At 34.4% G+C, this 72,089-nt stretch overlaps 1 protein-coding gene across 4 annotated transcripts; it reads left to right on the top strand.

The window, feature by feature from the left end:
- Positions 1-34,080: 34,080 nt before the first annotated feature.
- On the top strand, positions 34,081-67,152 carry LOC145242223 (uncharacterized). 4 transcript variants are annotated; one of them, XM_080105218.1, is made up of 4 exons: positions 34,095-34,542; positions 52,233-52,381; positions 62,144-62,236; positions 64,370-67,152. In XM_080105218.1, exons 2-4 carry the CDS (start codon positions 52,295-52,297, stop codon positions 66,134-66,136), a joined length of 1,947 nt encoding a protein of 648 aa, XP_079961344.1. In that variant the 5' UTR covers positions 34,095-34,542; positions 52,233-52,294; the 3' UTR covers positions 66,137-67,152. The 4 variants fall into 4 exon arrangements, with proteins under 4 accessions (XP_079961345.1, XP_079961346.1, XP_079961344.1 ...); XM_080105219.1 differs by lacking the exon at positions 62,144-62,236 and having other exon boundaries at positions 34,081-34,542; XM_080105220.1 differs by lacking the exons at positions 52,233-52,381; positions 62,144-62,236 and having other exon boundaries at positions 34,081-34,542.
- The last annotated feature ends 4,937 nt before the right edge of the window (positions 67,153-72,089 follow it).

Below are 72,089 nucleotides of genomic sequence, written 5' to 3'. Positions count from 1 at the left end.
GCTGAATAAACATGTTACACTGAATAAAAACACGTGAATTATATCCAGTTAGGTAGAAAAGTAACTTATCTTGCCTTTGATAACATTTATTTGTTCTATATTTGTTTTTTGACAACTTTTTCGAATCTATGTGTACAGTAATACAAACCCCGAATCGGATATTCAAACCTGTCGCAAATTTACCGTTTCCATGGTATTAACCCCTGAACCCTCGCACTATTTTGTGCCAACTCACCGAAAAAAAAAAATGAACATATTTTTGTTTCTGAAAACTTATTTCAAATGTCTGCTAAAAAATTATTCCGCGATGTGACAAGTCACCTTACTACGCGCGTCCATGCGCGAACGCATGGCGGTGAGTTGGCACAAAATAGTGCAAGGGTTCAGGGGTTAATACCATGGAAACGGCAAATTTGCGACAGGTTTGAATATCAGATTCGTTGTCAGCGACCCCGAAAACCTATAAAGAACCAAATTTTATTGGTCGGTGTTCTGTTGTAGTTAAAGTAAACATTTACCAAAATTTATAACTCCACAATTTCTTTTTTAAAAATAGATTTGCCTTGAAAAGGTCTTATCGTTAAATATTAAGGTTGTTAAAAAAAAAAAAACTAGAGTGTACGGATACAATGGATCTTTTCTTTTCTGTTTTCTTTTCGCCTTTTTTCACAGGATTATTATCGATTGGACACTAATCTACCATATTATATATAAAAAAAATAAATCAATATTTGGAAGTGTTGCTGGTGGGTGTGCTCAGTTTCTAATACGTCCTAGTAAATCGATACCCCCATATTGGAACCACTCGGCGAGAACCCCCCCCCCCTTTATAGGGATTTTTCATTTATTAATCTAAGTCTTAATATTATCGAAACATTTATTATCCAATGTATTCCGTGTTGTTTTCACTGGTTGCCATGTTTGTTTTTACACGCGCGCAATAAAACGATTTCTAAACTGCAATTTTACCGACTTTTATATTTAAAACGTTTTTAGAAAATAAATTTACATTTGATAACATTTTTTCAATAAAAAATATTGCTACATATTCAGAATTAATTGCACTTATAGCGGCAATTAAAAGTAAAGAAAATACGGTATTTGTGACCTGGAAGACCAAATGACGACTTGCCATTAAAAAATTGATTTTTAAGGTATTCGGATCTGTTTCGAACGAATATCACATTTAAAATTGTCGCCGGCAAGTAGTTTTTATCATATTAAGACCTACATCTTCCGACGATACCTTATAAATTCATCATTTTGAATATTGTTGTTTACAAGTCAATCCGGTCTCGTTAATTTTTTTCTTGGGGGAGGGGGGGGGGTCTGCCATTGGAATGTCCCGTCTGCGCAAAGAAAGTTTTTTTTTTTTTTGGTTTTATAATTAAAAAAAATTTTTTTTAGATGGGAGTTATTTTTATTTCTCACTTTTTTTTAGGGAGGGGTTCAAATCTCTCTTTGGTAAACATTGATGTCGGAATACCCTGGCAAACCCATGACAACTGGCAGCAGAGAAGGCCACAGCATCTGGCTGAAAGTAATCTTAGTGAATTAGACTATCATGTCCACTGCTACGCCTTTTCTCTCTGGATGAGGTTTCACAGCCTTTTTTTTTTTTTTTTTTTTTTTTTTTTAAGGAAAAACTGCAAAGCATCAATAGGATTTGAAGTCAGAGTTCCCATCTCTTAACCTTTTGCCCTGATAAGGCCCACAAGGCAGTGGTGTTTGCTTTTTGGGGTTGTCTCCCCTAGTCTTTGCCCAACCAAGTGTACCCACACAATAGTGGGGTAGGGATTGGTAGTGCGCCAGGACGTGTCCAAACATCGGGATCACCTACTACTCCAAGATCCCTTACAAGCTTGGCCTGGGGCCGCAAGGCATCCAGTTACCGTGTGTGGCCAATGTGGAGACACTGTAGGAGTCTTGATGATGGAGAGGCTATGTATTGGCAGGAAAGACTTATGCGTAGCTGTTCCCTTTTTACCATGAGGTTAACCCAGCGGTGTTAGCTGGAAAGTGAGAAGGCATGCAAACATGAACGCAACATAACGAACACATAAGACGCATCACACACCCCTGCCGGATTAAGAATCCAAGATGGTGTACTTTTTGTATAATTTTCGATTTTTTAGTAAAATTCACGACATTGAATAAAATGCATAAATAGAAATATGTCGGCAAGTTGAAATGAACATTTTGCATTTCAACTTACCGACTTCTGTACGCATTATTCATCTATCAAAACAAAAATTTTACTTGTTATAAACCATCCTTAGTGTACAATTAATATTTTCTGTTAATTTCAGTATTATGTGACCAGTAGTTTAAGAATTTAGCAGTTAAATATTCACACACCGACAGACACACGTACATATGAGGTGCCTTTAATAAGTTTCCAGACTTTTTTCATATGGGCACTTTTATTGATAGTACATGCATGAAACTCTAGTCCCCTTCAAAGTAATCTCCTCCAGCTGCAATGCACTTGTAGTTAAATTCCAACAACTTCTGAAAGACTCCATGAAAGTTCTCTTGTGTGAGCGTGCCAATAACCCTCATCATAGCCTCTTTCATCTCCTCAACTGTATCATAATGACAGCCTCTAAGGTTTTCCTTGAGCTTAGGGAATAACCAAAAATTACAGGGAGCAAGGTCTGGCCTATAGGGAGGATGAAGAACTGTCTTGATGCTTATGTTGGTCAAATAGTCTGTGACAAAGATAGAGTTGTGGACTGGTGCATTTGTGTATCTTCCACATCTTCAGTTCCTCACGAATAATTGTGTGTACAGTTCCCACACTGACATCAAACTGTGCACTTATTGTCTTTATAGATACACGATGGTCCTTATCCATGAAATTCCTTATTTGGCCAACCAACTTTGTTGTTCTGATTTCCTTACTCCTCCCACACCTCATCATCCCTCAGAGAGTCCCTGCCTTCCTTGAATCTCTTATACCACTCAAAAACTGATGCTTGAGTCATGCAAGATGGTCCAAAAATAGTATGAAGAATTCCAAACGTTTTTGTGGTATTTTTTCCAAGTTTAAAACATTATTGCATATCATTCTTCTAAAATGTCCCCCATTTCATTTTTGAAATTCACCAGTTGTAACGATCAGGCTTTAGTAGAGTGTATTTCAATTCTTGCTGTAGTTGTTCATTTGAACCTGAAATCATAAAAATTGTCTGTCATCTTCATACGATGTATAGCAATAACATGCTGAATTTGCAAGAGTCTACGACAATTTTAAATGCCTGTAGTAAAAAAGTCTCAGTGGAAGGCGGAATGCCTGATGTTGGGCAAATACTACAAAAAGTAATATTACCAGTTATTCAATCAGAACATAATATACGTTAATAATGTGGTTCAGTTACGAATTTAATGGCCAAACAAAGAAATAATTAAATTTAACTTTCAAAATCCTTATACCGTTCTCCCAAGTAATCAAACTTTATTCATTCCATTAACCATTTTTAATCCTCTCATAATACTCTTCATCATTTAGCTGAGAATCTATCCATTTCATCAACTCTTATCCTCGAGTGGCTTTTGGTGACTCATTAGTAAAAAGGGTAATCGTTTCTATAACCGACATAAATTATTTGAAAAAAAAATGCGATTGTGAAAATTAGTAAAAAAAAAAACTATTTTGCTTTTCCAAACTCATTTATGATTTTTATTTGTGTTAAAAAAATATTTAATATAAGTTATAAGTATTTTAACTTCTGTTAATATCAATTCTAAACAAAGTGACCATTTTCTTTAGTAACTTGTTTAGAATAAACAAGATGACTTTGTACAGAATCGATATTTAAGGCAACTTAAAAGGCTTATAACTTACTAAATTTTTTTTAATACAAATACATCAGAAATGAATACATAAATCAAAATAAATCGTTTTTGGATTAATTTCACAACTATATTTCTTTTCAAATAATTCATTTCAGTAACATATTCATATACTCTGTGGGGTAAAAGGCTAGGATTGTAAAACCTGCTCTATGTCTAGTCTTTTGTCACTGCATTAAGCGAATAGATATTGTTTGTATAGCAAATAGTTGTGCAGTTGTTCCTTAAAATCATTGACATCTTTGACATTGACAACCCATTCCGGCTGTTCATTTCAACTAATAACCACCTTTAGCTCAAATGAAAATTTCCTGTTCATTTTATTTGGAGTATTTAGACTACTGTTTTCTCTGAGTGTTATACTAACAATGTTTCAGCCGATGTAACTTCTGACGGAAATCTTTCTATCAAGTTCAAGAATCTGCAGGAAATTTTAAATGGAACTCTTTATTTAATCCATGAATTAACATGTTCTCGTTCCATGATAGAAATTTTAAGTCATCTACAATTGTATTCTTAGTATCGCCCACATTGAAGACCGAATCTTCAACCTCTTGAAAAATGTCACTCAAAACTGAATTTTATCCATTTTAGTATTTTCTCCATTACCCTACGGGTCGTAAAAACAGAAAATAGCCGAGTGTTGATCCTTCCATACTTCTTAGAGAGCTTGGGGCTTTGTCTCCTTGTTCGGTTGGTTGTGCTGAGAGCTAGTAAACTTTGTTGCTTGACCTTGTATCTTGCTGTGAGGATAAGTTGTAGATTTGAATCATGTAACCTCGATCGCATTGCTAATACATTAAGAGCAGCATAATTGCTCACAATCTCTTCTCATATGGCAGATTCTATAATGCTAAACACAACTACGCTAAACTTTCTCAAACTTATTGATGTCACCAGTAAATTTGTGCATTCTGCGAGCATTTTTATATTACAACATCAGCCTAACAATTGTGACCAGCTCCTTCATAATTCGTATTTAAATTCTTCAGACTACTGTTCCATCTTGAGTGTCATTCGCATAACATTTTGGTCAATGTAACTTCCGACCTTCTTCAGTAAATCTAATATATAAACAGCTATATGTCTGTCGATCTGTCTGTCGGTCTGTCTGTCTGTCTCCATATTTTCAAACTACCTCCTCGAAACTAACAGTTGCAGGGCAGTACGAGGGGCCTCAAAGATTGGATTTTTATGGGCTATTCATTTATGGGTCTTTAATCGGTTAAAATTATTTTTAAGGAGTCAAAAATGGGTAAAAATTGAAAAAATCGTTTAACACTTTGTAATTTATTTTAAATTTTAAATTGGTTTACATTCGTATCACTTTGGTACAGTGGTAACGCCACCAGCTTTGAATGCTACAGTTTTGGTTTCGATTCTAACTGATGGCACACGAAATCTGGACAAATTAAAATATCATACTTAAGCATATTTTACACCCGGGTAAAGCCGCCCCCCTTGCTAGTAGTAAATAAATAGTGATTCACTAGGAGTAAGAATGCCCATCTAAAACCAAACATGAGTTTAAGGTTCCTAAAATTCATACTAGAATTGTCTGCAAAGACTTGTGCATACTAGATAAAGTACTCTGTAAAATTCAGTTGTAAGTTACATTCTTTTGGACATTGAAGATTAAACGTTACATTCTTTTGGACATTGAAGATTAAACGTTACATTCTTTTGGACATTGAAGATTAAACGTTACATTCTTTTGGACATTGAAGATTAAACGTTACATTCTTTTGGACATTGAAGATTAAACGTTACATTCTTTTGGACATTGAAGATTAAACGTTACATTCTTTTAGACATTGAAGATTAAACGTTACATTCTTTTGGACATTGAAGATTAAACGTTACATTCTTTTGGACATTGAAGATTAAACGTTACATTCTTTTGGACATTGAAGATTAAACGTTACATTCTTTTGGACATTGAAGATTAAACGTTACATTCTTTTAGACATTGAAGATTAAACGTTACATTCTTTTGGACATTGAAGATTAAACGCCTGAAAGTATTCTGTACCTTTACAAAGTCACCATTTGGCCATGCATGGAGTATCGTTGCCACATCTGGGCTGGTGCATCTACCATTAGTCTCTCCCTCTTAGATAAAGTCCAAAAAAGAGTTGTCAATCTAATCGGTTCCACTTTAACAACTAAGCTCCAGACCCTGTCCCATCGCCGTAATGTTGCATCACTGTGCCTGTTTTACAAATAGTTTAATGGAATGTGTTCTGATGAACTCGTTTCACTTGTACCCCCTCGACGTACATATCCCTGACAAACCCGCTTAGCAATAAGATCTCACCCCTTCACTGTTAATGTCCCTAAATGCCAGAAAACTTTCTATTCTAATAGTTTATTCCCTCGAACAGCTAGATTTTGGAATTTCCTTCCTGCTGCCTGCTTCCCTGGATGTACTGATATGCAGAAGTTTAAATGTAACATAAACAATTATCTTGTTAATTTTTCCTAGATATGGCCCCAAATAGTAGCCCCTTACATTCAAGTGGCGATATGATTTGTAAGAGGTGAACATGATTTAAAAAAAAAAAAAACTCAGTGTAGACGACATTAAAAATACAATTGCGAATTACTTAATACTTCTACCCAATCATGGCTGACAGAATGAGAACATGTTACACTCATGGATTAAATAAAGGCTAATGTTTGAAATTCCATGCAGATTACCAAGTTTGACAAGATACATCTAAAAAAGGTTGAAGGTTACATCAACCATAACATTCAAGATGCAAACAGTAGTCTGAATAATCCAAATAACCAATCCTCATCTAAAAAGAATTCAGAAACCTAACTTCTTCATAATTTTGAAAAGTCATTTGTTGATGATCCCAGTGTAGGACTGGCTTTCTTAACTGATTCATCAACACAATTGTGAAATATCAACACATACTACGAAATCTTCTAACTCTGGCTCTGCAAATTTTTTCAATTCTTCATGGTTTTCTATCATCTTGTATATTAATCTTATGTTGTTGTGGCCAAAGTGGATCACACTGCATTTATTTGTGTTAAACTGTAACTGCCTCTCACCATTTTAATAGCCTATTCAGGTTTTCCTGTACTGTCACACTGTCCTCAGATGTTGGTTGGTTTTAAATGGCATATCAATCCTTTTAAGTCATTTAATGCAATGAAAGGTTATTTATAGATCATTTGTATTGGGTCATATATTTGTTTTTGTAAAATGTTTTTGACTCCTAATGGGGATATGACACCAATGAATTCGCCAATCATTTTTATAATCACCGGCTGTGCTAACCAACCAATGAAAACCTTCCAAAGTTACTATAAAAATTGTCGAATTTTGGATTCAATCAGTTCGCCGTTAACTACATCACAGACCGCATTTGATTCTTGGCCGCCATCTTGGTTACTGCCAATTACACTCAGGATCTGATCTGAACTACGCCGCCATCTTTGTTCAACATGTCTCAAAGCTTAACAGTTTTTGTTTTTAACATATATGGAAGTTTTGGTGGGAGGTAGGCAAAGAGAATTTTTGTGTTTTTCAAATTTTCTTATCAAGTTTTGTGACTTTCAGAAATTTGATTATATTCTCTCGATGAACTTTATTAAACAAATTCTTCATATTGTCTCCTTTGTAGCATTTTTGTCTGGTTTGTTGAAGATCTTTACAGGCAAAGAGTACACGTTTAACAGTGAAGGGTGACTGGCCTGGTATACATGCTGGAGGTTTTTCTTCCTTCAGGAAATACAAATCAGTTATGCTCAGATGTAGTAGACTTGCTGTACATCGCACCACGTGATTGATAACATCAAGGAAGTCATTTATAAAAATAACGAGTAATACAGGCCTAAGAATATTTTCCTAAAGGATCCGACTGGTAACGTTGGCCCAATTAGACATATGGTCATTCACGGACACACATTGGGCATGGTTTAGTAGGAAATTGACTATCCAAAATTTTACTTCATGTCAGATGCCGTAACTTTCTAGTTACTCTGGCACAGTATCAAAAACCTTTTTATGTTCAAATATAGTGCATCCATGGGGTTTCCGTAATCTTGTCTTTTAATCTATTGATCTAGGCATGTGACAAACGGAGTCATGCATGATCTTCTGGGGACAAATCCATGCGGTCCACCATGGAAAAGATTAGTCGTAAACATATGATTCATCATTCAGTTTCTGATGATATTCTCCAGAACGTTGCATAAAACAGGCATCGGAGCTGACAGGTTGGTAGTTTCCTGGCTCGTTCTTGTCCCCATTTATAAGCATGGTTTGACCTGGTTTTCATTGACTTGATAGTTCTCCAAATTCGATGGATTTTGAACATGTTATCAAGGGCTTAATGATGCATGGGGGGGTAATCTCACTCCAAACTCTGTGGTGTAGTCCTTTAGATCCAGTTTCTTAAGATATTTCTCTATAATCTCACTTGTTATGGCGATATCAAGTAGTTCTATACTGCACTTGTCTCTTATTAATCGCACATTTTCTGTAAAGGAAATTTATAGAAGACAGAGGTGTAAGGGATCGACACAAACCGAAGCAAATGAAGACATGTAATGGTGAAATAAGCTATGAAAATATTTACCTTTTATTCACCTCTGCATTGTATTGCCTTTTATAAATTTCCTTTGTATACACACTAGTGATGACACGATTCCAATATTTTTCCCCGATTCAGATACAATTACCAATTATGATTCTTTATAAATCTCTAAATATTTAACTATAAAGTCGTTATTTTGTCTCGATAACCATAAAAAAAACACATTAAACATGCATATATTTTCTCAAACGTAAAAACACACTTGTGTGGTGGTGGGGGGGTGATCTATCGATTTTAGTTTTACTGGAAGTTTAAATCAATAAATATTTATTATTGTATTATTATTACCAGCAGTAGAAGATTTTTTTAAAAACAAAATCAAATAAAAAATAATTAAAGAAATCGTTTTTGGCATTGGAATATAGGCACAAATTTTTCCAATTCCGATACCAATTCCAATACCCCAAGAGTTCTGATTTTTTTAGATTCTCAATTCTGATTTCAATTAATCGCCTTCAGGACAAGAACAAGTGTAGTATCTGTTCTTCAGATGCTGCACTTCAATTTCTTGTTCTCTGTCAGTGGAGGAGAAATCCTTCACGACTGAGACAATTTTTATTTTTGTTCCTTTTCTCCACGTTAAAAAACGACCCTGGTGTCTAACTCTGTCCCGTGGGGAGGCATTGTAAATAGGAACACTACTACACACTAGACAATGCTTCAAGCAAAGTATATTTTGTATTTTCATTGGTAAAAGAAAATTGATACAGTAGAACCACGGAATACGGTGGCCCTAGGATACAGGTTTTCAAGTTATGATGTGGCATACAATGTTTTTCCAGCCTCTGATTACGATATTTGCCCCACCTTACAGTGTTATTTATAATGTTATTTGATTATATACAGGTGTATTATATACTGTACTGTATTTTGTTACTAATTTTTAATGCCATATCCCAGGGTTCTACTGTGATAGTAATGATTACAATTTAAAAAAATCCTATTGAATATGGATAAAAGACTCCCTGCCAACACCGATTAAGTATAGCTAGTTAAATGATATAATTAAAAAGAAGAAAATTTAACGATTTTGGTTATAGTTAAGATTATCTGCTCATTTTTTTTACTTCCTGTATCTACTCCGCATACATGGTGACAAGTCAGATATGGCCCCTTCTGATTAATGACTATCTTCCGCTCAGATAACATAAAAGCCGCCCCTCATATTAAGAATGGTTTTCTAAATAATAACATAGAAAGCCATTCTTAACACGGAGAAGGGGAATATTTTTTTTAAAACTATTTTGAAGTTTCACCTAACAATTTAATAAATATTCATTTAAGTACTTTTAATAAAAACATTTTAATACAAAAACTATTTTTGCCACTCATGCACTTTTGTCACCGTGCTGAAATAATAACACTATTATTTAGAAAGCCATTCTTAACATGGTGAGGAGAGGGTGTTTTCTAACTATTTTTAACTTTTACTTAATAATTTATAAAAAAAAAAAGATATCATAAAACTTGAATTTGACTTAAAAATACTATTTAAAAATAACAAAAAAACACTCTACTTTTTTAAATAAACTACTTTTTGTTAAAAACTATTTTTTAAAAGAAAATATATTTTTATTATAAATATTTTATTTAAAAAATATCTTAAAAATCAATTCGATTGATTCTTTGTTAACTAAATCTATAACATATTTCATTAAAAATAAATTCTGACAGACGAATTCGCTTGACATAAAATATTAATCAGAAGGAACTATATCTTGCTTGTCACTGCGTAGCCATCTACAGAGCAGAAAATGGAAGTCAAAAATAGTGAACAATCTTGACTATAACCAAGATTTTTAATACACCTGACATGGAAGAAATTCACCTTTTCTGTCCGTGAAGGAGAAAACCGATAAAACTGCAGTATAGATAAACAGTCAGGAAATCGTAAATAAATAAATAAAAACAACAAAAACCAATTTATAGCAAACTCGTAATACTTTTAACGTCTGGAGGTTGTAATTGTTTTTTCAGAATTTATTGCTTATGTTCAAGATATGGCACACGAAGTAGACTTAGCTGATTCAGTGTGGTTTTACTAGAATTTCTTTTTCTTTGGAGAGGGGTTCACTCGGACTTAGGGTTACTGGTAGGATAAGTAAATTTTTCTTACTATCTTTTCAGCGTGGATTTAACCGTGGCTACAGAGAGTAAAGAAGGCCGATGCACATGACAGCGTGACGTCATTATCAGATTCAGTTGTAGGTATATGGTCTAGGCTATCAGCAGCAGTTTCCTCTAGTTTTCAGTTTGCTAACATGGTGTATTCTTGCGTTGTTCCAAATTACCGGAGAAATTATTCAAAAGGCCCCAAAGTACATACATTTTCTTTTCCTAAATTTTCTCAATTTGGATACGTACCATTAGAAGGGAAATTTTTTTTATTCCAACCAAATATAGTAAAGTAAGTAATGTTATTTGTTAATAATTAAACGTTTATTTAATTAGAACTGTATTCAAGTACTTTCATAACGTTTGATAACATCGTTTATATAAATTAAAGTACTTTCATAACGTTTAATAAAATTGTTAATATAAATTAAAGAAAATACTATTTATTGCTAATACAGCAAATATTATGTTGATATTTTTAACTGTTTATTTTCTTATAAGGCTAAAAAGTCTATCAGGAAGGTTGAAAATTTAATTTAATTTTGTTTTAGTTTTGAAAATTATAAACAAATAATTTTTACGTGAGAATAATTGTCAAAATGTCTTTTTAGTAATGAATAAAACCTTTCATTGAGTATTTCCAAATTATTTTGAAGTTCTATATTTTTTTCTAAAGTCGGTTTGAAAATTATTCACCACGGGGCTATTAATGAAATTAGCTGTGACTGAGCGTTATATATTAAAATTGATTGTTTCTTTTTAAAATAATAAACAAATACTTTTTACATGAGAATAATTGTCAAAATGTCTTTTTAATAATAAGTAAAACCTTTTGTTGAGTATTTCAAAATTTTTTTTGTAAGTTCTATATTTTTTTCTAAAGTCACTTTGAAAATTATTCACCAAGCGACTATTAATGAAATTAGCCGTAACTGAGCGTTATATATTAAAATTGATTGTTTCTTTTTAAAATTATAAACCAATAATTTTTACATGAGAATAATTGTCAAAAATATTGTTTTTTAAATTTATTTACTTGCCTCCTCACGAGGCCACAGTTAGACACAAGGTCAGTTTTTAATGTGGGAATATTTAGCTCCCCCAAAAAGGCGCACTCTGGATAGGAACAAAAATAAAATAAAAATTGTGTCAGTCATGAAGGATTTCTCCTCCACTGACCGAGGACAGAACAAATGAAGTGTAGCATCAGAACAGATACTACACTGTGATTATTATTATTGTAAATGTTTGTTTATTATCTTTTCTTAGATTTTAGCCATAGTTTACATTATGGTATGAATGTTTTCTTTAATTATGTTTTTAGGAATGTGAACATCATTTTTGGCCTGAGGATGTAATAAAGGAGAAGTCAAAATTAGATGATAAAACGTTGTGAAATAAACACGCAAGATGAGAACATTAGTCCGAATAATCTCTAAAGTTCCAAAAAATAACATTCAACCCATGTGATTTTTCGCTAAATTAAATTAAAAAACATTTCTGCACTAGTAACTTTTATTGTTTGTTTGTATTTAAATTATTTGTTTTATTTCAATTTTTTGTATTTTATCGTTTGTTTTCATTCTAAAAATGATTTATCGTTTGCTTTCACTTTTAAAATTATTCATCATTGGTTTTTAATATGTTATTTAATTCTTTGTTTCCTAAATTCATAATTCACTTTTATCAGTATTAAATTGTATATTGCTTTAAAATTACGTAATGAATAAAGTTCAGTTTCAGTATTAATCGAACTGTGTTCCTTTTTCTTTTTAAAAATGTTTTATTGCTCCTTTTCGAATGGCCCTGATATAGTACTGACAGTCTGATAAATCTTACCTACATTGCCTGCTGGCATTTTTTAGTTAACAGGCCTTCTTCTTACTTTTGGTGGCCGTGATTTAACCCAACTCAGACCTTATATGGTCAGCCATTTTCGATTTGGGGTAACGATAAGTTACACGAACAATGCAATAAATTGTGAAATTTAAAAAAAAATGGTTATGGTCAAGATTGGGTGCTCTTTTTGATTTTGATTTCTGGTTTCTGCTGTCAATTTGGCTGGATAATTATGCATCATCAAACAGACAAGAAAGCCATGCTTCACATAGGAAGGAGGATTATTTCACGTTATCCGAAAGGGTAAAATTTGCGGAGAATGCTCTACTTTACGGTTGTTATAAAAATGGAATGGAAATTTAAATTTCGTTTTAAATTCGGTACGTTTTACATTACGTCCAACTCATCGTTTACATTCGACTTATCTTTTATAGGTTTTCTGGTATGCTGACAAGGTTGGGGGGTGTCTATTCCAAAAGTTGTTCTTAACATCGGGAGGTTGGGGTGTTTATTCGTTGTAAGCATACCCGAAAACCTATAAAAGTCGACATTTTCAATGTGACCGGTGAGTTGGACTTGTGTTAAAAAAAAAATACCAAAAAGTTATACCAAATTGATTTTTTTTGTTTAAAAATTAAGTTATTTCGTTTTTGTCGAGTGAGGCCCTCATAATGAAATATGCATCGGCTCCGATGTTGTATGCAGCATGTTTCAGGGAGCGTTCATTATTTTGTTATTATGTTTTTTTTGCTGGATATTTGGGGGGGGGGCGGAGATTATAGTTATAGGTAATTATTAATAGGAAAATAGGTGCAAGTCCAGATCAGCACTTGTGGCGATAAACACTAAAACACATATCGGGATCAGTAGGAGAACTGAAATGGTCTCATGTCGATGAGGCCATGTATAGAGAGGCTTATAACATGAAAGGTGAAAAAAATATAAGATAATTTTGAAACATTTTTAGAGCATGTTCATGAAAAATATGGTAATTGAAAAAAAATCCCAATAAGCTTTGGGAAAAAAACATGTTTTGAACAGTTGAAATTTTTATTTTTTTATTCAAAAATAAAAAATAATTATTAAACAAAAACAGTCGTGTTCTCGTCGAGTAGTTTTTTTTTTTTTTTTGCATTCTTGCAGTTAAGCCCGGCAAACTCGAAAGTAAGTTCGACAACTCTAGAAGGGTCACATAAGTATTTACACTGTCAAATCATGTGTTATTTTGTTTAGAAAATCATATTGAACGAATTGGAAGTAACCACTTGATTAAATAAAGTAAACGAACAAAATATACATTTTTTATATATTTATAACTATTTATTTAACAACAAAAAGAAACCATTTTTAGAAAGTGTATTATTGTCTTAACAGAACAAAATATAATTTTTAAAAAAATTAAAAAACTGAAACTTTGTCGGGTGTAAAGCGTAAAACTTGAAATAAAATATTTTTAAAAATTTTGAAAACATTAATAATGCATAATATTGTGATAAAACTTTAATAATTCATAATATCTGACGGTTTTACCCTCAAATTAAATTTTTTTAAATATTAAAATATTTTTTAAAACTGTGAAACTTTGTTGTGTGTAATAAAATAAAATAAAAATAAGAATAAAAAATATTTAAATAATTTAAAGTAAGTAAGTTTTAAGAGATCTAGGGGCTCCTTCCTGGAGCTAACACTTGATGCTGTTATGGTTTAAATTTATATCCGAGGGCTCTTTTAAGAATAGATACTGTTCCCTTTATAGCTGCTATCTGTATTTCGTTACAGCTTGGTCTTCCAGGGATTGCTTCTAAGTATTTTTGAAGATTCTTTTTTATTAAGCCAGTTGCTCCTATCACAACCGGTATAATGTTTATTTCCATGTCGTCTTTAGATCATTTTTTAGGTCCTGATATTTTGTTATCTTTTCCCGTTCAGCTCTGTTAAGGCCAAAATCATTTGAGACTGTGACATCGACAATGAGTGCAGTTCTTTCAGGCTTGTTCCATATAACAATATCTGGTTTGATAGCCTTGTCTTTTATGTATCTGCCTGCCTGTATGTCTTTGTCATAGAACACGGTCATATTTCTGTTTGTTATTGGTGGTGGTTCATGTTCCCAGATGTTCGGCAATCTGTCAAGTTGCATCTCTCCACAGATCTTCCAATGGAGGTACTTGCATATTTTGTTGTGACGAGCAGTGTAATGGCCATCTGCCAATAAGATTGGGCATGCAGACATTAGATGGCTTGGGCTTTCAATTGCTGAGTGGCAAAACCTACACTGGCCATTTGTTTGTAGGCCAGCCATTTTTTTTAATCCATTTGGGAATAAGCCCTGATCTTGCCCAGCTACAATAAGTCTTTCCTCATCAAATAGAAGTCTCCCACTCTTGAGCCACTGGAGTGAACCATCCTTGTCTATGTACCCCTGGTTCAGCTCCTCTAGGAACTTCCCTGCTCGCTTATTTTGTTTCCATCCTTCTTTTCTTGTCTCTAATCTCTATTTTGGTGTATTTTTTTCTTTTGATTCTTGCAATCTGTGTTGCTGGTTTATCGTGTACATCAACAGTGTTCTCCAGTATGACTTCTCCAAAGTTTTCAGCAAGCTTTGTGATTGAGGCGTGTTGTGAAAGATGATTATGATGGTCTTTCACCATTTCCATTGTCATGTCCGTTGAACTTTTAATATATTGGCCCATGCTTACTATAGTGGCTCAATATGCATGGTTGAATTCGGTAAGGCCTAAGCCCCTTTCTTTTCGCGGTAGGTATATCCTGTCCATGCATTGGTTTCGGTATGTTACCTTATGTAGGGATAGTTGTTTCCTGGTCTTTGCATCGAGCCTGTTTATGTTATATTGAGGCCAGTCTATAATACCAAAACCATACGTGATCACAGGTATTGCAAGCTGGTTTATAGCCGTAATTTTGTTTTTAGGGGTAAGTTCAGATTTGAGGATCTTTTTCAGACGTACTGTATATTCTTGTTCTGCACTACGTCTCATTGTTTCATGTTCCACATTTATGTTTTCCTCAATGCCGAGGTATTTGTATGTGAAATCTTCAATGAGGCTGTCATTGATCCGAAGATGTTCGGATGTTATTTTCTTCCCCTTTTTTATTGTGCATTTAGCACATTTGTCAAATCCAAACTCCATGCAGATATCCTCTGAGAACGTTTTCACAATTTCTATCAGGGAGACAAGGTGTTTTTCTGTCTCTGCATAGACTTTTAGATCGTCCATGAAAAGTAAATGATCCACTCTTTTACTCTCATCTTTTTTTCTGCCTCTACTGAGATTGTACCCAGCATCACATTTTTTTAGAAGCTTGCTGAGTGGATCGATTGCAAGGCAAAATAGTAGTGGTAATAGGCTATCCCCTTGAAATATGCCTTGTTGGATGCTAATATTTGAAGACTGTATTGTCCCTGCCATGTGGTGTAGGGAAAATAGATGTTTGCCACATTGTCATTTGTTTTGTAATAAAAGATCTTATGTTCTCATGGACATTATATAGCTCCAGACACAGCATTATCCAGGAATGAGTCACACTGTCAAATGCCTTTTTGTAGTCAATCCAGGCCATTGAGTTGACGGTGTAAATACTAATGTGACCTTTCTAGAGTTGTCGAATTTACTTTTGAGTTTGCTGGGCTTAACTGCAAGACTGCCGGTTTTTTTTTATTCAAGAAAATAAAAGGTACTCATGCATTTATTGATCCGTGCTAAAATAAACACGTTATTTTAAAACCATTCTTAACATGGGGATGGAAGGATGTTGTGTACCTATTCTGTATTTTTGCCTAACAATTTAATAAAAACAGATATCGTAAAACTTTAATTAAGCTTGAAAATACTATTTTCAAAAATAGCGCAGATCAATAAGTGCACTAGCACCAAATAAAATTGCACTGTTTTTTGATATGAGAAAAATACTGACGACATTCCGTGATAGGTAAGTACACGATGAAGGTTTTTGTTTATTGTCACAAGTGCTAATCTGGACTTACACCAATTTTCCTGTTAATAATTACCTGTAACTATAATCTCCGATCCCCCCCCCCAAAAAATATCCATAAAAACATATAACAAAATAATCCGAAAAGCGCAAAGTTCAAGCCAAAGTAAATTAGGTACCTCCACGGCGATGTGTAAAACGTCAATAGAACACATTTTAATAGTGACGTCATCATTTCATGTGTTTGTGTTAATTTCTATGGATAAGCGTTCGCGTTATAATTAGTAATGGTGTAACGTTTTGTTTGCTATGGATAAAAAATAATATAAAACTTACCTTTTGTAAAACAAATACATTTTTATTAACGAACTACACAGACTAGAGTTAATAAAATAAAATTAATTTTAACGTCTTCTGTTGACACATGTATTTAAAAATAATGTTCTTTACAAGCCTCCGTACATTTTGGAAAAAAAGCGCCAAACATAAGAACCAACCCTCTATCAATTTAAATAATAAAATCAAAACGAATTTTTTTAAGGTTGATTTTGGATTTACAATTTTTATTATCTCAATAGTCTTATATTCTTTTATATGAATATATTTTTTTATTATTGGAAACCCTTTATTGAAAAAATCCATGTAAAAACTTCATATCGCGTAATATTTGAATTTAATATCATTTAAAGCTTTTTAAAAATAATTATTTTTAGAATGTTTTTTGCTGTTGTAATTCGAATTATTACCGAGAAAAAAATTATCCAGAAAGTGTTGTTGTTGTTTTTGTTTTTTTTAACATAATATTGAATTTATGTCCAATTTTATTTACAACTTTGAGGTAAGTGAAATAAATAACAGGATTATATATATATATATATATATATATATATATATATATATATATATTATTTTTTTAAAAATTACTATTTTTTAATTATTTGATCTTTTCAGCTTTAAAAAATGTTGAAACTTTTATCAACCCACATTTATTTTGCTTAGTTTTCGGACTATGAACTGTGGGGGGGGGGGTAGAACACCTAAAAAAATATGTTTCCGATAATATATTTATTACTTACTGATCCGCGCTATTTTTTAAATCGTATTTCCAAGTTTAATTAAAGTTTTATATGTTTTTTATTCAATTGTAAGGTTAAAGTATAGAATAGTTACAAAACACACTCCCCTCCCCATGTTAAGAATGGCTTTTTAAATAATAACGTTATTATTTCAGCACGGATCATTAAGTGCACTAGTACCGTAAGTTTATTTAATAATGATTGAATATCGAAAATTTCAGGAAAATATGATTATTTGATTTTTATTAGATTTTTAAAACATGGGTGTGTGAACGAACGGCTTAAAAAACATCACTACATAGGAACATTGTTTTAAAGCGTCGATAATGTAAACACGATTTTTGTCTCGCATTTTCATTATTTTTATATGCTGTAAAAAATTTGAAAAAAATATTAGCAGTTTATTTGAAGCTTTTTCTATTAAATGGTAAAAAAAAGTTAGGATGATAATATTAAATTAAATTACAATTAAATCGTGTTACATATGGGGGGGGGGGGTAAAACTATGGCGCCCGTTGGAGGTACCTAAAGTAAATAAATAAAAAAGATTAAAAAAAAAAAATACGCCAAAATTCTTTCCTTTCTTTTCAGATTAATAAATGCTCCTTCGAACATGCTGCGTACAACATCGGAGACGATGCGTATTTTGTTATAGGGCCTGGCCTCACTCGTATACGTCAGCCCCGTAAAATAGAGCATTCTCCGCAAGGTTTACCTCTGAAAGGACCATGTCTTGTTTGTCACCGTCGTCCCATCTGTCGAACAGAAACCGGAAGTCAAACAGAGGAGGCAATCTTTACTATGACAAAAAACAAAACAAAAAGTAGTTCAGTATATAGATAATTAAATTCTACTGCGTTTAGTATGAGTTATTTTTTGTTTTCTTGGCTGTTAACTATACTGCAATTTAGTCCTATTGGGGGGGGGGGGTAGATTTACCCAACGTAAAAAATCGACCTTGTGTCTAACCCAGCCCTCATGTTAAAACCAATAAATAGGAATATAGAAAGGGGGTACTACATAAACAGTGAATGATTGCGTTTAAACTTTGACAGTTTCACGTCAGCAGGGTTGGGCCCTCAAGGAAATAAGATTTGTTTGTTTTACTTACCTTTAATATCGAAGTTTTCCAAAAAAATTGTAGACAAGAAGTAGATATATATATTAAAAAAAAAAAATGACCTTGATGCTTTAAAGTTGTTCTTTTTCGGCTTTCTTTTTTTTTTGTTTTTTCTTCTTTTTTTTTACTATTAAAGTTGGGATCTTTCCAACATTTTTAAAACATTAGTTTTTTGGGGTATTTTCTTCAGCTCCAATCTCTGGATTTTACAATGATATTTTTTGACACGCCAAATAACGAACGCGGTTTTCTTTTTTCTTTTATTTGTTTTATTTAGCAATCGCCGATTTAAGTAACGGAAACGAATTACGCAGCAAAAAAAAACGAGAGGAAATAAAAATAATTAACAATCAAAGGATTTAAAAGTGTTGGCTAGACTGGCTGATGAACAAAACAAAACAAAACGAAAACAAAAACCTCTTTGCTGCCGAATAGAAAACCGGTGTTCAACAAGAATTTCACTTGCTAAAAAAAAAAACTGATTTCGCCTATTCAGTGAATCAACTTGACCCTTGTAGTGAGGGACGCGTGAATAGGCTATTCACGCGTCCCTCGCTACAAGGGTCAAGTTGACACAAAGTCGTTTTGTTTTATTATTATCTTTACGATTACTGTTTCCACTTTACTTCCGGTTGCCCTTCCTCATGTTAAGAATGTCTTTGTTTTTATTCTAATTAACAATGTTATTATTAAGAAAACCCCATTATGAGGAAGTGGGGCGTCGGCTTCCTTTACCTATTCTGTACTTTTCACCTGACAATTTAATAAACAAAAAAATATATAGCAGACTGATTTGCAACAAACACAAGCAGGAGCGAATTCTCGTGGCTGGAGATTTTGGAATACACTTCGTTTTTGGTTTATCCAATCAGAAGCTAGCTCTCAGTCACGTGATCGAGTTTATAAAAGGTTTAACCGGCAACACACTCTCCCTCTTTCTTCCTGGCTCTGGCTGAAAGTGCACCCTTCTGTTGGAGGGTAACTTCGCCAGGGCTCTTTGGTCCCGGGCTAGTGTGAATGCAAACAAGCCAACATGGCTATTTCTAAACATGGACTTCCACATGTGACACACACATACTCTTTTTTTTACCACAGGACTTTCTAATCTTTTGTCCCCGTCCATACATGATTGCACGCTCTTACTACTAAATTTTAGGAAACAAATAATATATCATGGCTACACACCACTACTACATACACAAACATATCCAAACAATATTCTCCTTCAAGAGGCCTTTATAATCCTCAATGTCTCTAAACAGAAACTCTTTTAACAATTAACTCCTTTCCTTATAACTACTCATGAAGATGACCACTAAAGCTGTTTATTAAATGTTAGAACGAGATTTCTTGTCTTTCCATTTCTACATTTTTGGCGACTCCCGACGTGATGGCGAACATACAATGTTCATCAACATCATATTATATATTGGTGACCCCGAAATATGCAGCCTTCGATGGCTTTGTTGGATTATCTTTGTTTTTCTTAATCCCTTTAAAAAAACACAAACATTCAGTACTGTTCATATTTTTACCTTACACTGTAATATTCTTTTTATTTTACTTTTATTAAAATGTACAAAAATAAAAAAAAATTGGTTTAACCACATGCTCATCACAAAAAAAAAAGGAAAACAAACAAGCACACTTTTTGTTGAAAAGCGAAAACATCTTCAAACGTCACTTATTCATCACTGAGAAGTTACTGGAACACGATTCGGTGCTTCTACAGAATTGGGGCGAGATTTTGTAGTCGATAAATGGAGTTTTCAGATAAAACAAAACAGTGGTTTACACTGATTTTTTTGTCACTTCTATTAAGCTACATGCAGTCAAAATTACCCGAATATTACTGAATTATTAAACAAAACAACTTTAATCATGTTAGCAGGTGAAAATTTTCTGCCATCTTGTTTAAATCGAAACGGAAAATTACCTCCCTTTTGAATTCTCCTGTGTTTTACGATCGTTTTCATCAAATTTTATTTTTTATTTTCTTTAATAAATAATTTTCTACCTGATCGATTTTCATAATTTTTGGATATAATCATCTTAAAAATACAAGGAATACATAGATACTATTGTTTTCATGTGAAATTCAGTTTTACGATTTCCGAAATTTCATCCCAATAGTGTAGAAGCGCACATGGTTCTATCACCCGATATTCTTTTCACTCAAAAGAAAAACAAAACATTTTCACTGAACACTTTAAACGCACGCTTCGACTACCAACTTTAACACGTATCCACTGAACACTTTTCTCTTTCAACAGGCTTGTTTGATCTTTAATCTACGTCTCAATATGGAAATTCTTTCAACGACTCTGTTTCATTATTCTTACTAACAAAGATAACCAATAAAGTTGCTTTTAAATGTTAGAATGAAACTTCTTTTCGTTGTCATCATTTCTGCAGATATCATAAAATATCAAATAAAACAAAGGCGTAACTGGAAGTGAAGTGGAAGCAGTAATCGTAAAGATAACTGTTTTTTTTTATTGTGGGATAAAATGCAAATATTCAAAATCTGGATGTGAACAAAAGTACTTGCATATGGCAATTTTATAAAGATTGCGATCATGGAAGAACCCAATAAAAAATCTATTTAGGCATTACAATTTTATATTGTTGTTTTCATTACATATTACTAAATGAGGAATCATTTCCGTGAGAAATTCAGATAATATTATGCATCTAAAATTGAAACAAAAAAACAGTTTTTACTCAGTTTCATTTTTAGATAAACGCGACATCATGTAAAATTTGGTGGCCATTTTGTTTTGTTTCAGCTTATTCATGTAATGTTGACACTTTTCAATTGTGCTTTTCTCACTTTTAGATGCATAATACTAATTGGATTTTTTAAGAAAATGATTCCTCATTTTGTAATATTGTGGAAATCCGTTTGAAATCACTTGTCGATTCAGTTACCACAGACTATTAGCAGATAAAATTAGAAAAGATATCTAGAGAAGTGACGACTTGGGATCTATTATACAAGTATACAGGTTTAGTGTTCAGTCAAGATTTACCTCCCTTTGCATATCAGAGGTTATGAAGACTACTGGCAGACTGCTGATGTGCATTGAAAGATTCGAGAAATAGAAGAATGCCTGGAATAGAAGAATGCCTGGGAAAACTAATCAGTTTAACTCTTGCATGAATCCAAAATACACATGTATATCTCTTCTTTTTCTTTGTTCTTTCTTTGTACCCTGTTTTAATTGTGTTCCATCAGCCATGACTGAGAAAATATAAATTGTATTTTGAGTGTCGTCCATACCCACTTCCGGAAAAGTAATTTACAACTGAATTTTAGCAAGTATTTTATGCCACAGGTTTTTATAGACAATTCAAGTATGAATTTAAAAAGCCTTAAAGGTTTAATTCATTGATTAAAACATGAAAATAAAATAAAGATGAGAACAGTAGTCCAAAACCTCCAAATAATACAAATAAAGCCTTGTCTTTATAGTATATGGATGGCAAGCATGAATGGATATCTTATGATATTATGATAAATCCCTTAATAAAGTTTAATAACACTGTTGTAATTGCTTGGCCTTCGGGACAAGATCAAAGTGTAGTATCTTTTCCGACAGATACTGCAAGCAAAGACCATATGTGGGGGTAACTCCACATATCAGACCTTGGTCAATGTAGTGGCAACCCTTCATACCAATTGTCACTATCCAGCTCCCCTACTCCCTGGGAAGTTGGTCCCCATTTCTCCTTCACACCTCACATTAAAAATCGGCCTTGTGCCTAATTTGCTCAGTGGGGGAGCAAATAAATACCTCAAAGTGTAGTATCTGTTCCGGCAGATACTGTAAGCAAAGACCATATATGGGGGTAACCCCACATATCAGACCTTGGTCAATGTAGGGGCAACCTTTCATACCAATTGTCACTATCCAGCTTCCCTACTACCCGGGGAGTTGGTCCCCATATCCCCTTCACTCCTCACTTTAAAAATCGGCCTTGTGCCTAATTTGCTCAGTGGGGGAGCAAATAAATACCTCAAAGTGTAGTATCTGTTCTTCAGATGCTGCACTTCAATTTCTTGTTCTCTGTCAGTGGAGGAGAAATCCTTCACGACTGAAACAATTTTTATTTTTGTTCCTTTTCTCCACATTAAAAAACGATCCCGGTGTCTAACTCTGTCCTGTGGGGAGGCATTGTAAATAGGAACACTGTTGTAATTCTCTTAAAAGTTGTTTGATCTTGGTATAGGGCTTTGTTTTGTAATTTTATCTCTAGACATGGAGACAGAAACAAAAAAGGCAGAATAACAAATAGATCGCATTTATATTACAGAAAGTATTACATTTGTAGGTATACATTAATTCAAAATAAATGTCTGTTTATTTTGTAATAATGTGTTGTTTTGGCTTCAAACGTATATAATACATATTTTATTTTATTCAAACTCAATCAGCGCTTCTAAGGAACAAAAATCTTAACATTAATTCCTTGTTTAATTGCCTCTTGACAAGAGCAAAGTTAGACACAACGTCTTTTTTTTTTCCTCATTCAAAAAGGATCTTAGAAGACCACGACTAAGTGACAATATGCTGTGAAAAAAATAGAAGATTAATAAATAAAAATAAAAAGCGAACAAATGTCTGTGTTTTTTCTGAGAAGGTCTTTTTTAAGTTGTAAATTATAATGTTAAATAAATACTAGCGGGACTTGTGGAAATTCCACATTCATATGTAATATATTGATATTGGCATTCTTTAGATGTTCAGCATAAATGGAGATGCTCTGATATTATTGTACCTATTTACTATGCCTCCCCACGGGACAGAGTTAGACACCAGGGTCGTTTTTTAACGTGGAGAAAAGGTACAAAAATAAAAATTGTCTCAGTCGTGAAGGATTTCTCCTCCACTGAAAGAGAACAAGAAATAGAAGTGCAGCATCTGAAGAACAGATACTACACTTTGATCTTGACCTCTGATATTATTGTAGCTCTTTTGTTAAAACTGCAAAAGCATTTATCTGAGCTAGCAGGGACGCCCGGCGTAGCCCAGTCGTAAAATACGCTAAAATATGATATTTTAATTCTTGCAGGTTTTGTATATATTATTATAAAGTTAATGTTCTATCGATTTTTATATATATTATATAGTTGCGATTTCAAAAAAAAAAAAAAAATATCCATATGACTGGGGTGCATCAGCTTGAATCGAAACCGAAACCAAAACTTATGAAAAAAATATATGTATATAACTTGAGTTCCTTCAGATATAATCAAAACCGAAACCAAAACTTATGAAGATTTCTTGATAAAATTATATATATAAAAAAAAAAGAAGATTACTAGCATGCTATCAGCTATAATCGAAACTGAAACCAAAACTTATGAAGAATTCTTGGTAAAATTATTTATTACAAGAAATGGAAGTCCATAACAATTAAATGACAGTCACATGGATGTAAGTGTGACACACAAAATATATAACACATATAGAATAAGAGATAATGAAATGGAGTTTCATTCTGTATTAATAAACAAACTTTACTTGTTATCTTCGTTAGTAGCATTAGTAGCATTAGTACAAAAGAGAAACAGGTTATTAGGTTGAAGTGTTCTTGTGTAAAGATAGAATTAATATATTGCCGGCTTGTTGAGGGGAGAACAGTTCAGTTCCGTTTACACGTGTTTATAGGTAGTAGCCATCGGTACAAAGGAGCCGGTTAAAAGAGAAAGAAAGGGCAAAGATTTCAGTGTGTTTACGTATGTAGAAGCGTGCGTCCGATAATAGAGACAGGGCAAAGGGTTAGTGTCTTGTGGTAAGAAAGAGTAGGTGTGTGTGTGTGTGTGTGTGTGTGTATGTTTGTGTGTGTGTGTGTGTGTGTGTGTATGCTTGTGTGTGTGTGTGTGTGTGTGTGTGCGTGCATATTGTTTAGCATGATAAAGAATGTTCGTTTCGATACCGCACGTGGGAATAAATGGTAGTTAGGAGAGAGCCTTAACTAGCTCGTAGTACTCATGTTCAGTGATTTGTGTTTCTGGGCAAAACAGCAAGAAAGAGGATTAAAGGTTCATGATTTCGCCTTTTATATACTTGGTCACATGATTGAGGGCTGGCTTGTGATTGGACAAGCCAGGGAGAAATGGATTACAAATCTTGAAGTTGTGAGAAATAGTCTCTGCCTGTGATGTAGCGGATGTCGGCTGCTACGCACACACGCTATCCTATGGCTGTATAGCTGCATGTTTTGTAAAAAAAAACATTGCGTTATGTTTGATCTGTATACTCTTATAATTTCAAATTTTCAATTCATTCAAACAGTGAAACCTCACTATTTTAGTAAATGTTTATTTGTGCTGTAGAGTCCTTGGTGTTGAGATGCTTGTTGGAGAGTATCATTTTCGAGTAGCATCTGTATTCATCTTGTTCAGCCACTCCAGGTAGTTTAATTTTTTTATGATAGTAACATCTTTGAAAAGCACAAAGAACAGTGATAATAATTAATATAGATGTAGTGAAATTGGAAAATGAAAAAAGTTGGATAAAAACATAGATGTTATGAACAGGAGTTAGCACTTGCTAACTCAGTAAAGGCAATTTTGGAATGAAAGTGAGAAAACATGAATCAACAAAAAAAATATATTTATATCAATTTTACAAAATTTAAAGTATGCTTTGAAAGATCAAAGTTGGTTGAAAAGTTTTTTTAAATCTTGAATAAGAAGTACACAGAAATCGCGAGAAAGTTTGTTTTAAAGTTCCTCTGTGTGTGTGTGTGTGTGTGTGTGTGTGTGTGTGTGTGCGTGTGTGCGCGCACACTTTTTGAGGGTGGGTGTTCACTGGAGGAATAACAGCAGGGTTAAAGGTATTTTAGCACATTCTAGTCCTCTAGGATGGGTGTTGTCGTGGTGAGAGTCAAGGCACATAGGGTTGCACGTGTCGCCTGAAAGAACTCTGATTTCAGGTGACAAAGTTGTCTTATAGGCTTGTGTTATTTCCCACAGGATTGTTACTTTTTAGATTTGAAACGATTTTTTTGTTTGTAAAATGTTTTGAGTTCACACGTTTCTGTGAAAACCAACTTGATGAAGAGAGTGAATCTCAACAAAGCGATGAAAGAAAAAAGGCAGCAATTAAAGTCATTTGCTTTTTAGAATTCATTCAGATTGGATCTCAAAAATCAATCAAAATCAATATGGCATAATCACGCTGACACACCAGTTCTCACTAGATCACTGAAGTTAAGCAACATTGAGCCTCAAGATCAAAGTGTAGTATATGTTCTTCAGATCTACACTTCAATTCCTTGTTCTCTGTCAGTGGAGGAGAAATCCTTCACGACTGAGACAATTTTTATTTTTGTTCCTTTTCTCCACATTAAAAAACGACCCTGGTGTCTAACTCTGTCCCTTGGGGAGGCATTGTAAATAGGAACATTGAGCCTAGTCAGTACCAGGTGGCTGGCTCTGTATGTAGAGGTAAGTCGACACCTCTCCCCTGCAAAAACCTAATGTCGTTACCTTCCCTAATGGGGATGTACATACAACTTAGGACTGCTTCTGAATTTCATACTCCCCTGAAACTTCCTCCTTCAGAGGAAGCAGATTAAATCCGCATTAGAGTTAGTGCCATCTCAAAAACCCAATGCCGAAATACTACGAAAGAAGTGAAAAAGAAGAAGAAAGAGTAATTTAAATGAAGACAGAAAAGGAGTAGCTTATTATACTCATTCATCTCTCATATCTATTTATAATCTATCACAATTTGAGTGGGTGGCCAATACCAACATCTCGACAATTTAATCAATTTTGTTTAATAAAATAGGAACAGAAGAAAGGTTAGTTTAGCCGGCACGTATCATACAAATGTAATGGAGTCCAGATCTTTAATATTGAACGGGAATTTGTATTTTGCCATTCCTCTCCTCAACATGTGATGATGAGAAATGGGGAAGACAATACAGCATCTTGTCAGGTCGGCATCTCACACGAAACTGGTCAAATTTGAGTGCAAAAGAAAACTGTGCAAAAACAACTGAAAACGTTAGCATGCGCACTGCGTTTACTGTGGCATTTTGGAACACACGTCTGGACATAACAACGCATGCGCCAAGCTGCATGATAGATTGCATGTAAATAACGAAAATAAATTGAATTCAATCATGTACCTATTTACTATGCCTCCCCACGGGACAGAGTTAGACACCAGGGTCGTTTTTTAACGTGGAGAAAAGGTACAAAAATAAAAATTGTCTCAGTCGTGAAGGATTTCTCCTCCACCGAAAGAGAACAAGAAATAGAAGTGCAGCATCTGAAGAACAGATGGTATTTATTTGCTCCCCCACCGAGCAAATTAGGCACAAGGCCGATTTTTAAAGTGAGGAGAGAAGGGGAAATGGGGACCAACTCCCCGGGGAGTAGGGGAGCTGGATAGTGACAATTGGTATGAAGAGTTGCCCCTACATTGACCAAGGTCTTATATGTGGGGTTTCCCCCACATATGGTCTTTGCTTGCAGTATCTGCCGGAACAGATGGTATTTATTTGCTACCCCACCGAGCAAATTAGGCACAAGGCCGATTTTTAATGTGAGGAGTGAAGGGAGGGGGAAGGGGAAAAGGGGACCAGCTCCCGAGAGGTGGGAAATGGGAGCTGGTTAAAGGTCAGGCATGTGGGGTTGCCCCCACATCTTGTCTTTGCTAGTCATAGCTAGTCATAGCTTGCAGTATCTGCCGGAACAGATACTACACTTTGATCTTGTCCCGAAGGCCAAGTGGTTTATGTAACTGCCACAGTGTGTTATAGAAATTGACATGTTTACAGTTAGAACAATTTTTTTGTCAATTAATCTAAAGATACCATTGTAATTTCTTCTATTATTCCATCTGGGGTCGCTAGGGATGATTATTTGTTAGGTTCATAAAATAACTGAAATATATTAGAACGTAGAGAAACTAATTTCTTAAGCATGCATTAGAGAGATAGATCATATTTTTATAAATAAATATCAAGTTATTTTATACCTACAGACACTAGTTTTTCATGCTCATGCAATCATCAGTGTAGGAAGTGATAATTACTACCAGTTGGGAGATTCAAACCCACCCACAAAGTCACCCTTGACTCCGTAGGCTAGCATTTTATCAACGGGCAACCAGAAATTAACACAGGAATTTAAGCAAATTAAGAACTTATAAATGCCAAGTTAGCAGGCATAAACAGTCAAAGAGGATTCAATGATAGGAAGTCAGAATATTGCCTTTTGCAACACAGAAATAGAGGGAATTGGGGCATTTATAGGTACTTAATTTCCCTTAATCTCTATGTTAACTTGTGATCCAACCACCTATATACAGCATGAGGAAGAACGCGGTGTTCTACCAGTACATAAGTGTAGTTCTAGGTGGTTCTGATTTGAACACCCACGAAGGTCCAATAGCATGGTCTTCGTCGCTTCCATGGTAATAAGTCAGAGCGAGATTCCTACCCCAGCAGCAACTCACCGGTAAAGAACAAAAAGAAGGCGAAACACCATAGAAAAAAAATTCCACAGGTCCAAACTACTCAACACAAAGTCTACAGAGTAGACACGTGCCATGGGGCAGATGTACAATGCCAGGTTGGCCACTCTCTCCTATTGCTTGCTGCTCACTGAAAGAGATTACTTCAATTTGGTATCATTCATCTGCAAGTTAATCACAAGATCTGTAAGTGACGAATAGCTGACTCTAGATGCAAACTTGGATTTTTGTTTGTACGAATTAATTATTAAAATAAATTCTGATTACAAGAAAAATATTTTTGTACAATTATAAACAGGAGGAAAGTGAGATAAAAATATATGCAATATCTTTTCTTTCAACACCAGTTTACTTAGATAAACGGGACTTTTTTTCTTCAACAACCAATTTCTTTCCTTTCTTTTTTGGACGGTTAGAGAACAGGGGAGTACTAGGGAGGGGGATTGACAGACCCAACTTTCGACTCTTGACTGATGATTGGCAACTGACGACTCACTCTAAAATCACTCTGCGGCTCCTTTTAAAGCTAGGGGTCGGTGAGGTTTGGCGAATCTGAGGTTCTCATCCAACAAATCCCTATTCATTATGTCACACTCTGATTTGCGTTAATTGAGTAATTTGCTACATCATGTGTGCATGCCAATTAGGTGATTCGTCCGACAGAAACCAAATTTTTTCATTATCCATTTTCCTATACAGGCCAAATCGTGGCTTTGACCTTAAGGTCGCTTCGAAGACAAAACATTGCTCGATAACATGTAATAATCCTTTTTACACAACAATATTACCGTCAATGTTCCCGAAATTATTTTTTCCTTCGTGTATTTTGCATTAGCAATTAAACTGTTTTTAACCAGTAAGGGTACCCTGGGATTACTCACATAAATAAAGCTCTAATTCAGCTCTCATTTGCTCCTTCTGGGGCAATTTTTGACTATCATAGGTGGTTGGGTCACAAACCTCTCTCTCTCTCTCTCTCTCTCTCTCTCTCTCATATAAGTACTTCTGCAGTTATCAGCCTGGATTTCTATAAATGTTGTCTTGGGCTTACCCGGCAGCTGACATTAACCACCAGAATATGCCGAGTACTAATCAAATTTAAAAATGCTACAAAAATAACAACACTTATCAGAAACTAATTACATTTTTTGTCATATATTGAAATCAAAACCCTAAGACAGTGAGTCAAGTACGATAACTATTAGGCTAGTTTGGCACGATCTTTAAAAATTGTTTTCAAACCTACTTATTCTTAACATAAATAATCTGTCATACAAACGATTGATGCATGCACATTTGTTGAAACAGTTGTCAAACAGATAAAAATCTGATGATGCCCACGTACCAATTTTTCAATTTTTATCTCTTAGCAGCCCTTTTTTTCCAGATGAAAACCGATTAAAAATTTTCCACGTATCTGAATACCCTATATAATAAATTTAAAGTCTGTAGATCAAAAATTCGTTGAGTATATAGGTTGAGAAGTGTCCTCACACACACACACACACACACACACACACACACTCATTCTCACTTTTACAGATATACATGTATTTGTTATTTTTTATGTAAGAAATAGTTAGGAAAACTTTTTACATTTTGGGGTGGGTAGAAGGATAAGTTTTGAATGTGTATGTTTTCTGTTTTTTATAAGAAAAGGTGTAAGAATTTTGGGGGGGTATGGGATTTCTTTTTTGGTAAAAATGTTTTCTTTTGAATAAAGGTAAATATGTAACAACTAAATGTTACCAAAGGCAAGATAAGTTACTCTTCTACCTACCTGGATAAGTTTTTTTTTTTTTTTTTGTAGTTTAACTTATTTTAATAGTTTTATTTACTTTGAAACAAAAGTATTGGTTAGTCTGTTGAGTTAGAATGAAAAAAATGTTGGTTTTGTTACAACCATTTAGGACCTCAATAATCGCTCAAAACTTGAAACTAAACAAAATAGTGGTAGAAACCGATTAAATAAATGTCACCAATCGTGCGAAAATCTAATGTTCTACCAGTATTTTGTTTAGTTTTTGATTTTTAAGCAGTTATCGATCGTCTAAATGGCTGTAATGAAACGATAATTTTTATTTCTTTCTAACGTAAGACAATATCATTATGGAAGAATTACAAAATTAATTCAGATAAAATTAATTGATTTTTATTGAAAATTTGAAACAAAGAAAAATAAGAGTTCTTGGAATACGAAAATTCAGAGAGTCCCAAGAACGTTCTGGTGAAAGAAGAGTGGTTTTGTGCGTAAGAAGAAATTTAGTAGGCATGTTTATTTCGACTAGCAGCACATTTATTTATATGTGTGTAAATGAGATAGGCATGGTAGTGTGTGTGTGTGTGTGTGTGTGTGTGTGTGTGTGTGTGTGTGTGTGTGTGTGTGTGTCTACAGACTCGAAATTTGACATACAGGATATTAAGATTTGGAAAATCTTTTTAATCAGGTTTCGGACAAAAATTTTGCTGTTAAGGGGTCAAAGTTCAACGATTTTACCTTTGAGAACTTTACCAAACTTCTCCGCCAATTTTGGATCTACACACTTGAAATTTTAGATATAGGTTACTTTATAATTTGATTTGAGCCCAAAACAATAAATGTTAAGGGGTTAAAATTGGGGTCAAAGTTAAAAAAAATTTGATCTCTGCGATCTCTAATAAATCAGCCAATTTTTGGTCTAAACATTTGAAATTTTACATAAAGTGTATTCAGACATAAGGCAAGCTTTTTAATTGTTTTTTTTTTTTTTTTTGCTGAAAATTTGGCTTCCAAGGGGTCAAAGTTCAAAAGATTTGACCGTTGCAGTTTCTAGTCAACTGTTAAGCCAATTCTGGGTCTAAACATTTGAAATTTTACATAAAGGTATTCAGATTTTCAGCAATCTTTTTAATCAGTTTTTGGGCGAAAATTTGGCTGCCAAGAGGTCAAAGTTGAAAGAGTGGACCTTTGCAGATTCTACCAAACTCCTCTGCCAGTTTTGGGTCTAAACACTTGAAATTTTATAGGTTACTTGGATATGGGTCAGACATTTTAATTTGATTTGAGCCCAAAACAATAAATGTTAATGAGTCAAAATTGGGATGAAAGTAAAAGAAAATTTGATCTCTGTGGTCTCTAGCAACTTTTCTCTATGGTAGTTAAGGAAGCCTATTATATAGAAGGCATTACTATACATATGTGGTCCTGGATATGACCTTAAACTATATCCAGTGGTGAGGCCTCAGCTTGCAGGCTTTGGGGAGTGTGGAGCCACCCTTTAATTGCCATTGCTCCCAGGTCCACTCTGACCCGGAGTGGTAGTACCTGTTAGGATCCCAATTATGGGTTAAATAGAAACCGACTTGAAAACAGCAAATATATTCTATTAAAAAATCTTTCTTCAAAATCTTTGGATTCGGCATTAAATAACCTGAAAAGGGTTGATATGCCATAAAACAAAAACAACCAACCATACATATGCATATAAAGTTTTTAACAGTACATAAGGCTTAAGCAAAGCTGGGCTGAACTGCTAGTCACTTATAAAAATGTAGAATCTAATTTGGGGGTGGGGGTGATTTTGCAGAGGGTGTTAATCTATAATATATATGCTCACACAAAATTCAGAATCTCATTTGGACGTGTAGAGCTTCAGTTTGAAATTTTTGTTTTGCATCTGTAATTTGGGAACTTTTATTCAGTGTAGAATTACACTTAAAATAGAACTCGAAGAATACCCATCCCAGGATAGGTAAAATTAATTCTTCAAACAGTTTTGCACCGCTTTCATATTCCCTTATAAAGACTAAACTCAAGACATAATGATATTAAATCTTAGCTCTAGAATCCTTATTCGGATTTTGATCAAAATATATTACAGGATTTGGATTCTAAAAGATGTTTCCAATTAAAGGAGTCTTCAGAAGAAATTGAAATTCAAAGACTTTTGCTTAATTGATGTCTAATAACTATGGATTAAATTTAAGCCAAATTTCTAAATATTGCAATTTCCAAATTGTGCCCATATTATGCCCTCTAAAATCCTCTTAATGTATTCAGTATTTTTTATGACCTAACCCAGCATAGTTTATCCTCTAAAAAGAAATAAAAATCTAGTTTGTTGTGGCTAATACGTTTCAACGGCCTTTAAATATAATATGAAAGAAAGAATATAAAAAATAATAAAAATTTAACGTTTTAGAGTGGGAGATCCGTTTCCTATATAAACTTAATGTAAAATGAGCACTCACTACTTGGCCACGTAGCGGTCAATGAGACATGTAATCGTTAGCACTTTTTCAAGTTTGGTAGTTAAAGGGGGGGTGAGGGAACAGAGAGAGGGGGAGTCATAAGTTCAAGACATTTTAAAAATTGCGTGGTGGGGCTTAAAATTTATAACTCTACAATTTCCATTTTCTTAAATAAGTCTCACCGTTAAATATTACTTAATTATTATTTCCTGATATTTTTTAAGGCTGCTAATGAAAAAAATCTAGGGTGAACCTGTACAATGACCCGCCCCTGGTATTAATGTTTTTTTTCTTAGTGCCTTTTTTCAATTATTTCCGATGGATTATTATCGATTGGACACTAATCTACCATATCATATATTAAAAAAAAAAAAATCAATATTTGTAAGGGGTGCTCAGTTTCTAATACAATGTTCTAGTAAATTGACCACCCACATTGGAACCACTCGACAAGAACACTCACATCTTTTTATATAAAAGATTTTTCATCTATTAATTTCGCAAAAATTGAATGCGTGTGCAAAAACAAACATGGCGACCAGTGAAAATAATACAGAATAGATTGGATGATAAAGGTCTTAATATCATTGCCCTTACATTGGTAAATATTCCAAATAAACTGAACTTTGATGAATATTTACAAATCGATGTCTAATATATATTCGTAAAATTTCACAAAAATCGTCAATAAGTATATTTACGCGAAGGGTTTCTATATCTTATTTTTTACCCCCTTTTGCATAAAAATAAATTAGAATTGCTCGAATGTGGAACACTGTTCCGCTGCCCTGCTTCCCGGTTGAATACAACATGGTAGACTTCAAATTCAACGTAAATCAATTTCTATTCCATTTACAACATTAACGACTACTACATTTTTTTTTTTTTTTTTACAAGGGTGTCACCACTTATCAAGGCCCAGAGGCCACTCGAGGATAAGGGTTAATAGGTATACATTAGTCATTGTGATTTTAGCATAGTAAACAGTGGGAATTTTGAAACTTGGATTACTTAGGGGGACGATTCAATTAGAACTTGTTCACATTGGACTTTTTCTTTTTTTTTTCATAGGTATCAACTCATTATCAAGGCCAAGAGGCCACTCAAGGATAAGGGTTAAAGAGTGTACAGTAGAAATTGGACAATATAATAACCATTAGTAATGAAAATTTGTTAAATTTGATAATTTATATGGAACGGCTCATCAAGAACTTATTTACGTTAGACTTGAAGACAACCATATTGTAGTCAGCCGGAAAGCAGGAAAATGGAAGACAATTCCACAGGCGTGCAGTTCTAATAAAAAAGCTTTGTTCATGGAATCTACGTTTAGGTTTAGGCACAGATAAAGAGTGGGGGGAATTATTGATAATGTTTACAGCTAGACGAGTGTTTCTTGTGAAAGTTTTGCGAGGGGGGACCATAGATTGAAGCTCAGTCGAACACTTTCATTACCACCTTACATTCATTATTAACCTTTATCCTCGAGTGGCCTTCGAATCTTGATAAGTGGTGACTCCCAAGTAAAAAATAAAAAAAGTAAATATAGCCCACATTATGCTTCCTTACGCCTAACAGCTGTGTTCCAAAATTCATAATAATCGGTTAATTAGCTTAGAAGTGAATCCTGGACGTACAAATATATTAACGTACAAACATGTTTATCGTTGTATTAAAACTACATTTTTCTCGCAAACTAAAAAAAATTAGACTTTATTTTAGAGCAGAACTAAAGAAAAAAAAATGGAAAATTTGTTGCGTAACTTTTTTTCACAGGAGACATTTTGCCGGCTGTCACCGGTTTTTGGTTGCCTTTGTTCTGTCCAGTCCATAGTTGAACCCATATTTTGGGCCAGAATTTGTTTTTATATCGTAATTTTGATTTCACCGTTGAGGTCTTTATCATTCCAAGGCATTATTTGTTGAAAATGGAGACCGAAGATCGGGAAAAAGGGTACGGAAAGCGATGAAAACGCGCGTGAGTGAGAGACCGGATCAGATTTCAAGAGGGTCACCTCCTCCCATGACTTCGTCTTCCTATTGAAGGTCACGCTGTCCTCTTGCAAGTGGGTGCCACCCAACTGACACATACACATATATATGTCATCCGCAGACAGTTTCGCTGTATCACAGCTCCTCAGTGTGGCTGGGCAAGCAAATAATTCAAGTTGGGATCAAAACCCTGTTTTGACAACAGGCGACCATTCTAACCGTTACGCCAGCGGCACCGGCTTACTACAGTAAGTGAGATCTAGATAATTACATTAAAGTTTTTATTTTCTTAATCTCTGAGTGCGCTATTTTTCTGTGAAGAGCTATCGCTAATGATGGGAGAGGGGAGGGGCCTATGCAGTCAATCACAGACTATTTCGCTGTATCGCAGCTTATCAGTGTGGCTAATATTTTATTTTTGTTAAAGTACAGACTTAAAAAATATATTCAATATATTGTTTGCTATTGTATACTTTTTTGTGTCCCCTCCATCAGCTTGTTAAAGGTAAGTAATTAAGTTATTGAGTAATTTTATAGAATTACCACCAGCAAAAAAAACTTTTTCAGCAACGTAAAAATAAAAAAATAAAAATAACCCTACCAATATACTAAGTCCGGGTGGCAACACCCCTCCCCCCCCAAATGGGAGTGATTCTATAAAAATACAAATTATTAGTTATATTTCTATACGTTAGTACGATAATAAATTAACTTAATATATCTCCTTGGTTATATTGAAGATTTCAGCTTTAAGTTGGCTGCCATTGAAACAATATTCATTATCTTGACCAAATTATTTATAGTTTTATTACAATTTGGTTCAATTACTTCAATGACTAAACAATACAATTATTACTGCATTGTTTGCTAATTAATTGAACCAAAGTGTCATAAAACTAGAACTAATTTGGTTAAGATAATGCTGTTTCTATGGCATCCATCTTAAAGCTAGAATCTTCAATTTAACCCTTAATGTTTCTTTTTACTCACTTAAAATTGTTTACTAGGAAAATATTTGAAGCCTGGGAAAGTGGATCTACCTCCTAGAACTGCACAAGACTAACTCTACACCGCAATCAACAGGTCATTTCGGGAATGGTCTGATCTCTGTTGATATTGGTGCGGGGATAAAAAAATAAAAAAAAATCCCGGCGTGGTTTTGTTGATACGTTGATTGAAAGTTACTGCTTCGTTTTGTATTCGGTACTTTTACACAATACGAAGCCTGAACTAAGTTTAGTTTGGTGAAAGTCGGTTTGGTTCGGTCCGTATTATGAAGAAACAAGCACCATTTATTGAATTACTAATCCTTCCTTAAGTCCAAAATGAATCTTGTGTTGATCAAATAGAGATGCTACTGCTTTAGAGACCAACAAGAATTGGTAATGATTTTAAGCATAAACACAAGAAATACACGATTTAAATATATAAACATTGCTTAAAAACTAACATGGCCATCTTTTAGGGTTTTTTTTTTAGCCATGTTTACATATTTGAATCGTGTATTTTTTGTGTTTAGATGTTTAAAATAAATATTAACTCGAAATGACTTCTCACGTAATAATATTTAACATAAAAACATATTTTAATGCATACACAGATTTTTATTTTCTCGCAATCAACTCAATACTAGATTTAGTGACATTACCCATTAATTAGGGAGATTTCCGAGTCTTGACGTACATATACCCGAACCCGAACGCTCTTAATTCCATAAGAGAGACTTTTTGGCCCTTTTTTTGTTTTTAAAGAGGGTAGGGTCACCTCGTCCCATGACTTTCATAAAGTCGTTTCGCTACTTTTTATAAAATTTTGTTTACCAATTTATTTTATTGTTTATATATATATATATATATAAAGTGTAATATCTGTTCTGATGCTACAGTTGCTACACTTCAATTTTTTGTTCTCAGTCAGTGGAGGAGGAGAAATCTTTCACGACTAAGACAATTTTTATTTTTGTTCCTTTTCTCCACATTAAAAACGACTCTGGTGTCTAACTCTGCCCTCGTGGGGAGGCAAAGTAAATAGGAATAACCCGAACGCTCGGCCAACAGAGCAAACGTTTTTGTTGTTTTTTCAAACAAATTATTTTGTATTTTTTCTTGATTGCCCTGAGGGGGAGGGGGGGGTCAGTTTTTTTTTTGTTTTTTTTTTTGTAATTGTGTAGTTGTAAGAACCGTGCAATATTTTAGATAAGATTTTCAAGTTAAAATTACTTTTACGGTATCTTTTGCTTCTTAAATCGTTAGGTAAAAGTACAGGATAGTTGAAAAAAGTAAGGCTAAGGCTCCCTCCTACCCATTTTAAGAATGGTTTTTAACGTTATTGTCTCACGGCCCGTAAACTGCACAAGTATTTTTCCCTCAGTAGGAGAAAGAAGACCGAAAATAGTGATCGGAGACCGATATTTTGTTTTGGTAAATTCATAAATTAACACCCTCAGCTACTGCTTTCCTCCAGAAAAATGAAATTCTACTTTTTTTAGGCGATTACATGTTAAAAAGAAAAAAAAAACTTGGCGAAAAAAATAAAAATAAAACATTTAAGTATTTAGAGTAAGAAATCAGTTTTGTATATAAATATTTGCCATTTTCACTAATTCTAAGTCCGAGTGGCAAGATTGTAAAATCATACATAATTGTATACAAAGTATCCCCCCCCCCCCAAAAAAAAAACATATGCCTATGATCCCATAGCAAAAAAAGAAAAAACAGATAACTGGCCTAAAAACCTACAATGGTACCGAAATGAAGGATTATTTTAAGATTAATTTATATGCGAAACTGATCCCCCAGTCTAAATTCTAAATTAATTGTTTGGTATTTTTCACTGTCATATTTATCATAGTTTACCCAAGAATAAAAATCAGATTCTATTGAAGGGGGAGGGGTGATTACTTGTAAACAGCCTAAAAAAATATCTGCAAAAAAGGAATAAAAATTAATAAATACATATTCAGAATTTAGAGTGGGAGATCACTTTCCTATATAATGTTAAATAAGTACCCGGTTCCGGGCCAGTTAGGGGTAATATGTGTAACCAAATTTTTATTTTCATATTTTTTAATATTTTGTAAATTAAAATTTGTTCCTAAACTTACATTTTATATATATATATATATATATATATATATATATATATATATATATATATATATATAAATTTGCTGATTTCTTTCTGTCCTCTGATGAGAAGAATAGCATGAATAGTATTCTTTAAAACTTTGGAATAAGGACTTTGTGAATTGTTTTTTTTTTTTTTGAGTATTCAGTCGAACAATAAATTTGATTGTAAAGTTCAACTTACAGTTTTAATTTCTTTTCTCTTTTATATATATATACATATATACATATATATGAGCAAACAGTTAATGAAATATGTTAAAAAACACTTTCCGATCCCGCATTTTGCTAATTCCTACCCTCTGATGAGAAGGAGAGTATTTCTTCAAAACTCCGCGGATTAAGGACTATCCATTTATCTAGTGTTTCCTTTTCAGATTAAATATGTTTTTAACTCATTTCAAAGTGTTTTTTAACATATTTCATTAACTGTTTGCTCGTATTATAAGCTCTATTTCCTATTTGGTATTATCGAGCTTTTATATCTGGCTGAGATAATTTTATAAATATTAATTCTTTAATATTTATAATTTACTTTAATTTTACCATCTTGGATCATTTTGGTAAATTCACTTGTAATTTTCATTTTATATATATATATATATATATATATATATATATATGACCTTTTCTATCAGTGCGAAATGAACTTTAGCAAACTACTCTGTTCATTTTTGGTCTACAGACTTGAAACTTGATATATATGGGAGACTAGATGAATGCCCAACTAAAAGTTCTACTAAACAGTGTCCTATCAGATTTAGTTCCTGAGAGTAAAGACTTCCTGTTTTGGTTAAAAATAAGTAATCAAGTAGGTGTTAATGAAAATCAGGAAAACTTTTGGAGTTATTTTTATAATTTCTTCTCCAAAAACATTATGGGAATAGGTGGTTTGATTGTTTTTGGATAATATGATAAAATGTTTTTGTTTTGTATCCTAAATATTTTTTTAAAAGTAAGTAAATCAAAGGTGTGATTTGATTTTTTTTTCTGTGGAGGCAGGGATGTAAAAAGTTTTGTTTAGAATTTGTTAAATAATATGAAACTATATCTATGGCAATTAAGCTACACAGAGGCATCCATCTTTCATATTGCACGTAATTATCAGACTAAGTACACTTCCCCTGATATATTTTTATAGTTAGCCATGCTAGTGTATTGAGCACTGTCAAAGAAAAAACCTACACATAATCTATGATGTAATCTTATAATATTATGCTTGTATATACATGAAATTATATATATATATATTTCCCCAAAACCTTTGGCCTTGATGGAGGGGAGACTAAAACTTGCCAATTGAAAATCCATGGATTAAGGAAATTAATATAACCCCTTTTCTATATATTCCTTTTGTCGAACAATAAATTCTTAACTCGAATATATGTGTCTATATTTTGATTTTCAGAATTTAAATTTAACAACTAAATTTATATATATATATAGTGGTAGTCAAAAATAGATTATAGAAATGCTCATATCTTTGGTTCTATAGGACAAAACTACATGAAAATTTACAGATGGTTAAAATTTTTATGACTATTAGTAAAAAAGAAGGTATATTTTTAAACCAATAAAATATTCCCAAGTTTGCCTACATTTGTATATATAATGTCCTGCAGGCCAGCTTCAGTTTTGCTGCTTTGGTTGTCTCCTCTGTGGCCTTGCCAGGCCACTAATATATATATATATATATATATATATATATATATATAAAAGTGAACGTGTCTGTCTGTGTGTCTATCTGTCTGTGTACATTTCCCTACGCAATAACTCTGTCAATTTTTAGTCTATAGACTCGAAATTTGAAATACCGGGTACTGAGATTTGGGAAAATCGATGTGACAGGTGTCAGCCAGAAATTTGGCTGTTAAGGGGTCAAATTTCAACGATTTGACCTTTAAGAACTCTACCAAACTCCTCCGACAATTTTGGGTCTAGACACTTGAAATTTTAGATATAGGTTCCTTGAACCTGGATCTAACTTAATAAAGTGATTTGAGCCCGAAACTATAAATTTTAAGGGGTCATAATAGGGGTCAAAGTTTTAAAAAATTAACCATTTTTTTGTTTTTTTTTTGCTTTTTTTGCACAGCATACACCTCCAAACACCCGAGCAACGCCGGGCACCCCTGCTAGAATATATATATATATATATATATATATATATTATTTCCCCAAAACCTCAGGTCTTGATGGAAGCAAAAACTTTCATGCTATGGGAATCTTATATTCCGGCACTCTATTGTACAACTCCTGGCGGCTGCTTGTTCGACCATTTCCAGGATACCGTCCAGGACTTTGTGCGCTGGTCGAATTCAGCACGAAAGTCAGGCTGCTCCAGTTCCACGGCTGTGCCCAGAGCGAGACCCACTTCAGTGTACCGTGCCCAACTCTCATCGTCAATCACCACCCAATTCTTTGATAGCGTCTATTCCTAGAAGCAGGTCGTAACAAGCAGCTCACCGTCTATAACCAGGGCTTGCACGGCTACTGAGGGTCCATCGCCGATACTCCTATGCATGATGCTTACTTCACAAGAGGCTAGGGAGCCCCTGCCAACTGTCAGCATTGGGACCATTTTGTCCCATGTATCATAGCATACCTTGCACATGAGAGTTGGCATGAACTGGGTGTCTACAAGCGCAAAGCACTCACACCCATTGATGCACACCCTCACCGCCAGTACCGCCTTGTTTAACAGCAATATGGGAAGAAGACTGGCGCTATAGCTTACTTTCCTTGCCTGTTTCCTGGACAACATCTCGCTATGTGGCCCAACTTGTTGCACCAGTAGCAATGCATGCATCTTCGTATCCCTCGGTCAGGCATGTCCTTCACACCGCTTCGGCAGTCTCTTGAAAAATGGTTTAGCCCGCTACATTTATAGCACTTCACATCTTCTGTTGGCTATGCAGGTGCCTTCATGGCTGCTGAAACAGACTCCGCATTGTCTTTTAAAATATTCCAAGCTCTGCCCAGCAACTCGTCCAGCCCTAGCTCACTCTGCCTTGACGATGCTCGCAGCAGTCGGCTCGCGTTGTCCGGGAGTCTGGCCAAAAAGGTGCATCCTAATATTTTGACGTTCACTCCACTGAATGGTGCGGCCAGCTTCCTTAAATCAGCCTTGTCTCATTTGGCCCAAGCCGCAGTTCCGTGAACTGCCTCCAGGTGATGAAGGGATCCATAGCAAAGGCTGCATATAGTGTCTGTCTAACCTCCTCCAGGCCAGATTCATCTCCGAGCTGCTGGTAGATGGCGTACACTCCTTTGGTGAGCCTCAGCGGGATGGCTACTATAGTGAGGGGAGTTGCCTCTAAATGGGGAAGGGCTCATTTTTTTCTATAATAAAATAAAGTGCTTATACAATATTTAGTGTACATTTTCTCTGAGTCCCCCCCACCACCACCAAAATGTGTGGGGAGGAGAATAATTTTTATTTTCTCTTTTTTTTCCACAATAAAATAATGTGCAGAAGTAAAATTTAATGTTAGTGTTAATTCTGAATGGGCATCCATAGATTGGCAGTCATAGTGTAAGCAGTTCTGACTATGAATGGAAAAAGCCTAAACAATTTTGACTGCTCTATCATTATTTTCATGGCAAGTGTAATCTCTGGACTCCTTTCACAAAAAAAAACACTCTACTAACTACAACCACTATCAACAGTTTCCCACATTCTCTATCTGTGCCAAAATCTAAATGCAGATGTCACGGACTCAGCTTCTTTCTTAGAAGTACCTACCTGTGGAACTCAGTTCCATTGGCCTGCTTGCCAATCGACTACAGTATGGTAGGCTTCAAGTCTAATGTAAACAAGTTCTTGTTGAACACTCTCCTTAAATAATAAAATTGTATGCAACTTACACTAATGATCACTACACTACCATGTTACATTCATTAACCCTTATCCCTAAACAGCCTTTGGACCTTGATAAGTGGTGACTCTCTTGTAAAAAAAACAAAAAACTTTTATTTAATTTAAGACAACCGATACAAATATTTTGGCAAATGACAAACTTTATTATTTCACTATTATTTTTAAAGATTAATAAACCTTGCGCATTTTACGTGCAATTATTTTCAACCTTCTGTAAAAAGGTTGTGTAAGTTTTTGGTACTAGTGCAGAGAGTGATCTGGATGTAACTCACCATTGCTCGGCTGTCACCGGAACACTGACGTCAACAGCCGGAGTAAGCCGAACGTCGGCGAGGAAATTAAGCCGAGCGTCGCATAGCATTACCAGAAAAAGAAAAGGAAAACTTACCTTGGAACTTTAAAGTTTTATTAGCAATAAAGGAAAATGGTATAACATTTTTTTTTATATATATAAATATTTTTTTTATGGAAAAATAATTTTAAACATTTGTTAGTTCAATAAAAGGTTCACTGGTAAGTCCAAAACAATACTTTCAAAGATTTTTTTTTCTTTTTTTGTTACAAGTAAAATAGAAACAAAACTGTTTTTTGGTGGGGGAGTGGGTCTTTTTGGGTTTTTTTTTTTTTTTATAGAAAAACGTGTAACGTTGAAACATTTAAAAAAAAACAAAAAAAAACAAACCAAACTTTTTTTTGGTGGGGGGGGGAGAAGTCTTTTTTTTTTCTTTAGAAAAACGTGAAAAGTGAAATATTTGTTCTTTTTTTTGGGGGAGGAAGGTTATGTTGTTGTTGGACAGTATCGCACACCAACAAAGTGGACGCAGAGGTGGTAGCGGATGTGCAAGGGAGCAGCTTGTCATCAACCGGGTAGCTTTCGGCAATTTGAGTTAATATGGAGACAAACGGAACATTACCAAATCTTTGCCTCCACATAAACTCTAGGAGATATGTGTCTAAAAGCTTCTTTTTTTTTTTTTTTTTACACTTTTTTTTCTTCCTTCCCTGAATTTAATAACTTGTGTGTCTTTTCCGTTCATGTAAGAACTGGTGTGTGTGTGTTTTTTTTTTACTTTTTCTTTTTTCTTTTCTTCCTCTTCTAATTTATTGTCTGCTGCTTTGAATTTGCAACGCGCGCCACGTTGAAAAACATTGCGCCTCATTTTCAGTGGCTCAGCTTTATGTTACGGCGACGCTTAGCTTACTCCGACTGTTGACGTCAGTGTTCCGGTGACAGCCGAGCAGTGGCTGAGTTACGTCCGGATCACTCTCTGCACTAGTACCAAATTTTTTGCAGGGATAAAAAACCTTCTGCAAAATGATTGCCCTTTGAATTCTTTCACTCTAATCATGCCTTTACCTCCCTACCTCCACCTTCGAGCAACACCAGAAAGGATGCCAAAATGAACTCAGACCACACTCATTTATCCATTAGACAGAAACCGCCGCGAAAAAGGTAGGTTCTCTCTACCGTCCTAGAAGGCTACTAATGCCCGAAAGTATCCTATACCTCTATAAGGCCACCATTCGCCCATGTATGGAGTATTGTTGTCATACTTGGGCAGGTGCATCTGATACTAGTCTCTCACTCCTAGACAAGGTTCAAAAGAGAGTCGCCAACCTAATTGGTCCTGAACTGTCATCTAAGCTTCAGCCTCTGTCCCATCGACGAAATGTAGCATTCCTCTGCCTGTTCTACAAGTACTTTAACGGTGAATGCTCCGAAGAACTACAAGCACTTGTACCCCCTCGATGTAAATACCCTCGACAAACCCGACAAGCAACAAAATCCCACCCCTTCACAGTAAAGATCCCTAGATGTAAGAAATCCTTCTACTCCAGTAGTTTCTTCCCCAGAACCGCTAGACTTTGGAATTCCCTTCCGGATTCCTGCTTCCCCAACTGTACTGACATGTAGAAGTTCAAGTGTAACTTGAACCGACATCTTGCTGCCCAACTCCCCACATAGTACCCCTGTAGCTTATGTCCCTGATAGTAGCCCCCTACATCAAAGTGGCAATGTGTCTTGTTTGGGGTGAAAATGTAATAAAAAAAATTTTTTTTAAACTGGCAACGGAGCAAAACTTATTAATGCCCCCAGCTTCATTTTATGGCTTCTATAGGCCATACCTTACCCCACCTTCAATCCGTTTCATTAATCTAAAAGAAAAACTTCCGCCTGTGCTAAGAAAAAAAACTGCTTTGCATTAAATAACTTGAAAAAAGAAAAAAAAATCATCCTTATAATCTAAATAACCAAGAACCAACCGAACATGAAATAAAATTAAACAGTACACTTAAACAATACAAGAAAAAAAACATTTTTTTTAATAAATTCTTGCCCCTTGGATGGGGGGGGGGTGCTAGTTATTGGTTTCTTTCTCGCCAAGATGAGTGAAATTTAGAGGGACGGGTGAAAAGAAAAAATTGCACTTAGGAGAGGGTGGGGATCTTGGAGGCTTCCTAGTCGGGGAGGGATGAAGCACTCACTCGGCTAGCTAAGAGGCTTAAGATGAAGTTATACTTTATGGAACTGCGTGTTTCACACCTAGGCGGGAAACACGTATTCAAATTTGGCTCCTTTTTGTACACACAGACTTGCTACATGTATCTATCTTCTGACTACACTTTGATCTTGGCCCAAAGGCCAAGGATACCCCAAAATATGAGAGAATAACCCCCTTAAAATTTTTAATATATCCTCTTTTTATTATTTTATAATCTTTTTGATTAGGGTGGAATAAAAGAATAGGAGGCCTTACTTTTGGAACGGCCCTTGTATTATTTTAAATCGACTTAACAAATGTCTCAATGGCTTAGTAGGGAAAGTATCAGACTAAAAGTGTTGAATGTGTAGTTTCAATTCTACCCCTTTTATTTTTTTTAAAAAGAAGATTCTATGAAATCATAAAAGATATTTTTCCTTTTTTAAGTATAATAAAGTGCGACAAGAATTTTTATATATTTGCTAGGTAACGCCTCTCCATCTGTTTGTTTAGCTTTCTCTTTCTCTCTCCCTCTTTATCACTCTATATACTTAGATTATAAATATAAAAGCTAAAATGCATGTATGTGTGTATGTGTGTTCGCTTTTTCTGTATGTCTACAAAAGGCGTTTTTCAGAGAAGCGGTCAGTCAGTTCACAACTTTTTAAAACTTTTTATATCACATATAAATCGTAATATCTCAGAGTTAACAACGGAGCTCGCCTGTCTATTTAATTTGCTCGACTTCGGGAAGATAAATATTCAACATTTGTCGCTCGTCGCATGTGGATTAGTCTTTTTCCTATAATAAAAGCGACACTAATTCTGGCAGTATTTTCCGTCTTTCGGCTGAAATGTCCGAAAGCAATCAGCTTTGATCAATGTGGAAATATTTTCCATATATCAAACAATTGCTATTCAATTTGGACAAGGGGAGCTGTTTCCCCCTACCCCCAACGTCTTGGGAAAATAAAAAAAAAAGCATTCTTGCACTAAATGAAATGCTACCCTGCAGTCAAAAGTTGACCTCATTAAGTCATTAAAACGTGCACCTGCCAAATCCAAGTAATTAAATAAATTCAAATGTGTTTCCGTTACCATCTCGCGGTGGCCCAATGGTTAAAACCGTTGCACTCTTTTTTTTCACGCTTTAATTTCCAACTTTGCCTCAAGGGTTTGGGTTCGATCCTCATACTTACCTACCAAAACATTTTTTTTTAAATTTTACCCACCCCCACCCCCGGAGTTTCCACGCACACACCTCCAAACACCCGGGCAATGCCGGGTACCCCTCGCTAGTTTATAATATATATCTCATCTGTCTGTTTAAATGTATGTATATTTGTATGTCTGCCTAAAACTTTTGACAGAGGCAACGGATTTTCACGAGATTGGTATCATTTTGAAGCTCGACTCTTTGAATGACAAATATCGAAAAATTGGCTAAAAACATTAATTCCCTCATCCTCAACTGGGCACTTTTCTACAGGGAGCGGTCGCTTTTTTCACCGATATTTTCAAAAGTTATCCGCTCTTTTAAATTGACTAGCGTTAATTTAAACATTCGTCACTTCCAGTTTAGCGATAGGCGCAACAGCAAAGACGTCACATTTTTTTTCTTTTCCTCCTTCGCAGTATGGGTTCGAGCCTGCCTGCCTACTACCACCTTTTGTTTTTGCTCAACACACACCTCCGAACATCCGGACAACACTGGGCACCCAGACTAGTCTATAATATATATCTCATCTGTCTTAGTGTGTGTGTGAATGTATGTATCTCGTTAAAACTATTGATACACGTCACCAACACTAACAAAATTGGTATCATTTGAAAGCTCAGTCTCTCAGATGAAAAATATCCAAAAATTGGCTAAAAACATTCATTCTTTTACTTTCAACTGCACCGTTTTTTACAAGGAGGGGGTCACTTTTTTCGTCGACATTTTGGAAAAGTCATCATATGCTTTGCAATGACTAGCCTTATTTCAAATGTGGCCAGCATCGTTTGTCGCGGTGGGCGCAGCGACTAAATCATTCACTTTTTTTCACCTCCTTTTTCTCTTAGCATTACAGGTTTGAGGCTGCCTGCCTACTACATTTTTTTTTGCACTCGCATGGGTACTCACTGCTATTTTCATTTTTTATAGGGGGTTGATTAATTTTTTTTTTATGTTTGAAACATTTTTTAGAACTATGTTGCTTAATACCCTTACCATAAAACCTCTCCATACCCAGGCAACGCCGGGTACCACTGTTAGTCTATTATATAAATCTCAGCCATTTATGTGTGTGTGTGTGTGTGTGTGTTTGTATGTACACTAAAATCTTTTGTCATCCACATCGAACAGCCATGAACCCAATACATTTAGAAAGAGTGATCTCGTGGATAGATAATATCAAAACATTAGAAAAAATTGTCAATTATTTCCCATAGAAATGTTGTTTTGTTTGAAGGGGGGGGGTCTGGTAAAAATGTTGGTTTCAATGCTGTTTATTAATCATGTATGCACAAACAGCCGTTTGATTCTTTCATTTTAAAAAACTAAATTTGCAGATAACATCTATATTGTTGTGACCCAATCGATAAGGATATATGACATTGTGGTTCGTGTCCACCATGTGGCATTTCTTTTTCTTTTAATAACGTTTTCTCTCTCCTATCTTTTAAAATTCCCAACTTTCTTACGCACGCCACCACACAGCATTTTTTTCTTTTAATAACACGATAAGATGGCACTTGTCCTGTTATTTTTAATTTATTTGACCGTATTTTATGACCAGGCAACACCAAGCGCCCCTTCCCCTGCTACTTTACATATATAAAAGGCTGCTGCAAATTAGGTGAGTTCCCTCTAGTATGCTAGAAAACTCGAGCTCCCAGATCAGGCTGTCTGAAGATATTGGCTTCCTGAATGCACCTAACATTGATGCTTTTTAGTTATCTACTTCCTTTTATACAACTTAATTATGTTCTGCAAAAACAAAAACAACTCACCTCCCCCCCCTTTTCTTCTTCCCATTTCCCCTTTCTCTATCTCCCCCCCCCCTTTCCTGACTTGATTCCTAACTTAAAATGAACCAAACATTTATACTGTAACCCTTTTTCCTTTCCCATTGCAAAACTCATTCATGTTCTGCAGGGCAGGGAACAAAAACAATAAAATCCACTATAAAACAACCAAACCAAACCAAACATTACAAACTAGCGATTAAAGATACAAAATGCTTGGAGAATAAAAACCTTCTACAAAATAACTGGATTCGGCATTAAATAATCCAAAAAGGGTTGATATGCCGTAAAACAAAACAACCTAACCAAACCATGCTAGAATATTACTTCACACCTGAGAGTATCCTGTATCTCTACCCAGCCACCATGTAAATGGAATATTGTTATCACGTCTGGGCTGGTATATCTGCCACTAGTCTCTGCCTCATAGACAGGGTCCAAAAAGAGCCTTCAATCCAACAAGTCCCACACTATCAACCAGGCTCTAACACCTGTCCCATCGCCGGTAATTTTGCATCCCTGTGCCTGTTTGACAAATACTTTAATGAAACGTGCTCCGACAAACTCATCGCAATTGTACCTTCTTGATGTACATTACCCTCGACAAACCTGACAAGCAGCAAAATTCTACCTCTTCACTGTAGACGTCCTCAGACGCCGGAAAGCCTTCTATTCTAATAGCATCTCCCCTCGAACTGCTAGACTTTGGAATTCCCTCCCTGTTTCCTACTTCCCTAACTGTACTAACATGCAGAAGTTTAAATGTAATGTGAACAGATATCTTGCTCATTTTCTCAAAATAGTCCCTCTGTAGACATGGTCTCAAATAGTCGCCCCTTTACATCCAACTGGCAATATGCTTTGTTTGGAGTGAACAAGAGTTTTAAAAAAAAAATTTAATTTTAAAATTGACATCTTACATTGAAATTAGTGTTGGGACAATTAATTTGAATCGGAATCGGAAGATTTGGGGGTATTGGAATCTGAAAAATTGATGCCTATTTTCCGATGCCAAAACGATTCTTTTAATTGTCTTTTTTTATTTGATTTTGTTTAAAACAAAATCTTCCATTGCTGATAATAATGATAAAATAATGAATATTTATTGGTTTTAAAATACCAGTAAAGCTAAAATCGATAGATCATTCTCCACAAATGTATTTTGACGTTTAGGAAAATATCTGCATATTTAACATGTTGCTTTTTTATGAAAATCGGGGGGAAATAACAATTCTATAGTTAAATAATTAGAGATTTATAAAGAATTGGAATCAGTAATTGTATCGGAATTGGGGAAAAAGTATTGGAATCGTCCCATCACTGATTGAAATGTTCCTTAATTTCACTATAATTTGCTAAATTTGAAAGAAAATGCTGTTTTAAAACCACCAAAATGAATAAGTAATTGCATCTGTCCTGATATTTCGTAATTCATACAAGACTTGGGATTGATGATGATGATGATGACAATGACGATAGAAGTAGTATCAGCAGCAGCACCTTATAGGAATGAGACCCAAAGGACTGGTTTGATGGTCCAGCGTATCCCTCTATTAAATCATATGTTAGTTTCTTTGGTTATCTTTACATTTCCTGTTTCTACTTTACTTCTGGTTCCCCCCCCCCCGTCCCATGTTAAAAATGTTTTTTTCTAAATAATAATGTTATTTAAAAAAGCTTGTAACATGGGGACGGATGGGTGGGGGACTTCCGTGACCTATTCTGTACTTTCACTTAACAATTTAATAAACAAGATATTGTAAAAAAAAAATCAATAAAAAAAAACAACGAGCAACCGGAATTGAAGTGGAGAGAGTAATCCGTATATGATAACTGTTTTTTTTTTTTTTTTTACTACCATCTGCTCCTCCCTCCAAATATAGTTGAAAAAAAAAACAATGTTGAAAAATTCTTTGAAGTAGTGTATTATGCAATTAGTTTGAATTTAATTAAAATCAGATATACGTACCTCCATGGCATCCTTAGGATGGCACAGAGATTCGACAAATAGCGGGACACTTGGAGATTCAAGACCATCACCATGGTCTTACTTAGAGAATTTTATGCATATGATTTAAATGTCTGTATTGTTTGGACTTTTCAGATTATTTTTCTCATCTTGAATGTTATTTTCGCATTTCGATCAATGTAACCTCTGACCTTCTTTAGGTGTATTTTGTTTTGCAGCTTTGTGAAATAGTGGATAAAGTACTGAGTAAAATTCAGTTGTGAGTTACACTCTTCCGGAGGTTAAAGATTCAGTCTGCAGTGCAGGCAACACTCAAATTACAATTGAAAATTACTTAGGACTTCTACCCAATGGCTGACAGAATGAGAGCATGCTACCCTCATGAATTAAATAAAGGGTTCCACTGAAAATTCCATGCAGATTCCCAAGTTCGGCAGAAAGATTTTGGAGTTTGACAAGATACACTTGAAGAAGATTGGAGGTTACCGCGACCGAAACGTTGTGAAAATAACACTCAAGATGAGAACAGTAGTCCAAAGAATCCAAATAATACAAATAATGAAACCTCATCTCAAAAATTCAGAAATCTGTTTTAAATGCCATCAAAATAGGATATATATTGTAACCTGCATATAAGAGACTTCTTAACTTTTTATATCCAGGTTACACTATACATTAACACAGGCTCTAATTTGGGACCAGAGAAAATCTCTCTTATATCCATTTTTCTTATATTCGAGTTTATTATATCCGGGTTACACTGTATTTGAAGTCTTAGGAGAGATTCTGGCCTCATATTTCACTTTTTTTTCTTTTTTTTTTTACATGGGGGTCACCACTTATCAAGGCCCGAAGGCCACTCAGGGATAAGGGTTATTGCGTGTACAGTAATCAATGAGATAGTATTGTAGTAATCATTAGTATTGGGGGTCTTGATAGAGTGTCTTACTTAAGAGGGTGGTTTGTCAGGAGTTTGTTTATGTTGAACTTGAAGACATCCAAGTTGTAGTCGGGTGGGAAACAGGCAAGCGGCAGAGAGTTCCACTAGCGTGCAGTTCTAAGAAGCTTTGATCATGGAATCTACGTTTGGATTTAGGCACAGATAGAGAGTGGGGAAAATTATTGACAGTAGTTTCAGCCAGACAGTTGTTTCTCGTGAAAGATTGGCGAGGGGGGACGAGGGATTGGAGCTCAAACGAGCACCTGCCATGGAAATAACGATAAAACAAAGACAGGCTTGCAACATCTCTTCTGTGGGTTAGTTGGTTGTTTTTGTTTTATGGCATATCAACCTTTTTCAGGTTATTTAATGCCGAATCTAGTTATTTTGAGGAATGATTTTTAATGGAGTATATTTGTTTTTTAAGTCGGATTCTATTTAACCCATAGTTGGGACCCTAACAGGTACTACCACGCCAGGTCAGAGTGGACCTGGGAGCAATGGCAATTAAAGGGTGGCTCCACACTCCCCAAGACCCGCAAGGTGGGGCCTCACCATCGGATATAGTTCTAGGTCTCTTCTGTGGGAGAGAGGTTGCAGGGAAGAGAAAAGGGCATCCTCCACTAAACCACAAAGTCAACTTAGAAATTTTGTGCCCACTTCCATTGTCTTCCCCTGAAAATTTTTGCATATAAATACACTTTTAGTTTTTATGTAGATTGTAACAGCTTTCTTTTTAAAAGGAACATACACACACACATTGATATTTATATATCGAAATTTGGACAAGGTATTCCCATCTTTCCTTTGATACAATTGAACTACATTATATATTTCAACAATGTTTTAATTCAACTTTGAAATGTTTATTTTTATTGTTTTGTGCCCTCCCCCTCCCACCAAATAATTTTATTACTTGGAACGATCATTTAATAAAAATATTTTTATCTCTTGTATTATTATTAACATTGTGTGACCACTTCTCATATGTTTATGTGTGTGTGTATTTTTAGCATCTGTGTAACTTACACCTTATTTTAATTATTATTAATCAAATATTTATTGAAAATAAAAAGGGCAATAGTGCAAAGTACTAAAGCGATTTTTTTTTTTTTTTAAATCTTACTTTTTAAAAAAAATGTCACTTATCCAATATTACCCCAACACTAAAAAATTATAATTTCACAAATTGGTGCTTCTTTGTTATAAGAACAAAATTCAAAAATCAAAATAATTGTTATGTCACAGTAATGAACATATCCAAAATGATAAATGATAAGGAAAAATATTAATTATTAAGAAAAACAATTGCTAAAGACAATTAGCGAAAATGGAATTTTGCTAAATTGGCATAAAATTTGTAAAGTTTTCAGAAAATATTTACCTCCCCTATTATAATTTGAACTCTGTTTTTTTTTTTTATTATCATTTTAACAAAGCTCAGTTTTCACTAATTGTCTTTGAAAACTGTTTTCATTAATAATTAATTTTCTACCTTATTGCTTTTCATAATTCTTGGATATTTTCATTACTGTGACATGACAATTCAGTAGGTACCATTGGTTTTACTTGAAATTCAATATTTCATTTTTCAAATTTCGCTATTGTAGTGAAGCAACCGCAAATTTGATTATGTTTGACTTTTTGTAAATATAATTTCCAATGTTTTTTATAGTTAAATACCAAAACAATCATTAGTAATAGTAATCTTCTATATATATAAAAGCAAAAATGTATGTATGTGTGTTCGCTTTTTGTGTAGGTCTACAAAAGGCTTTTTTGGCCGTGATTCTCGGTTGGCTTGCTCCTTCTTAAAACTTTTTATATGCTGTCTAAATAATAATATCTATGACTAAGGAACTCTGGTCGCAGCGATCTTTAATTTACCCGACTTTTACAAGCTATTTTCGAGATAGTTTTAGATCGCCGCGCTGCGGGGAAAACAGAAACTGGCTTCCAGTTCAAACATCACGCGACTTAACGTTCTCGCACCTGTTAATTTTTTCGCTTTATAAACGTCAACTCAACACACTTATCAATTTACCTATTCCCATGGTCGAGATGGTTAAGTCGCAGGTTTTATTTTCCATTTCCTTTCCATCTCCGCGTCAAAGGTTCGGGGTTCAAGCTTACCTTTCTACTAAAACTTTTTTTTTCTTTTACACCTCCAAACACCCGGCCAACGTTTTTTTTTTTTTTTTTTTTTTTTTAAATAGGGTTGTTTTGATCTATCCCTCCCCCAATACACACACACCTCCAACCACCCAGGCAACGCCGGGTACCCCCCCCCCCCGCTAGTAATAGTTAAAACAATAATAGTAAAACTATCATTAGTGATTAGTAATAATAGTTAAATATTAAAACAACCATAAGGGGATATTCAAACTTCATTTGAAGTATGAGGGGTGCTCCAAAAATAATGCCTCCTATTTTTTATTCCGTCTGAATGGATCAGAGGGGATTGTAAATTGCATTGCTCTGATGTCTGAACTTACGCATTAATGACCTGAAACTTTCATCTCTCTGTTGCAGATAATGACGGTGTCAGATTCTAAGAAAGCAACTCCTGTCATAGATGTGCATCAGCAGCAGAGATGTCATTAAATTCCTGGCAAAAGGGCATTAGTGGTGACTATGGAGAAAAACAAATTCTGGAGCACAAAAGGTTGATCATTTTAATGGTACTACTCCCGTCTTTGTAATTCTTCAATTTTTTTAGTTAAAAAAATGGGAGGCCTTACTTTGGGGATTAAACTTGTATATAGAATTCTTTTATTTTGCTTGCTTTTCAAAAGAGTAAACATGGAGGTCAGAAAAAGGTAGAAAACATCTATAATATAAATCTGTCTGTTTAAATGTATGTATGTATGTCTGCATAAAACTTTCGACAAAGGCGACAGATTTTCATGAGATCTGTATCATTCTGAAGCTCAACCCTTCGGACGACAAATATCCAAAAATTGGCTAAAAACATTAATTCCTTCACCCTCAACTGAGCACTTTTCTACAGGGAGGGCTCATTTTTTACGCCGATATTTTATTAAAGTCACCCCTCCTTTTGATTGTCTAGCCTTAATTTAAACCTACATCACTTCCAGTTTGGCGATGGATGCAATAGCAAAGACGTCACTTTTTTTTCATGTTCTTTTCCCCCTTTACGGTACGGCTTCGAGCCTGTCTTCCTACTACTACTTTTTTTTTTTGCTCGACTCACACCTCCGAGTATGTATGTTTGTTTGTCTGCCTAAAACTTCTGATAGAGGCAACAGATTTTCACGAGATTGGTATTGTTTTGAAGCTCAGCCACTCAGGACGACAAATATAGAAAAATTGGTCAAAAACATTAATTCCTTCACCCTCAACTGAGCAGTTTTCTACAAGGAGGGGTCGCTTTTTTTGCCAATATTTTCGAAAGTCATCCCCTCTTTTCGATTGACTAGTCTTAATTTAAGCCTTTGCTTTGGTGATGGACACAATGGCAAAGACGTCACTTTTTTTTTTCATGTTCTTTTCCTTTCCTCCTTCACGATTGCCTGCCTACTACCACTTTGTTTTTTTGTTCTTTTTTGTTTTGTTTTTTTGCTCAAGACACACCTCCAAACACCTGGGCAACGCGTGGTACCCAGGCTAGTATATTAATATTAACAAAGCGATGAAAACGTCATGAAAAAAGGTGGAGAAAATATATAAAGTGTAGGGATGGGCAGTGAAAGTGAAAGCAATTTATATTTTTAGTCATAAAATTGAATTTAACCTCTGATTGAAAGCAATCAACTAAAATTCAGAAGATTGTCTGATCTTAATAATACTTTCAGTATTTTTCAATAAATGAGGCACTTTCTCCAGTTTTACTTCAATATTAAAAAAATTATAATTGCACAAAAACTTTATTGTGTACTTACCTGTTAGGGTAAAAAAACCTGTACACCAAAATTTAGATAAATGCATCAGATATTTTTGTTTTTTATAAAAATAAGATAAAATTTGATCAGTAAAGGATTTTTAACTGGTATTATTATGATGACTGTGTTTTGAATTGTGTCCCTTAATGTAAGCAAAAAATGGTGGAGGAGACATTTCACCATTAAAATGTATTTTTTTTCTTGATTAAAAAGAGTACATAATCAAATTATTCTGACATTTTGTTTAGTTTCTTTTGACGAATAGTTTTTAATATTGAGGTAAAATTGAATAAGCATAAAAAAACCAACTTAATTACATTCTTAAATTTATGCATTTCTGTTTCTTAAGCCATTTTAACCTTTTTAACATATTACAAAGGAGCTAAATTCGAAATGGGTAAATATAGTAAAATTTCATTAAATTTAAACTTAGTATATATATATATTTTTTAGTCACTTTGATAAAATTTAGATGCAAACCAAGTTTTATCATTTCTCTTTATAGTTCTTTCTCTCGTGTCCCTTTTTTTTCTAGATAACTTCAAGTTAAATTACTATTTTTTATGACAAGCGATTTATGTTTTATGCACAAAAAGTATTGGTGTTTTTCAAATTTGGGTTGTTTGACATTGTGTGTCTCTATTCATTTAAAAAAAAGCCCCATCTTTAAGAAAACTGAACAGTGGTGGACCTAAAGTTTAAGTTTGAAATTTTTTGTTTATGAAAAAAAAATTCAAGTTGAAAACTTTAGTGAATGAAAGCCTAAAGAGAATTTTGCTCTATCAAATTATATATTGTTTCTTGTTTTGAAATTATCCAAGCCTTGTAGATGGCTGTGCTAATAAAAGAAAAACCCAACTTCATTACTAATGTGTTAAGAAGAATATTAAGAAGATTCAATATGTTAGCTGTTGAAATGAACAAACTTTTGTATTCATGTAATTTTTCTATTTTTGGAGGGGTGAGGGGATGATGGCTTTATAAAGATATAGGATACTGGTAGGATGCTGAGAAGTTTTCTAATATAGTAGAGAGAGCCTACATTCTTTGCAGCAACCTTGGCAGTATCTTTAGTGTATTTGTTCCTGTTCCTGTTATCTGAAGATTCAATGTGTTACCGCTTGAAATGAATATTACGTGAACAAAGTTCTGCCTCCATGTAATTTTAGTACATTTTTTTTCAGTGACTGATGGGGGTTTGTCCAATGCTATATCTTCATCTAATATAGGAATGTATATTGTCCAATGCAACAATTGCAACCGGATATACTTTGGTGAAACTTAACGCAATCTCAAGAAAAATGCTTGGTAAACATAAAGATATAAAAAAAACAATTCCTTGTTAAATGCACTATTCTATCATGTGTTGAAATGAAAACGAAATTGCAGCACTAACTCTTATGTGGGCTTAACCAACGTCCTCCAAATGAGGAAGTTTCATGGGAATATGAAATTCTCAAGCAGTTCCCAGTCGCATGTATATCCTCATTAGGGGAGATGATGATGTTAGATTTTTGCATCTGCTGCAGGGATATGTCGATGTCTCGCTACATATAGCACCTGATATTCCCAAATTAGTCACTCAGCGGGTATTCCTAAATTGGACACCCATCTTATACTGACCAGGCTCAATGTTGCTTAACTTTGATGATCTAACGAGAACCAGTGTGTCGATATGATTATGCCATATATTCATGCCTTACATGATCATTCTTTTCATTTAAAACCAACTAAATTCATTAATTTAAATAAAACAGTAGATGTATGTATGTGAAAATATTTAACCAATATTATACCTGTGTTATATGTGCCAGGCTGGATACTTCCGATGCCAGTGTTCTATTGTATGTTATGAGGTGTTGTATCTCAATACCCGATAACGACCGTCACAATAACAAAAACAGCGTATGGTAGCAAGAAAAACAGACAGAATATTAAATTAAATATTTATTGATGAAAAGTATTGAATGAAAAATCCTCTGGACGATAAAGTTCCAAAAGGTTCAGACTGAAGTTAATTAGAAATGTCTTTGCTAAAAAAAAGTTTGGAAAAGAAACATAGAAGAGTCCAGTTGCATCAACGTTAGTTAAATTGAAATTAATTTAAAGTGTTCTTTGTTGACAAAAAGTTTTCAGGAAACAAGATAAAAAGTTCTGTAACAACAATGTCAGTTAAATTGAAATTAATTAGAAATGTTCCTTGTTGATAAAAGGTTTCCAGAAGCAAGATAGAAAGTCCTGTAACAACAATGTCAGTTGCTGCCATTGAGTTATTGACTGTTATTAGAGGAAGAGACGAAGGCTTTCGTGTTGTTTGTTGATGCCATTGTTAGAGAAAGAAAAGGCAAAGACTTTCATGTTATTTTGATATCGCTGTCAGAGAAAGAAAGAGCGAAGGCATCCTTGTTGACTGCTGATATTAAAAGGTAATCCACACGTGATGTTTGACGACCTCACACCACCAACTGCTGGTGACAGCTGACGATGCAGCCCTTATGTACTGCATGTGCGGATCTAGTTGAAGACAAACAGTTTGTGCTGCAATGGGAGGAAACATTTTGTTGTTGTTGTTGTTGTGTTGCAATGTCACGATTATCCTTATTGTTGTGAGGGAATGTTTGTTCTCCTGAATCTGTGTTTTGCTGTTTCCATTTAAACCTGGTGTGTCTGAGAAAAACTACATTAAGTTTGTTACTTGTGGTCCTTTTTTGTAGATATATTACCACATATTTCTGTATCTAATTTGTCGGATTTTTTTCTCATCTTGTCTCTCTTAGTGTAGCTATTTTCTTGTGCAATGCACTTTTCCCAATAATTCTATGTTATAATGAGCCGTATATTATAGGTACGAAAAACATAGTTTCTGACAACTTCATGTGTCGTTAGCAGTCGATTGAATGTTGAAGTGAAACACAAGTCGGCACCATCTGTGCTTATGTGTTCTCGTGTTATCACTGGCTTCTCCTGCTGTTTGCGTGTCTTTGCTCCTGTTGATGCAAATTGTACTTTGTTTATGTTGCTATTATAGGCTCGATGGAGATCTTGTATTTCATAATATAACAGCAGTAAACTCTTAAACTACTGGTGTCACATAACACTGAAATTAACAGGAAATAGTAATCATACACCAAAGGATGGTTTTCAACAAGTAAAATCTTTGTATGGATGGATGAATAATGTGTACAGAAATATGTCCGCAAGTTGAAATGCAAAATGTTCTTTTCAACTTGCCGACATATTTCTATTACTTTTGTACGTCCGCAAATTTATTCATAGCTTGAAATGGTTTAATTTTAAGTCTTTTTTATATATCTGTTGATAACTCAAATGGTAGGGAATGCTTCTAGAGCGCTTAATGTTTTGGTTTCAATTCTAGCTGATGGCATATAAGTCATTTTTTTTAACTTCTGAAATCAGTTCTACATATTAGGTACAGTATAATATTCAATAAGGAATTGGCTCTGTAATAATAGATATGAAATCTGCATGAATTAAAATATATTTAAAAACATTTTTTTTTACATGTAGGTCATCACTTATCAAAGAAGCCACTCGAGGATAAGGGTTATTGTGTGTACAGTAATCAATGGGATAATATCGTCGTAATAGTTAGTATTGGAGATTTGATAAAGTGTCTTACTTAAGGGGGCGGTTCATCAGGAATTTGTTTGTGTTAGACTTGAAGACATCCCAGTCGGGAGGGAAACAGGCAAGCGGCAGAGAGTTCCACAGGCGTGCAGTTCTAAGATGAAGCTTTGTTCATGGAATCTACGTTTTGATTTAGGCACAGATAAAGAGTGGGGAAAATTATTGACTGTGGTTTCAGCTAGTCGGGTGTTTTTCGTGAAAGATTGGCGAGGGGGCCCAGAGAATGGAGCTCAGACAAGCACTTGCCATGGAAATAACGATAAAACAAAGACAGGCTCACAACGTCTCTTCTGTGGGAGAGAGGTTGCAGGGAAGAGAAAAGGGCATCCCCCACCAAGCCATGAAATCTATTTTGTACTCTGTCAAGGCAGGATAGGCTGTTTTTAGCAGCTCCTGTCCAGATGTGGCAGCAGTACTCCATCTTTGGACGTACTTGGCTTTTATATAGATAGAGAATTGCATCATTAGTCAGATATCTTCTGGAGCGGTAGAAGGATCGCACCATTTTCACAGACTTGATGTATGTGTTCCATTTCAGATCAGGAGTAAAGGTCAAACCCAGAAGCTTATCAAAACATGGGGCCTCCCCTAGACAAGAGCCATCCATTTCAATTGATGCCAGATGGGGATCAGAGTGTTTATGATGCAATGATAGGAGCTTGGTCTTAGATGTATTAAAGGTAACCAGCCACCTCTTCCCCCACTGTACCACATGCTCAAGATCTGAGGAGAGAGAATCAGAGAGAACATTGTCATTTACGGCCTTTGATGTGTTGCCATAAATAGTCATGTCACCAGCATAGATGTCAACGAATGATTTTAGTGTGTGTTTTGGGAGATCATTAATGTAGATCAAGAAGAGGGTTGGGCCCAGGATGGACCCCTGAGGGACTCCAGCATTAATACTGTGCGCCTCTGATTTCTGCCCATCAACCACTACTCTTATGAACCTATCAGAGAGAAATGATTTAATAATTGAGAAAACATTTCCAGTTATACCATAGCTGGAAATCTTGTGAAGTAGGCCTTTATGCCATACCTTATCGAAGGCCTTTGATATGTCAAGAGCAATTGCCCTAGAAATGAAGCCTTTGTCGAGAGATTCACTAATCCTATGAGATATAACCGTTAGCACATCTGCTGTAGATCTAGCAGAACGGAAACCATATTGCGTGTCACTAAAAAGGTTATTTCTGCTGAGGTGGTTGACTACTTCTCTATTTAATATGGATTCTAGCAACTTACTCATGACACACAGGAGACTTATTGGTCTGTACTGAGAGGGAGATGACTTATCACCTGAACTCTTAAATACAGGGCATACTGATGAGGTTTTCCAGGGTGTTGGAAAGCACTTCTCCTTAAGACAACGCTTAAACAGTTTGGTAAGTATGGGGGCAAGTTCTGGTTGTAGCTTTTTTAACACTATAATTGGAATACCGTTAGGACCAGTTGCTTTACTGGAATCAAGGTTCTTGATTAGCTTGGTGATCTCATGCACAGATATTTGTATGTTACCTAGCGTGTTGTGTGTTATAGGAGGAGATACGGGGAGTTGATGGCCTTCGTCGCATAGGGTAGAATTAGCTGCAAAGTTCTTGGAAAATAGTTTGGCCTTGTCGGATGCTGACGAGATGACCTCTGGTCCATTGATAATGGTTGGGATAGAATGCACGCTTCTGTTTAGGATCCTATTTGCTATTTGCCAGAACTGGTGGGAACCAAGCCGCTGCTCAGCTACTTTGGATTTAACAGATTGAGCATATAGCTCTCTTGCATTTTTTATTACTCTTTTACGGTGGTTGCTGACAGTCCTGAAAGCAGATTTAGTTTCAGTGCATCTATTACGTTGGTAGCTATGGAAAAAGTGATTTCTGTGCGCGATGGCAGCAGCACATTCAGGGGAGAACCATGGCTGGCTGTTACGTTTTTGTTGGAATTTTTTGGATGGTATGAATTGGTCTATGCTTACAAGTAATCATTCGGCCAGGTCTGATACTATAGAGGACACATCCTTTTTAAACATGGAATGGAGAGGTAGATCAGATATGAATGTACGGAAGCTATCTCAGTCAGCCATAGAGTATCGGTATACAGTACAGTGGAGAAGTACGTCTGTAGACTTATTATATTTCATTTTTATCTTAACAGATACAACAGAATGGTCGGAGGATCCCAGAGGAGATAGAACGGAACATGAGCATAGCTCAGGGGAAGTGGAGAGAAAAAGGTCTAGAAGGCTTGCGTACTGACCGGTAGTATCGGGCACACGGGTGGGCTTGCGAACAATCTGAGTAAGGTCATAGGCAATGGCAAAATCATGACCGAACCTCCCCTCATCATCAGTCTTATTTGAGTGGGTCAGCTATTCCACATTATGGACATTGAAGTCACCGCAAATGTGAATGTTAGCCGCGGGATGAGCAGACAAGATGTGGTCAATTTTCTCTGACATACTCTTAAAGATAGTAACTCCGCTGTTGTAGGGGCGATAGAGGGCGAATATAAATGCGGTGGTGTAAGCAAGTACAACCTGGAAGCACATATAAGGTAAATTAGGATCTTCTCTGGAGATATCCCTGCCACACAGGAAGCCATCTTTAATGTAGGCACATATTCCATGCCCATGGCGATCTTGTTGGTCAGATTTAGATGTTAAGTTAGAGTATCCTTTAATTATGAACTCATCTAGGCAGGTAGTCAGCTCTATTCCAGTTAAGCTTAGAAAGAATATATCCGGTTTCGTCTCCTGTAATTGGGTTTCAACCTCTGGAACGTTGGAACGTAGTCCCCTGATGTTGGATTTAAGCATATTTACAACCAGCCAAGGCTGAGCAGTCCCCCCTCCCCCAGCTATTGTAAAATAATTGTCAACAAATGTCCCTTTTTAAGATGTATTTATTTAAAATTGTATTGTTTTAGTCTACAGAATAATATAATCTGATTTTGTAATAATTCGTTTTCAAATCAGAATTTTTACCTCAGTGACATAAGATTAATCAACAGTCACCATCTTTGCTGATTTGTCAATTTTTTTTTTTTTTAATATGTGTGAAAGGTGATAATTTATGTACGAATATGAAATGCCTTAGCATATATAGATTTAAATTTTAAAAATCATATTTAAAAAAAATAAAAAAGACACAAAAAATGAAAGTAAAAAGACTCCCGGACAACACCAGTTATATGCAGCATGTACTTTTTTTTTGAGTTGCAATCTTAAATAATTTAAATCTTATTTCTACTATTATATAAAAATAAACTTTGTCTGTGTGTGATTTGGTTCCCTATGAACTCCTAAATGGCTGGGCAGATTTTTTTAAAATTTCACACAAATGTTCTTTATGAGCCTGGTAGTGTTCTTAGATGGGTTTTATATCGAAATGTTTTTAATAAGTATCAATAATTGAAAAAAATTTGATGAAAAAAGGAACATGCGATTATAACTAAAGTTAACGCCTTATAAACCTTAATATCACAAGTGTATTTGGAAAGTTTTATTAGTGCACAAGCAGAAGGGCCCAGCATATGAAATCAACAATAGGTTCTTTGATATGACAGAGGCGCATTCAAAATGAATGTTTCTGTTTAGAGCACAATTGAATCATGATACTTGACTTTTGCATTTTAAATTTTAATTCAAGCCATTATATAAAATAATTTTATAAAATTAACAGTAGATTCTCTACAGTGGAGTATAAACTACAATATATTGCAGACTAAATCACAGTGGTGATGCATGTGAAGCATCCACCTGATGTACTGTGGTGGGTCCCCAACTAGAGCAGGTATTTAATTGATTTGATTGAAAAATGGGCGATTTCACCAATTTCAATGATAATAAAATATGGGAGGGTTAAACATTCATTAATCCTCATTCAATCCCGGGCGACATCAGATCTCCCTGCTAGTTACACATAAATAGCAAACTTTTTGATAGAAAAAAATAGACTTTTAGCACTAAAAAGACAAAACATGCTTTAACAGAATTCAATAAATTGTCTATTTATATAAAGCTCAATGTCTGTATGTGATATTTGTGTTTTCTATCGAAAAAAAAAAAAAGGTTAGAGGATCTACATTTTTTTTTTTTATTGCATTTTCACCCCGAAGAAGGCACAGGGCTACTTTGATGTAGGGGGCTACTATCTGGGACATAATTTGTAGGGGTACTATGTAGGGAGTTGAACAGCCAGATGTCCGTTTATTTTACACTTGAACTTCTGCATGTCAGTACAGTCAGGGAAGCAGAAACCTGGAAGTGAATTCCAAAGTCTAGCAGTCCAACGAAAGAAACTATTAAAATAGAAGACTTCCTTATATCTAAGGATTTCTACTGTGTAGGGGTGGGATTTTGCTGCTTGTCAGATTTGTTGGGGGTATTTACGTTGAGGGGGCACAGTTCGTGTAGTTCGTCGAAGCATCCACCATTAAAATACACAAAATCTAAAAGTGTATTTTTAAGTTAAATTTACCAAGGAAGATGATGGAAGTGATATGAATCTCTAAGTGCAATCTTAAGGACGCTATCAAGACATAATCCCCGTAACATTTTAAACGCATCTCTTCCAATACTAAGATTCCATACATTGATCTTCAACAGGATGCTTAAAGAGAAATGGCAAGAATCTTAGGATGGATGCCAAAATTATAAATTATACAAAACTTGACCAACTATTGATGAATGGTCCTGTTCTGCAAGGTTGCGATTGATCGTAAGGTTTCCAGCCACGCAAGACATAACGAAGAACTGCCCTCTTTCTCTCCAAGCTGGGTTCTTTTATTCACCTCAAATCTCATCTAGTCACAAGGGCTTATCACGTTCTTCACATCTTGCATAAAACCAGGTACACTTTTTGCTTTTTTCTCTTTTTTCTTCTTTCCATGTGCAAGTGGCAGAAAGAACACACCCTATGTCTCTTTGCGGTAAGGCTATTTGTGACATTACTACTACTACTGCTCCCTAAGCTACAAAAAGACAAGAAGGTAAATAGTTTCCAACATGTATATCATGTTAAACATCTTTTACAGTCAAACATATAATTAAAGATTGTCACGTCAAAGTAATTACTACAACGCAAAACCTCTAAAGGACCTGTTTAAAGACACAAGCGCAACCAAAATTTTTAAATTTTATCAAGAATAAACTTTGACTATTGCTTATGTTTAGCCCATATTAAAAGTTTTTTTTTTTATGAAAATAAAATTTTCGTTGTGGATAATAGCTGACAGAAAAGAACAAATTGCTCTGTGATTCTTCAAAACTTTAAAGAAGTTTGGAAGCGCAAAGATAAATTTGGTACCATTTATGTTTAGCAAAAATCTATGAGCCGACATTAAAAGTTTTTAGATTGAGAGAAAATAAAATTTTGATTTGGGAGCAGTTACTTTTTTGAATTCTTGTAATCCAATGTTTTTTGGATTTTTTTTTTTTCAGATTTTATGTTCTTTCTACTTTAAATGGTCATAATTCAGTGACTAATTGAGCCACAAAAATAAATTTGGTACCATCGATGTTTTGCAAAGATCTATGAGCACGCATCCAAAATTTTAAAAAGAATGAAAATAAAATTTTGGTTTAGGGTGGCTACAGAATTGGTCGCTCAACTCTTCTACATTAAAACATTTTTTTGCCTGTAATTATTTTTCTATTGCATCGTTTTTCGTAATTTTTGGAACTTATATGAATTTTACCATGACACTTAAGTACCTAATAATGGTTTCACCTGAAATGTGTTGACTTAAAAGACCATCAATGTAAACAAGTACTTGAATTTGTTATAATTGTTCATGTTTAGTAAAGATGTATGAGCCCATAGACAAAAGTTTTAGAGTGAAAATAAAATTTTGGTTTGGAGTGGCTACTTTTTTAATTCTTGCTGTAATCGAATCCTCTTTCCAATGTTCTTTCTGTTAGGAAAATTATTTTCAATAAGAATAACTTTAGCACTTACTTTTTTTTCATGAGAAAAAAGAACTCTTAGCCAAGTCAAATTACTGCACATACTTAAAGAAATTATATATGTATGTATGTATGTATATATATATATATATATATATAGAGAGAGAGAGAGAGAGAGACAGAAAACAGGAGGAAGCAGAGAAAGGAGAGATCTACTACCAACACAGCTCCCTCTGCATCTTTCACTACTGAGTCAACCTCCCACATATTCTCCCTCTGCAATAAATTCTGTGGATCAAGAATCGGCCTCCACAGCCATTTGAGGACTACAGATGACCAGACTCAATCTCATCGATGAGAGAACAATCATACTCATCACTAGTGATTGCCGATGATATATATATATATATATATATATATATATATATATATATATATATAAACTCAAATTATTTATACATACATATATATATATATATATATATATATATATATAGATAGATAGATAGATAGACTTGAATAAAGTACAATTAAATAAACACTTAACTTTGGTCTTCTCTTATATTTTCTTTCGAAAGAGTTTTTTTCAAAGTTCTTCATTTTCAAAAACAATGCCTTTTTAAAGAACTGTCTTTTCTTTATAAAGAGTTTTGTTGACTGTTCCTGTTGGAGGAATTTTTTAGATTGACTGCTTAATTAATACAAGCGCAAAAGACAACTTTTAATTTTAACCAATAAAAAACGTCCTTTTCATAAAAAAATAACAAATGACAAATCGTTATGTTCTTTTATTTATTTATATTAGTGAGACCTGTGGGAATTCCACAGCGGCATCTTTCAAGTGTAATATATTGCTGCTTAGCAATCTGTGGACCCCGCAATATTATTGTAGTCTTTTTGTTAAAACTGTAAAAGTATTTATCTAAGTAATCTGCTTAATGCAGTGTCAGAATATATCTGGTTATTACGGCTTATCTCCAATATCCTTATAAGAGTCTTCATTCATAGTATGTTATCAACTTCTGTCTTTCTTTTTAATAAATAGGATCTCTTGATCAAATAAAATTTATGATCTGGAAACTGTGACACACGTACATACGTTAAAGGTACTATAGTATTAATATATAGATTTTATAATTTTATTTTATTTTGCAAATTATATTGAAAAAAAAATTATTTCTAACATTTCTTTTTTTTTTTTCTTTTTTTTTAAACAGTTTCCCTCTTTCTACATAAGAGTACAAAGAATGAGTGAGGAGATCCTGAAGAAAAAGTTGTTGAACTGCGAGATCTGCGGCCTGGGCGTAACGTGCAACTCAAAGTTGGAGCAACACATGCGATCGCACACGGGCGTGAAACCTTTCCACTGCGGTGTTTGCGGGGCCACGTTTTCTCGACGTTCGAACGTTAAACGACACGTGTTGACACACACCGGTGAAAAGACATTCGACTGTAAGATTTGCGGGGCCACGTTTGCCCGCAGCACGCACCTGCAGCGTCATATGTTCATGCACACAGGCGAGAAGTCGTTTCCGTGCGAGGTGTGTGGGGCAAAGTTCTCACAGAACTCGAACCTGAAGCAACACATGCTGATTCACACAGGTGAAAAACCTTATGGCTGTGACATCTGTGGCGCACGATTTTCCCACGGCTCGCACCTCAAGCGGCACAAGTTGCTCCATACCGGGGAGAAGACGTTCCACTGTGAGGTGTGCGAGGCAACTTTCTCGCAGAATTCAAATCGCAAGCAACACATGTTGACACACACCGGTGAAAAGCCGTATCGTTGTAATATTTGTGGGTCAATGTTCTCACAGAACTCAACTCTGAAACGACACTTATTGACGCACAATGGGGAGAAGCCCTTTCACTGTGATCTCTGCGGGGCAAAGTTCACTCGAGATTCAAATCTGAAGCAACACATGTTAACCCACACAGGAGAAGAGCCTTTCCACTGTGAAGTCTGTCCTTCCAAATTTCCAACGAGTTCGCGCCTCAAGCGGCACGTCTTGACCCACACTGGAGAGAAACCCTACCTCTGCGAAATCTGCGGGGCCAAATTTTCTCAGAGTCCGAGCCTCAAACAGCACATGTTGACCCACCAAGAAAACCGGGATAAAAACTCGCTGCCTCCTGCAAGACGGCGTAAGTTGACCCATTCTGAAAACGACAAGATAGATGCTCTGTCGAACATGAAACATCAAATGTTAACCTTCGCAGACATCAAAGAAAAACTTCTCAGCTCGTCTGGTCTGAAGCAAGAAATGTCAGCATTTACAGAGGACGCGGATAAAATCATCGATCCTTCGTGCAATTCCAACGAAAAAGATGAAATCATATACGCTGCAAGCTTCAAGCTTCCGATTGAGACGTACGCAAATGAAAACAATAAAATTCTAGACCCATCAAATTTTAAGCAACACATATATACAAATATTAACGATACGATTCTAGACTCCAACGATAAACATCCCCTGCGCACGGATGAAGAAAATAACATTCTAAACAGTTCAACTCACAGACAACATATACAAACATATCCCGATGACAAAGGTAATGTTATAGACCCTCTGCAGTTTAAGCACAGCACAGAGGAAACTTCTTCTGATCCCCAAAATAATAACCTTGACAGTCCAAGTTCTATACGACATATACGAAACTATTCTGATGAAAATGAAAATGTAGATGTTTCAAGTTTAAAACACCATTTGGAGACGTATACGGATAGAAAAGATCAAATGCTCGACACTTTAACTTACAGTCGACAGATGCAGACATCCAATGAAACAGATGGGATTATTGATCCTTCCGGTTTTAAGCAATCCGTCGAGACATATTCCAGTATGAAGGACAAAATTATAGATGCTATCAAACTACATATGCAGGCCTACACAGATGAAGACAGTGAAAACAAAATCTTCAACCATTCAACTTTCAAACGACACCGAGAAAATGACGATAGTATTTCCGAATCTTTAACGTGAAAAAACACTTGCGTTCAGCTCCATTCTTTTCTTGTAATACATGCTAGGCAGGGTCAGGTTTACACCAATTAAACAGATTTGGTCAAATTGGGTTCGACCGAGAGGAGGTCCTGTGTACGAATCTGGGAGACTACAATGAGTTAGTGGGTGTCCAGTATGTACAATTTAGCAGAGCTCTTGACAGAAACTTACAATACAGAAATCATTGACTTTGAAAGATTTGATCGATTAAAAAAAAAAAGTCAGAATCTTATGCACCAAATCATATCTCCGCAATTGTCTTGATCTATAAAAACAGATTAAAACTTTTATATGGGCTTTCAATTTTGAGTTTATCATTTTGAATAATGGTGGAGTCTCAAACCCTCGATGCTTTCTGGTTTTACACTGCGATACTGAACCGAGTATAAAGCTTTGATCTTCAGCTTTTAATAGGGTAGAGAGCAATCAGGTCCAACTCTACCGATAGTTTGAGCTCTACTAGACATTTTCATAATGATAACAAGCAGATTATTGACATTTTTGTTAAAATTTCGGTGCTTATTTAGAAGTAAACCCATTTTCCAAACAAAAGTACAGAAACATCTTTAAAAAAAACTTTCATGAAACAAAGACATCGTATCTCAAAAATCACGTAAATTGATCAAGTATTTTTTATTTTTAAGGAAAATCAGATGTTATGACGTAACAAGACATTATTTTTTTAATCCACCATGTTTTATAATTTAGAGGGAGACAACTTAATTCGAACTACCGAGATCAAAATCAGACTTGTAATCGATACAATTTACTATCAAAATCGCTAAAAATCATAAAATAATGATTTTCTATATAAAAAAAAAATACTTGATCAATTTATGTGATTTTTGGAACATGGCATCTTCGTCTAATGACGGGTACATACATCATAAAGATTTTTCTGCAATTTAGTTTTTTGGGTTTTTTTTTTTTTTAATTAGGTTAAATTCCAAATAAGTACCAAAATGTTTTGTAAATTAAATACTTACACGAAACGATTTACATGTTTGTTATTTCATTCAATCAAATATATCAAACTTGGAGGCAAATCAAGTTTTGTGCAACTTAAATTAAGGGGGATAAGAGGAATTATCAAATAGAGGTAGGCTTTTTTGTTTCAGCGTTGGAACCATTTTGTTCCCTATTAGTCTCTTGAAGGGTTTACTTTTTTTCTCTAGCTTTTTTGGAGTCCAAAGAACTGAATGCTGTTGATGGTTATTATTGTTGTGTAATATCATTCATAATGATTTTTTCGGCATATGCTTCCCGTAAGAATTTATTTTCTAGAAGGATGTTGAGTACTTATGGGAGTGACCATGTGAAGGTTGCCAACATCCTTAATTAAGTTTTTTTGTGGAACGAACTGGGTTCGAACTTTGTAACAAAGTATAGTATATGTCCTCAGTCAGTGAAAGAAAAATTCTCCCATACAGAGGCAAGTTTTAGTTTTGTTATGATCCAGAGTACCTCTTCAGAAGCTGGATTTTCCCCACATTAAAAACCAATCTTGTGTCTAACTCTGCCCTCGTGGGGAGGCAAGTTAATAGGAACACTTTTCAATAGTTTCAATCCATTTCAGATCAGAGGGGTGCAAGATCATGCGTATGCTGCTGTTGCTGATAGGAACAGCTCATTCAGTCAGGGAGAGGGTGGTGGCTAGTTATACCAGTCACAATAAACAATAATTAACATTTGAAGTTATTTTCTTATTTAAACACAAACATGAGTCTGTCATGTCTCTATTCAAACTATAAGGGAATTCCCCCCACCACCATCACCACAATGGTCCCCTCCCCTTTTAGCATACATATTTGGGTGTTTGTTGAGAGAGAAGCAACAGATTGATTTTTTTTAAATGTATCATTTTAAGCAAAAACAATATTAGGCACTTCTACACTATCAGAACGAAATCTTGTAGTCAGTAAATGGAGTTTTCAGAAAAAAAAAAAATGGTTTCAACTAATTTTTTTTTGTCAATTCTAATAAATTACAATGTTAGTTTTCAAATTATGCAGTCGAAATTACCGGAATATTACTGAATTATTGAAAAAGAAAACCCAACTTTAATCATGTTAGCGGGTGAAAAATTGCAGCCACCTTGTTTTTATAAAATAAATTGAAACAGAAAATTACCTTCCTTTTGAACTCTTTTGTTTCTTACATAAGCAAATACGATCGTTTTCTTCAAAATCTGTTTTCTATCTTTAATAAATAATTTTCTACCATATCAATTTTTGTAATTTTTTGATATAATCATCTTAAAAATATGAGAAATATGTAGATACCATTGTTTTCATGTGACATTCAGTTTTACGATTTCCAAAATTTCGTTCTGATAGTATGAAAGCCCCCCAAAAAAACAATTTAAGGCACTTAATTGCCATGTTGAAAATAATAATATATCCAAAAATTACGAAAATTCGATTAGAACAACTGCTATTGTGTTTTTAGTAAAAAAAAAACAAAAAAACTATCACTATAGGCTACACAAATTGGACACCATTATGATGTAATCTAAAATATGTATTCTGAGTTATGTTCCCCGTGTTTGAAATCTTCACAGTCTACTCTAAAACATCTATGAAAATTACAATTTTCCATAAAAATTACTTTTAACTATGAATAACTTTCAAACTTGATGAGCTTTGTAATTTTTGGATCTATTATTATTTTTGATATTTACGTAAATAATATTGTTTTTGCTTAGAAGAACATATTTTTTAAAAATCGATATGTCGCCTCTCTTTGTACAAGCACCAATATTTGTTACCTAAACTATGCTCTCCTCTCTGTTTTAGTAAAATGAGAAACGTCTTTTAGTTAGATAGCAATATGGTCATCTGTATTGTTTGTATTATTCTGTTTCATTAGTATTTTATTAGTAATATATATAGTATGTAGTAACAAGTAGTAGTCTATAGTCATGTGTATAGGGTGTCCAAAAAGTCACTGAAGGGTTGAAATTCTTTTTCATTTTACCATTAATGATTATTTTTTCTCTATTTCAGATATTTTACAGATAATATTTTCGAAATTAATTATGAATAAGTATAGCATGGAACAATGTATGCAAGTTGTGAAATTGTTTTACCAAAATCAGGTATTGCTTTGGCAACAACATTATCTCTTGTCAAATGACCACTATGTTCCCCAGACTTGACTAGCCCTGACTTTTTCTTGTGGGGATATCTTAAAGAAAGAGTCTATATTAACTAACCCCAACGCTGCAAGAATTGAATAAAAACATCAGGAATGAAATAAAGGAGTTAAATCGCAATCCAGAGATTCTGCAGTCTGTCATGAATAATGTTTTGGAAAGAGCACAAATATGCAAAGCTGAAAATAGGTAACATTTAAAAGATATTTTTACATAAATAAAAACTGTTTGAATTTTGCTTTTATTTTAAAACATTTTCCGATGTTTTAGTCAGATTATGTAAAAATTACAGAAAGATTTCATCAAAAATAAAGAATCTATCTGTCTGAATTCCAATCTCTGGTCCCCCCTCGCCAATCTTTCACGAAAAACACCCGTCTAGCTGAATCCACTGTGAAAAATTTCCCCCACTCTATATCTGTGCTTAAATCAAAACGCGGATTCCATGAACAAAGCTTCTTTCTTAGAACTGCACGCCTGTGGAACTCTGTTCTGTCTGCCTGCTTCCCAACGGACTACAACTTGGATGTCTTCAAGTCCAATGTTAACAAATTCCTAATGAACCGCCCCCTTAAGTAAACACTTCATCAAATCTCCACACTAACGTAATGTACTTGCAATAACCCTTATCCCTGAGTGGCTTCCGGGCCTTGATAAGTTGTGATCACTGTGTAAAAAAAAAAAAAAAAAAGTTCAAAACCCTTCAGTGACTTTTTGGACACCCTGTAGTGAGATTGTACATCTAAAACAAGACTAGATTTAAGGCTTTCACATTTCATACTAGAATTGTCTGCCAGGACAGATGGCATAACAGATAAAGTACTAGATAAAATTCAGTTGTAAGTGACACTCTTCTGGGTGATAATTAGAATACGATTGTGAATTACTTAAGATTTCTACTCGGTCATGGCTGACAGAACAAGAGAAAACTAACCATGTAGATTGAATAAACTGTTCTATTAGAAATTCCGTGCTGATTCCCAAGTTCAACAGAAAGATTCTCGAGTCTGACAAGATCCGTCTGAAGAAGGTTACATCGGCCAAAATGTTGTGTGAATAACATTCAAGATGAGAATAATAGTCAGAAATAATGCAGAATTATCAATCCTCATCTCAAAAATTCACAAACATAATAGCAATTTGATCATTAAACTCTACCCATGTTAATGAAGAGAGTTCTCTTCTATCATAACATTTTTACAAGAATTAGTTTTGTTAAACAAGTCTTGCACCACTTTTATGTCCCCTTACGAATATTAAAATCCAGATAGAATGATGGAAGTTTATTTCTGGAATATTTATTCTAATTTTAATGAAATTCAATTACATGTTTTGGATTCTTAAAAAAAAATGTCAAAATTTAAGAAAAAAAAATGAAATTCAGAGAATCTTGTTTAATTGGTGTCTAATGACTATAAATTAAATTCAACGCAAATGTGAAATATTTGATTTTTGTTTTTTTTTCAAATGGAAATTTCTGTCCATATTATGCCTCTTTTAAATAATACAAAGAAACTGAAACTTGGAGAATATTTATTCATTAACGTCTAATATTAAAATTCACATACCGTCTTTGCACAATTTTAAGGTTATTGTTAAAATTGTACAAAAATTAGGATTATCTGAATTTTAATGAATGACTTTCACTCCCTTCTTGTTACCGCTTTGTAAATGAATGCTCTAACGATCCTATGAAGTCAAGCTAATCTTTGAAAGTAATTTATTCCAAGATAATATTATATTTACAAAAGATTTTTGGTAATAAGTTAAAGAAAAAAATAGGGTACAAATGTGGTAAGTAGTTTAGGAGTGAAACCTATATTTACAAACTTATACATGTGCCTAATTTAATAAAGATAGACATAAAAGCCAGAATTTCAGCTCAGGTTTATCTAGTAAACAATGTGAGCAGTTAATTGATTAAAAAGTACAAACATGAAAATATACATAAAATTTATATTCTTTTAAGTTCTTCTTTGTTATTGTAGCAAAAAAAAAAAAATTGAAATATTGAATTTCAAATGAAACCAATTGTATCTACTGAATTGTTATGTCACAGTAATGAACATATCCGAAAATTACAAAAAACAATAAGGTAAAATATTAATTATTAACGAAAATAGTTCTCGAAGACAATTAGCAAAAATTGAGTTTTGAAAAAAAAAAAAAAAAAAGAAAGAAACTGAAAAGTTCTAATTGTAACAAAAGGGAGGTAAATATTTTCTGAAAACTGAAAATCTTTGGCCAATTTAGCAAAACCTTATTTTCGCTAATTGTTTTTAAAAAAACTGTTTTCATTAATAATTAATTTTCTACATTATCGTTTTTCATAATTTTTGGATATGTCTATTACTGCGACATTGGTTTTATTTTTAAATTCAATATTTCATTTTTCAAATTTTGCTACAATAACGAAGAAGAACCCAAGATTAATTGATTTGATTCTCTTGATTATAATTGTCTTCATTTTATTCAATGCTGGTGTATGTTTCTTTGTTTATTTCTGGTTGCCTCTATTACGTCTCAATTTCCTCAGTCTTTACTCTCAATCACCCTTGGTAATTTCAGTTATCAGTTTCTGATTCTAGAATGGGCTACAGCCAAAAGGGCATATTTTGCCAAACATCCATTTTTTTTTTAAACATCCGGTTTAATTACAAAAAACAATATGGTGCATAATTTTTTGATTCAAGTCCAGAATTCTCTCTATATTAAAAAAAAAAAAATCTATATGATGTATAACAGAGTGCAGATGTGTGTATTGCAGCGTATGCAAAT

Source organism: Euprymna scolopes, chromosome 21, assembly GCF_053919585.1.
Source record: "Euprymna scolopes isolate OS-2025 chromosome 21, ASM5391958v1, whole genome shotgun sequence".
NCBI lineage: Eukaryota > Metazoa > Mollusca > Cephalopoda > Sepiida > Sepiolidae > Euprymna > Euprymna scolopes.
This window is presented reverse-complemented; position numbering and strand designations above follow the sequence as displayed.

What these genes read in the sequence shown, in the direction of transcription:
- LOC145242223 (XM_080105218.1), top strand. Translation starts at nt 52,295, where the DNA reads ATGTCATTAAATTCCTGGCAAAAGGGCATTAGTGGTGACTATGGAGAA. An exon ending in AAAGGTTGATCATTTTAATG is followed by an intron (nt 52,382 to 62,143) that starts GTACTACTCCCG and finishes TCCATGTGCAAG; the next exon opens with TGGCAGAAAGAACACACCCT. An exon ending in AGCTACAAAAAGACAAGAAG is followed by an intron (nt 62,237 to 64,369) that starts GTAAATAGTTTC and finishes TTTTTTAAACAG; the next exon opens with TTTCCCTCTTTCTACATAAG.